The 72,089-nt window shown below is 38.1% G+C and overlaps 1 protein-coding gene and 1 pseudogene across 1 annotated transcript; both read right to left on the minus strand.

Moving 5' to 3' along the window:
- Positions 1-19,336: 19,336 nt before the first annotated feature.
- Positions 19,337-26,643, minus strand: LOC138076242 (olfactory receptor 4P4-like; annotated as a pseudogene).
- A 19,335-nt stretch (positions 26,644-45,978) lies between these two features.
- Positions 45,979-46,929, minus strand: LOC138075859 (olfactory receptor 4C46-like). Its single transcript, XM_068967920.1, is given in 1 exon segment — positions 45,979-46,929. A coding segment is annotated over 1 exon segment (951 nt).
- Positions 46,930-72,089: the final 25,160 nt, after the last annotated feature.

A 72,089-nucleotide genomic window follows, 5' to 3' on the forward strand; every position in this document is an offset into this window, starting at 1 on the left:
GGTGTAACGTAGACGGTGCAAGTTCCTCGTCTCGGAACTTTATTGTCATTTTGTGTAAACCAAGGAATCTCAGCACCTTTTTCTCTACTACACTATTCTCTTCTAATCTCTCTTTAAATCTCTAAATAAATAATTATTTCCTAATTGCCGACACCATCTCCCCTTTGAATTACCCTGGATCCACCGGGGCTGAACCCTGGCACTGCTTGATATTGGGAAGCAATAAAAGTCCTTAAATGTAAATTTGATTAAATAAGAAACAGTCTTTGAAAGATCAAATAAAACTGAAAATATCTCAAAATAAGGAAAAGGATGAGAGAAGTAAGCAAGAGAATAAGAGAAAATAGAGAAAAAACACTTGAACCAAGAAGGAAATAATGCACAGCATTGCAGAATTTATGGATATTAACAAGGTAGTAGAAAATATTAAAAAATAATTTTAATAAAAATATTGTAGACTCTAACAGAAGATAAAGAAAAGCAGAATTGTTGTATATCAGCTAGAGAAATTAAATTCATGGCTAAACTTCTTACCAAATATAATTTCTGGTCCAATGAATTTAATAATAATTTAGCATGATCATGTGGAAATTATCCCAGAAATAAAAGACTTAAAATGCAACAATTTAATTCACTATATTAGCACAATAAAGAGAATCACAAGGTTATTTCAATAATGCATGAAGTTAATTACAATTTTAAAATTCAATTTTATATGTATATAATATTTTTTAAATATTTCAGCAAATGAAATTGCCTAACCTAATATTGCAAATGTATAAGACTTACAACTACCATCACTTATAATAATGAATACTCCATAAGTCTGGACAAATAAAAGACTGTCCACTCTGAATTAAATCCTAAGTTCCAGACACTGCAATGAGGTAAAAGAAAGAAACATAAAACATACAGCTTCAAAGGTAGGAGTAAAATCATAATAAATATACACATATACAGATATAGAATGATTATGTGATAGAAAATGCTAAGTGTTCTGTAAAGAATCTAAAGCGGACCTAGTGGTAAAGAACCTATCTACAGGTGCAAGAATCAAAAGAGACAGGGGTTTGATCCCTGGGTCAAGAAGATCCTCTAGAGGAAGGCACGGCAATCCACTCCAATATACTTGCCTGGGGAATCCCCATGGACAGAGGAGACTGGTGGTCTACAGCCCAAGGGGTCTCAGGAGTCAGACACAACTGAAGTGAGTTAGCATGCATGCAATCAATTAGTTTAGCAAGTTCACAAGATATAATTTTAATACAAAAATTAAGTGCATTTCTATAACAGCAACAATTAAAAACTGAAACTAGGATCAACATCTATATAAGGTATTAATTAAAAATATGAAACTTGAGAGATAAATTTGAGTATATAATAATATATACTTGTAGAACACTTAACCTGTACATGAAAAGCAGGAAGTATTTCTTCAGAAAATTCAATACATAAGTAAGTAAAGAGATATGCCATATGGTGAACTATAAGACATTATATTTTACTGTTTTGCTTTTTAAATTTCAATGTGATTCCAATAAAATAAAGCAGAATAATCAGAATAAATCAATAATCCCATTCTGAAATTTATGTAGAAATGTACAAGTTTAAACAAACCTGGAATACTTTCAAAAATCTTTTGTGACCACAGTAAAATCAACCACAGAAAGAGAAACAAGAAGAAAAAAATAATGAAGACTAAACAACATGTTTACTTGGACTGTGAAGAAGGCTGAGCGCTGAAGAATTGATGCTTCTGAACTGTGGTGTTGGAGAAGACTCTTGAGGGTTCCTTGGACTGCAAGGAGATCCAACCAGTATATTCTAAAGGAGATCTACCCTGGGATTTCTTTGGAAGGAATGATGCTAAAGCTGAAGCTCCAGTACTTTGGCCACCTCATGCGAAGAGTTGACTCATTGGAAAAGACTCTGATGCTGGGAGGGATTGGGGGCAGGAGGAGAAGGGGACCACCCAGGATGAGATGGCTGGATGGCATCACTGACTTGATGGACGTGAGTCTGGGTGAACTCTGGGAGATGGTGATGGACAGGGAGGCCTGACGTGCTGCGATTCATGGGGTTGCAAAGAGTCGGACACGACTGAGCGACTGAACTGAACTGAACTGAACTGAAAACAACATGTTACTGAAAATCCAACTGGCTACTGATGAACACAACCATGCAACCTATGGGATGCAGCAAAAGTGATTCTTAAAGGGAAATTCATAGCAATATAGGTCTTCAGATAACAATAAATAACTCATATAAACAGTCTAATCTACCACTTGAAAGGATTAGAAAAAGAACATACAAAACCTAGAGTATGCAGAAGGAAGGAATAAAGATCACATAGAAATCAATAAAATAGAGATAAAAAATAATAGAAAAATAATAAAACCAAGAGCTGGTTCATTGAAAAGATAAACAAAATAGACAAACTTCTGACGAAGCTCATGAAGAAGAAGACAGAGAGGATCCAAATAAACAAAATAAGAAATGAAAGATGAGAAATAACAAACAATACCATGGTAATAGAAAAGTACATAAGTGAATACTAAGAATAATTATATGCCAACAGATTGGACAAAGGAGAAGAAAGGAACACATTTCTGGAAACATATGATACACAAAAACAGAATCAAGGAAAAATAGATAAATTGAACACGCTTCACTGGGAAATTCTACCAGACACAAAAGAACTTACACTAATCCTTCTCAAATTCTTCCAAACGATTGAAGAGGAGGGAACCCACCCAAAATTATTGTATTAAGCCATCATCACTCTGAAATAAAAATCAGACAAAGACAGTACCAAGAAGAAATTATAGCCCAATATCTTATGAATACAGATGCAAAAATTCTCAATTAAATATTAACAAGTCAAATTAAACAATATGCATAAAGGTCATAATTAAGTAAAGAGATATGCCATATAGGTGAATTATAAGACTTATTCTATTTTACCAGTTTGCTTTTTAAATTTCAATGTGATTCCAATAAAATAAAATAGAATCATCAGAATAAATCAACAATCCCATTCTGAAATTTATGTAGAAATATACGTGTTTAAAGAAACCTAGAAGAACTAAAAAGCCTCTTGATGCAAGTGAAAGAGGAGAGTGGAAAAGTTGGCTTAAAGCTTAACATTCAGAAAACGAAGATCACGGCATCTGGTCCCATCACTTTATGGCAAATAGATGTGGAAACAGTGTCAGACTTTATTTTGGGGGGCTCAAAAATCACACCAGATGGTAACTGCAGCCATGAAATTAAAAGACGCTTACTCCTTGGAAGAAAAGTTATGACCAACCTAGATAGCATATTGAAAAGCAGAGACATTACTTTGCCAGCAGAGTTCCATCTAGTCAAGGCTATGGTTTTTCCAGTAGTCATGTATGGATGTGAGAGTTGGACTGTGAAGAAAGCTAAGAGCCAAAGAATTGATGCTTTTGAACTGTGGTGTTGGAAAAGACTCTTGAGAGTCCCTTGGACTGCAAGGAGATCCAACCAGTCCATTCTGAAGGAGATCAGTCCTGGGTGTTCTTTGGAAGGAATGATGCTGAAGCTGAAACTCCAGTACTTTGTCCACCTCATGAGAAGAGTTGACTCATTGGAAAAGACTCTGATGCTGGGAGTGATTGGGGGAAAGAGGAGAAGGGGACGGCAGAGGATGAGATGGCTGGAAGGCATCACTGACTCGATGGACGTGAGTTTGAGTTAACTCCGGGAGTTGGTGATGGACAGGGAGGCCTGGCTTGCTGTAATTCATGGGGTTGCAAAGAGTCGGACACGACTGAGTGATTGAACCTAACTGAACTGGAATACTTTCAAAAATCTTTTATGATTACAATAATATCAACCACAGAAACAGAAACAAGAAAAAAATATATGGAGACTAAACAACATGTTACTGAAAGACCAAGGGTCACACAAGGGTCATACAAGGGTCACAAAGATGGTTCAACATGCACAAATCAATTCATGTGATACACCATATAAAAAAAAGAAAAAAGAAAAACAGAAAGCATTCAATTATCTCAGTAGATGAAAAGGCATTTGATAAAATTAAATATCCATGGATTATAAAAACTAAAGTTGGTATGTAGATAACAGATCTTAACACAATAAAAGCTATTTAAGACAACCCACAGGCAACATAGCACTCAATGTTGAAAAGCTGAAAGCCTTATTGCTAAAATCTGAAACAAGATAAAGATGCCCACTCTCATCACTTCTATTCAAGGTAGTTTAAGATATCCTAGCCATAAGAAATCAGATAAGAATGGGAAATAAAACATACCCAAATTGGAAAAGAAAAGGTAAATTTATTATTACATGCCAGCAATATAATAAATACATAGAAAACCATAAAGACCCACAAAAACTATTAGAACTGATAAATTCAGCAAAGCCAGTAGGATACAAGATTAAAATACAGATACTGGTTGAATTTCTTTATTACTAACTTTCCTTTTCTGATATATATATATATATATATATATATATCAGAAAAGGAAAGTAAAAGAAAAGCAAACAAAAATTATTTCTAAAACTGAATTATTAAAAAAATAACTTACAAATACACCAGACCATGGAGGTGAAAGACATATGCTAAAAACTATAGCACACTAAGAAAATAAATTAAAAATGATTGAAAGAAATGGAAAGATATCCCACACTCTGGGATTAGAAGAATTAATATTGTTAAAATGGCCATATTCTTCAAAGCAATCTACTGATTTAATGTGAATTCTTAACAAATTACTCATGATATTTTTTTAAACTGAGGTTTCTAAAAGTAGACATTTAACCAATTATGCTATTTATTATAAATAGCAAATCAATTGGTCATACATAAGGAAAAAAATGAACCTTAAAGATTACCACACACTACAGAAATACTTAATCAAAATGAGTCAGAGACCTAGAGACACATGTGTTACAGCGAACTTTATAGAAAACCTACAAGATTTTTTTGAGTTGGAGTTAGATCATTTATATATGACAATAAAAACTTTAAGAAAAATTAAAAATTCAGTTCAGTTCAGTTCAGTCACTCAGTCGTGTCCGACTCTTTGCGACCCCATGAATCGCAGCACACCCGGCCTCCCTGTCCATCACCAACTCCCAGAGTTCACTCAGACTCACGTCCATCGAGTCAGTGATGCCATCTAGCTATCTCACCTTCTGTCGTCCCCTTCTCCTCCTGCCCCCAATCCCTCCCAGCATCAGTCTTTTCCAATGAGTCAACTCCTCGAAATGGGGGTAAATTTTTTATATATTTACAAGTTTATGTCACCCTGCTTATTTAACTTATATTCAGAGTACATCATGAGAAACACTGGGCTAGAAGAAGCACAAGCTGGAATCGAGATTGCCGGGAGAAATATCAATAACCTCAGATATGCAGATGACACCACCCTTATGGAAGAAAGTGAAGAGGAGCTAAAAAGCCTCTTGATGAAAGTGAAAGAGGAGAGTGAAAAAGTTGGCTTAAAGCTCAACATTCAGAAAACGAAGATCATGGCATCTAGTCCCATCACTTCATGGCAAATAGATGGGGAAACAGTGGAAACAGTGTAAGACTTCATTTTTTAGGGCTCCAAAATCACTGCAGATGGTGACTGCAGCCATGAAATTAAAAGACGCTTACTCCTTGGAAGAAAAGTTATGACCAACCTTGATAGCATATTGAAAAGCAGAGACGTTACTTTGCCAACAAAGGTCCATCTAGTCAAGGCTCTCATTTTTCCAGTGGTCATGTATGGATGTGAGAATTAGACTGTGAAGAAAGCTGAGCACTGAATAATTAATGCTTTTCAACTGTGGTGTTGGAGAAGACTCTTGAGAGTTCCTTGGACTGCAAGGAGATCCAACCAGTCCATTCTGAAGGAGATCAGCCCTGGAATTCCTTTGGAGGGAATGATGCTGAAACTGAAACTCCAGTACTTTGTCCGCCTCATGTGAAGAGTTGACTCTTTGGAAAAGACTCTGATGCTGGGAGGGATTGGGGGCAGGAGGAGAAGGGGACGACAGAGGATGAGATGGCTGGATGGCATGACTGTCTTGATGGACATGAGTTTGAGTGAACTCTGGGAGATGGTGATGGACAGGGAGGCTTGGCATGCTGCGATTCACAGAGTCGCAAAGAGTTGGACATGACTGAGCAACTGAACTGAACTGAACTGATGTATACACAATGGTACATATTTATGTTTAAATTTTACAAAAATGAAATTTTATATATAATCTATATAATTATATGTAAATTAATTATTGATTCATATATCTATATACACACAAAAAGCATAAATATGACAAAACATTTGTCATAAGAAACCCATAACCCTTAATTTTGTATTATGTGAATAACTTGATCATAAACTCTACAAAATAAGATAAACAATGGCCAATAATAACATAAAAATTTAAAAATACCCTTAACATCATTAATCGTCGAGCATGCATATTACAATCACAATAATTTGCCACCACATAGCACCTAAAAAAAACTAAAAGGAAAATAACTCACTAAACCAAGTGGCAAGCACATAGAACAAGTGGAAATCTCTTCCTGTGTTTTTTTAAATTTTTTTCCACCTTTATAATACTGCCTAGCATTCCATACAAACCAAGCTTTGAGTCCCAGAGATAACTAATTGGGAGCTTCCTAGAATTTCTGTCTACTTCTATAACCCAGTGATGATTATTTTCAGAGTCAAGTACTTTAAAATGGCTCCCATTAATTCTATGCCCTTACTGATCTGGCTCTCAAGTAATCAATAGTGGTTTTCCTATAAAATATTTGTTATTGAGAAAAAAACAAAGTTCTTTCTCTGACATAATTGAATAACAAAACTACATCAGTCATTCCCACACTGGAATTGTGTGTGTGTATGGGCTCAGTCATGTCTGCTTCTTTTCAACCCCATGGACTATATTCAGCCAAGCTTTTTTCTCCATTAAATTTAAGTGGAGAAATGTAAATTTCAGGAGAAATTTACAGGAGCAGATGTCATTCCCTACTGCAGGTGATCTTCTGACCCAAGGATCAAATCCACGTCTCGTGTCTCTTGCATTGGCAGGTGGATTTTTGAGAAGCCTCACAATGTAATTATGCCACCTTCTTATTAGGTTGGTGCAAATGTAATTGAGGTTTCAGACCATGAATTTTTAATCATTATAACTAGGTTCAAACATATCTTCATTAATCAAAATAAGAATCATTAATCAACACATTTTTGCCAATGAGAAATAAATTTGTTTGACCCTTTAGAGAAAAAATTTGTACTTCAAGAAATTCTTGGAAAACATTTTCTGTCTCCGTCTTGTGGAAGCATTTTTCCTGAAAAAAGTTGTTGAGTTGCTTGAAGAAGTGGTAGTAGGGTGACAAAAGGTCAGGGGAATATGGCAGATGGGACAAAACTTCATAGCCCAATTCATTCAACTTTAGAAGCATTGGTTGTCATGGAGAAAGACTGGACCCATTCTGTTGACCAGTGCTGCCAGAGAGTTGCAATTTTCTGTGTATCTCATAGATTTGCTGAGCATATCTCTCAGATGTAATGGTTTTGCCAGGATTCAGAAAGCTGTAATCAATCAGACTGGTATCAGACCACCAAACAGTGGCCATGACCTTTTTGTCTGGTGCAAATTTGGTTCTTGGAAGTACTTTCGAGCCTCTTGCAGGTCCAGCCACTGAGCTGGTCGTTGCTGGTTGTCATAATATCCACTTTTCCTTGCACATCACAATCTGACTGAGAAATGGTTTATTGTTTCATAGAATAAATGACAGCACTTCAAAACTATGGTTTGTTTTTGATCTGTACTTAGCTCATGAGGCTCCCACATATAGAGCTTTTTCACCTTTCCAATTTGGTTCAAATGCCCAATGAAGATAGAATGGTTGATGCTGAGTTGTTTGGCAGCTTCTTGTGTAGTTAGCTGTAAGAGATCAGCTCGATGATCCTCTCAGTTGGTTATTGTCAACTTCCAATAGCCAGCCATGGTGCTCCTCATCTTCAAGGGCCTTCTCTCCTTTCAGAAGCTTCTTGATCCACCACTGCACTGTCTGTTCCTTAGCAGTTCCTGGGCCAATTGTGTTGTTGATATTGCGAGTTGCCTCAGCTGCTTTGTGACCCATTTTAAACTCAAATAAGAAAATCATTCTAATTTGCTTTTTGTCAAACATAATTTCCATAGTCTAAAATAAACATAAATAAACAGCAAATAATGTTATTAACAACACAAAATTAAAGTGAAAAATGTATCTTAAAATGATGTAAAACATAACAGTATTTAAGAATTCATTCCAATATCAAAGGGCAAATAAAAACTGCAATTAGTTTTGTGTTAATCTAATATTCATATGAATTTAGCTTTCTTAGAAACACAGAAACACATATTCAAATAGAATCTTAGATGCTCAAGCATGGACAATCTTACAAATACAATCTTACATTGTACACAATGTAAGAATATATTAATGAGACAATACCTTAATACAATTCCCCACTCAAATTTAAGAGTTTTTCAAAAGTGTCTCTTCAGAAAACCTGTTTTTAAGACCAAACTTTTCTATCAAAGAAAATAATTAATCCCTGGGAAAGAATGTTGCAGCTATAAGACAAAGTCCTTTAGCCTTGTAGCAATTTCTTTAAATATTCATGTAATGCAAGGTGAAAATTGTGTGTGTGTGTGTCTGTGTCTGTGTGTGAATCTCCAGAGCAAGAGTCATCATGGGTTGAATGATCCATTTGAATGTGTTTCCATCACACTTTTTGCCTTTTGATTACAGAACCAGAGCTCTCTAAAGAAGACCATGCCTCTACAGTGGTTCAACTGAATCCATTCCAAGCTCAAATTCTAAATTTTGAATAGAAACATTTTGAGGCTTTGGGCTAAAAGGAAATAGTTAGATTTTTAAAAACAAAACAAAACTTGCTTTTTGACTACTGCCTTGATACTGAATTATCTGAATTGTCTCCTTCCAAGTGTGGCATATCTTTCATATTCAAAGAAGAGATCATATTCAAGAAGAAGTCAGTTTGAAGATGGCATTGTTTCTGAATACTCTCAACTCTCATTAAGATCAAACCAGGGCTGTGTGACAACCTAGATGAGTGGGATGGGGTAGGAGATGGGACGGAGGCTCATGAGGGAGGGGACATATATATACCAATGTCCGATCCATGCTGATGTAGGGCAGAAAACAACACAATATTGTAATTATTATTCAATTAAAAATGAATAAATTAGGAAAAAAGTTAGTTTAATATTGAAGCACGCTTTTCTATAATTCTAAATCTTATTAACAATCATTAGCTTTCTATATAATCATTGTTTCAATACTTTTCAAATAGAGCATTTAATGCTTATCCCAAATCTTTTTAAAAAATACTTGATAAATACCATCAACATTCTTTGAAATAAATTTTAGGCTCATTGAAATTAAGAAAATGAAAGGACCCAGTTTTCCTGTTCCAAAATCAGGCTTTTACAATGAGACAACTCCTTTAGTAATCAATCACAACTAATAATAAGAATGAAAACAAAATTCAAAAATACAGTATGTGTATCAATATAATTATTAAATAAATAGATCAACAACTGTTTAGTCCAGGCATGAATGTGAAGCACTTTGCTATGATCAACCACTAAGGATGATATGACTCTGATTGTCCTCACTAAAAGTAAAATTAGAGATGACTCTTCCTGAACTTAATGTACAGCTAAATGTTTCTCTGCCTTACTAATCAACTGTTAATTCACTTTCTAAATGTATACACAGTCACAAAAATAGATAAAACATCCGTATATACTTACATCACAGTGATGGTTATGTTCATATATTTCCTCATTCAATTATTTAAAAAACTGCTAAGTATATATTATTTTCTCTTTATAGATGAGAAAGCAAAACTTTAAAGTACCAAATATCCTAGGTAAAATAAATTTCAAGTGTAAGAATCAGGATTCTAGTTTGATCTTTCTGACTCTCAAACACATATACTTACTCACAAGTTGCTTTTAACAACTTTCAGAACCATCTGATGGCTCATGTTCTGTAGTGGAATTGGAGAAGGAAAGCTATGTCTGAGAGAAAGGTCAAAGTCAAAACACTTTCAAAGATTCAATACCATATTCTATTTGAAATTTGGAAGTACGAACATAGTATTGTTTGAGCTTGATTTAAGTTTGGAAAAGGATTATGACAACGTTGTGTATTGTCACCTTGCTTATTTAACTTCTGCACAGTGTACATCATGTGAAATGCCAGGATGGATGAATCACAAATTGGAATAAAAAATGGCAGGAAAATGTCAATAACCTCAGATATGTAGATGATACCACTCTAATGGCAGAAATTGGAGAGAAATTAAAGAGCCTCTTGATCAGGGTGAAAGAGGAGAGTAAAAAAACTGACTTGAATAATCAGCATTTTAAAACCTAAGACCATGACATCTGGTTCCAGCATTTTATGGCAAATAGAAGGGGAGAAATTTGAAGCAGTGACAGATTTTGTTGTCTAGGGCTCCATAATAACTTCAGATGATGACTGTAGCCATGAATTTAGAAGACAGTTACTCTGGGATAAAGCCCACTTGGTCATGGTGTATGATCTTTTTAATGTGTTGTTGGATTCTGATTGCTAGAATTTTGATGAGGATTTTTGCATCTATGTTCATCAGTGATATTGGCCTGTAGTTTTTTTTTTTTTTGTAGTATCTTTGTCAGGTTTTGGTATTAGGGTAATGGTGGCCTCACAGAATGAGTTTGGAAGTCAAACAATGTAATTCACCATATTAACAAATTGAAAAATAAAAGCCATATGATTATCTCAATAGATGCAGAGAAGGCCTTTGACAAAATTCAACATCCATTTATGATAAAAACTCTCCAGAAAGCAGGAATAGAAGGAACATACCTCAACATAATAAAAGCTATCTATGACAAACCCACAGCAAACATTATCCTCAATGGTGAAAAACTGAAAGCATTTCCCCTAAAGTTAGGAACAAGACAAGGGTGCCCACTTTCACCGCTACTATTCAACATAGTTCTGGAAGTTTTGGCCACAGCAATCAGAGCAGAAAAAGAAATAAAAGGAATCCAAATTGGAAAAGAAGAAGTAAAACTTTCACTGTTTGCAGATGACATGATCCTCTACATAGAAAACCCTAAAGACTCCACCAGAAAATTACTAGAGCTCATCAATGAATATAGTAAAGTTGCAGGATATAAAATCAACACACAGAAATCCCTTGCATTCCTATACACTAATAATGAGAAAGTAGAAAAAGAAATTAAGGAAACAATTTCATTCACCATTGCAACGAAATGAATAAAATACTTAGGAATATATCTACCTAAAGAAACTAAAGACCTATATATAGAAAACTATAAAACACTGATGAAAGAAATCAAAGAGGACACTAATAGATGGAGAAATATACCATGTTCATGGATCAGAAGAATCAATATAGTGAAAATGATTATACTACCCAAAGCAATTTACAAATTCAATGCAATCCCTATCAAGCTCCCAGCCATATTTTTCACAGAACTAGAACAAATAATTTCAAGATTTGTATGGAAATACAAAAAACCTCGAATAGCCAAAGCAATCTTGAGAAAGAAGAATGGAACTGGAGGAATCAACTTGCCTGACTTCAGGCTCTACTACAAAGCGACAGTCATCAAGACAGTATGGTACTGGCACAAAGACAGAAATATAGATCAATGGAACAAAATAGAAAGCCCAGAGATAAATCCACACACATATGGACACCTTATCTTTGACAAAGGAGGCAAGAATATACAATGGAGTAAAGACAATCTCTTTAACAAGTGGTGCTGGGAAAACTGGTCAACCACTTGTAAAAGAATGAAACTAGATCACTTTCTAACACCACACACAAAAATAAACTCAAAATGGATTAAAGATCTAAATGTAAGACCAAAAACTATAAAACTCCTAGAGGAGAACATAGGCAAAACACTCTCAGACATAAATCACAGCAGGATCCTCTATGATCCACCTCCCAGAATGCTGGAAATACAAGCAAAAGTAAACAAATGGGATCTAATTAAAATTAAAAGCTTCTGCACAACAAAGGAAAATATACGCAAGGTGAAAAGACAGCCTTCTGAATGGGAGAAAATAATAGCAAATGAAGCAACTGCCAAACAACTAATCTCAAAAGTATACAAGCAACTTATGCAGCTCAATTCCAGAAAAATAAATGACCCAATCAAAAAAGGGGCCAAAGAACTAGACATTTCTCCAAAGAAGACATACAGATGGCTAGCAAACACATGAAAAGATGCTCAACATCGCTCATTATTAGAGAAATGCAAATCAAAACCACAATGAGGTACCACTTCACACCAGTCAGAATGTCTGCGATCCAAAAATCTGCAAGCAATAAAGGCTGGAGAGGGTGTGGAGAAATGGGAACCCTCCTACACTGTTGGTGGGAATGCAAACTAGTACAACCACTTTGGAGAACAGTGTGGAGATTCCTTAAAAAATTGCAAATAGAACTACCTTATGACCCAGCAATCCCACTGCTGGGTATACACACCGAGGAAACCAGAATTGAAAGAGACACATGTATCCCAATGTTCATCGCAGCACTGTTTATAATAGCCAGGACATGGAAATAACCTAGATGTCCATCAGCAGATGAATGGATAAGAAAGCTGTGTTACTTATACACAATGGAGTATTACTCAGCCGTTAAAAAGAATACATTTGAATCAGTTCTGATGAGATGGATGAAACTGGAGCCGATTATACAGAGTGAAGTAAGCCAGAAAGAAAAACACCAATACAGTATACTAACACATATATATGGAATTTAGAAAGATGACAATGACGACCCTGTATGCGAGACAGCAAAAAAGACACAGATGTGTATAACGGACTTTTGGACTCAGAGGGAGAGGGAGAGGGTGGCATGATTTGGGAGAATGGCATTGTAACATGTATACTATCATGTAGGAATCGAATCGTCAGTCTATGTCTAACGCAGGATACAGCATGCTTGGGGCTGGTGCACGGTGTTGACCCATAGAGATGTTATGGGGAGGGAGGTGGGAGGGGGGTTCATGTTTGGGAATGCATGTACACCCATGGTGGAGTCATGTCAATGTGCGGCAAAACCAATACAGTATTGTAAAGTAAAATAAAGTAAAAATAAAAATTAAAAAAAATTTATAAAAGGCAGTTACTCCTTGAAAGGAAAGCTCTGGCAAACCTAAAAAGCATATTAAAAAGCAGAGATATCATTTTGCCAACAATGATCCGATAGTTAAAACAATTGTTCTCCCAGTAGTCATGTACAGATGTAAGAGCTGGACCATAAAAAGGAAAGCACCAAAGAACTGATGCCTTCAAATTGTGGTGCTGGAGAAGACTCTTGAGAGTCCCTAGGACTGCAAAGAAGATCAAACTGGTCAATTCTAAATGAAATCAACCCCAAATATTGATTCGAAGGATTACTGCTGAAGCTCCAATACTTTGGTCATCTGATGCAGAGCCAACTCATTGGAAAAGACCCTGGTGCTGGGAAAGATCGAAAGCAAGAGGAAAAGAAAGCAGGCGGAAGAGAATGAGATGGTCAAATGGCATCACTGACTCTGTGGACGTGACTTGGAACAAACTCTGGTAGACAGAGAAGGATAAGGGAGCCTGCCAGGCTGAATTCTATGAGCTAGCAAAGGGCTGGACATGACTTAGCAACTGAGCAATAAAAACAGCAAGAGTAAGGAAGTTTAAAAAATTCAAGTAATATATAATCATAACATGAAATACATGGAGAATAAGAACAGCATGACACCATTTGTTCTCCTGGGACTCACACAGCTTCCAAAGATTCAGAAAATCACCTTTGTTGTGTTTTAGGTCATCTACATCATCTCTGTGGTCGGAAATGTGCTCATGGTGGTCACCATCACTGCCAGACCATTACAGGAGTTCCCCATGTACTTTTCCCTGGCCCATTTCCCTCTCTTTATCTCTCTCTCTGTCTTTTTTTTTTTTAATGCTTGCTATTCCTCTGTGAGAGACGTTACTTTGCTGACTAAGGTCCATCTAGTCAAGGCTATGGTTTTTCCTGTGGTCATGTATGGATGTGAGAGTTGGACTGTGGAGAAGGCTGAGCGTGAAGAATTGATGCTTTTGAACTGTGGTATTGGAGAAGACTCTTGAGAGTTCCTTGGACTGCAAGGAGATCCAACCAGTCCATTCTGAAGGAGATCAGCCCTGCGATTTCTTTGGAAGGAATGATGCTAAAGTTGAAACTCCAGTACTTTGGCCACCTCATGTGGAGCATTGACTCATTGGAAAAGACTTTGATCCTAGGAGGGATTGGGGGAAGGAGGAGAAGGGGACGACAGAGGATGAGATTGCTGGATGGCATCACTGACTCGAAGAACGAGAGTCTGAGTGAACTCTGGGAGCTGGTGATGGACAGGGAGGCCTGGCATGCTGCAATTCATGGGGTCACAAAGAGTCGGACACGACTGAGTGACTGAACTGAACTGAATGGATTCCTCTGTGAATACCCCTATATTGATTATAGTCTGAATAAATGGGAAAGAAAAAGACCATCATATTCTCAGGATTCATGACCCAAATCTTTTCAGAACATTTACTCAGAGATACTGAGATTATCCTGCTTAGTGTGATAGCCTATGTCTGCTATGTGGCCATCTGTAAGCTCTTGTACTTATCAACCATCATGGACTGGTGGGCATGTGGCCTGCTACTGACAGTGGTGTGCATGGGAGGTTTTCTTCATGCAATCTCTTACTTTTCTGATTACTCTTCTGTGGTCCTAATGTCATAGATCAGTTTTTGTGTGATCGGAGTCCTTGCTTAATTTTGCCTGGACAGATACTCACACTCTAGGATTACTTGTCTCTGCCAAAAGTGGATTCATCTGTCTGTTAAACTTCCTTCTCCTCATGGTCTGCAATGAGGTCATCCTGTCCACCCTATGACCCGCCACCTAGAAGCAAGTGGTTGTTTTCTTCCTTGTGCATTGTATATTAGTATACGTGAGACCTGAAACTACAGAAATTCATAAAATATACATATTTATATATAAAATTTCTTACAAATTTCCAATAATTTTGCATAAATAGCTGCTCATTTTTATTATATCATAATGGCAATGGTTCAGTTGCTCAGTCTTGTCCGGTTCTTTGCGACCCCATGAATCGCAGCACACCAGGCCTCCCTGCCCATCACCAACTCCAGGAGTTCACTCAGACTCGCATCCATTGAGTCCCTGATGGCATCCAGCCATCTCATCCTCTGTCGTCCCCTTTCCTGTCCCCAATCCCTCCCAGAATCAGTCTTTTCCAATGAGTCAACTCTTCACATGAGGTGGCCAAAGTACTGGAGTTTCAGCTTTAGCATCATTCCCTCCAAAGAAATCGCAGGGCTGATCTCCTTCAGAATGGACTAGTTGTATCTCCTTTCAGTCCAAGGGACTCTCAATAGTCTTCTCCAGTACCACAGTTCAAAAGCATCAATTCTTTGGCCCTCAGTATTATATTGGTAATTCAATACTTAACTAGGTTACAAAGAAATTAGTCACTGAACCTCCAAAGGGTAAATTAAAGAAATGATTGTTTCAAGTTTTCTAATTATTGAAGCTTTCAGAACTTATTGTCATTGCTCATACCACCACCTTAGGATGCTAACCCAACAGAAAGAGTGATGACTCAAACAAAAGGACACTTTAATGTCAGGCAGGATCTTCAACTTGTTTAAAAAAAAAAAAAAAAACAAGAACAGTTCTACTCCATAAAGCACTTGCCTGCCTGCTATCATTGGATAGGAGGTGAGTGTGATTGTTGAGTGTGAAAGGATGAAGACTGAGCTCTTGTGGTGCCAGGTAGCATGCATAACACAGTGCATAAAGCTGCATCCATCAGGATGAAGACTGAACACTTGTAGTGCCATGGAGCATGCAGGATGCAGTGCACGAAGCTGCACTCATCAGGATGAAGACTGAACTCTTGTGCTGTCATGGAGCATGCAGAACGTAGTGCACAAAGCTGGATCCATCAGAGCCCCTTCACTGGGTCAGTGTCCCCATGCCACAGCTACTGTAGCTCTGGGCTTCAGACAGCTCACAGCCCCACCCTCCTCTGGACAAACAAACCTGAGAAAATGAAAGCTATCTAATCTGTGTCTGGAGCAATGGCTGACTTAATGGAGCAAAAAGAGCTGGTCTTCTTCTCGTAGGTTGGAGCCAGTTCTTTTGTACTCTTAATACTTCAGAGCTCCTGTGGCTCCAGGCTGAAGTCAGACCTTAGTAAGGACAACATCCTTCTTCCCCCTACTATTGTCAGGTGCTCTCAATTCTTTCTCTACTTTTCACCAGGACTATGAGAAATAAATATTGAAGAAAAAATTTTGTGTAGCTCCATTGTTTTGCCCTTTCTGGGACATCATGTACATGAAATCAGAGTATGTGGTCTTATCACTTTGGCTTGTTTGACTTCACAATATGCATTCAGATGCCCTCCATCTCTTCTCATAGCTTGGTAGGTCATTTCCTTTTAGGACTGAGTAATATTCCATTGTCTTGATGCACAATAGTTTATACATTCACCCATGAAAAGACATGTTAGCTGCATTCAAGATTTGGTAGTTATAAGTAAACTTGTTCGGTGGCTCAGACAGTAAAGGATCTGCCTGCAATGCAGGAGATCCGGGTTCAGTCCCTGGGTCAGGAAGATCCCCTGGAGAAGGGAATGGCAACCCATTCCAGTATTCTTTCTTGGGAGATTTCCATGGACAGAGGAATTTTGCAGGCTACAATCTATGGGGTAGCAAAGAGTCAGACACGACTGAGTGACTAAATCTTCATGCACTTGCAATAAACAGTCAGGTGTAGCCTAGTTAACATTTGTGGGGTTTTTTTCCCTTGTTTCTTTTGGTCTTTAGACCGTATCTTATTTGTCTTTTGCTAGTCCCCTTCCCCATATGTAGCAGGAAACTTCTGAATCCAATGACTACTCATTTACTTATCTATTTTAGGCAGATAGGAGTTTGGCAATACGTACAATTTATTATTCAGTTTCTTAAGTTTTACGGGAAATGTTTTATATTTTGATCAGTAAGTGTAATAGTAGTCACTGTTGTTTTTTCAGCATTCTGAATGAGTGAATCTTTCTCTGTGCTCAATTGCTAATATTAATTTTAAACGTGAGCTCAGGAGTACAGATCACCTTGATATCAAGCTCAGTCACTCATCTGTGTCTGACTCTGTAACCCCATAGACTGTAGCCCACCAGGCTCCTCTGTCCATTGAAATATCCAGGCAAGAATAATGGAGTGGGTTTTCATTTCCTACTCCAAGGTATCTTCCTGACCCAGGGATGGAACCCACATCTCTTTTGTCTCCTGCTTTGGCTGGTGGATTCTGTACCACTGTACTACCTGGGGAGCCCAAATTATATTTAAGCTATGGGTCCTAGAGCATAGGGGTAGGGTTATCCTAGTCAGAGGAAATAGAAGAGCAGAATAATAGAGTTAACAGATTTAAGATAAGTTTAGAGAATGTAAGATGAATAAATGCATGATAATCAGCTGCCTTGAAAGTTGCTCTCTGCATATACTTAAGTGTCACAGGCAGTCATATCTAGTACATGCATTTGGAGAAGTAGTACTAGTAAAGAGTATGGAATGACACCCTTGGCAATAAAACTATTGACAGAGTAGGCAGCTTATCTGTTTTTATAGATAAATATTTCATCAGGATTAATTATCTTAAAAAATCTAAGGTGTTTGGAAATGCCCAGAGAATTCTTTCCTGCAGACTTTTCTCCTTTTCCATGGAGAGATGTTTTTCTTTAATTTCAAGCACTGCACAAAGAGAAACCATCAACATAAACTTCAACATCAACATAAACTCTCTAATAAAATGTTCTTGAAAGTTCCACAGAAACAGGAGAATGGAAATTTCTGGGATATGAAAAATCATATGATTCTACATACAATGTTTTATTAAATCTATACTGCCTTTGATTTCAAAGATATTAATATGTCTAAAAAACGTCAACTTAGAATTGATAAATAGTATTTCATTTAAAAATTCTTTTTAATAAAAACAAGGGGTATATTTCAGATTGTTTCATACTTATTCATTGAAATAACAATTTTATGATCAGCGTCATATGTGAGAGGTCTTCTCTGGTGGTTCAGAGGTTAAAACATCTGCCTGCAATACGGGAGACCCAGATTTGATTCCTGGTTGGGGAAGATCCCCTAGAGAAGGAAATGACAACCCCCTCAAGTATTCTTGCCTGGAGAATCCCATGGATGGAAGAGCCTGGTGGGCTACAGTCCACGGGGTTTCAAAGAGTCAGACAACTACTGAGTGACTTCACTTTTACACTCTTTCACTTTAGAGAATGTAGAGGGGTCCAGAATAGCTGGATGAAAGCATACAAACAAAGGGAATTGAGGGAAGAATGATAAAGAAAGAAGAAAAGCACTGAATATCAGTTTCTAGTAGCTACATGCATTGCAAAATTTCATAAGTATTGAAAGAAAGAAAATGCTAGTTGCTCAGTCATGTCCAGCTCTTTGCCACCTATTGGGCTGTATCCCACCAGGCTCCTCTGTCCATGGAAATCTCCAGGCAAGGATGTTGAAGTGGGTTGCTATTCCCTTCTCCAGGGGATCTTCCCGATCCAGGGATCAAACCCATGTCTCCCACAATGCAGGAAGATTCTTTACCATCTGAGCCATCAGGGAAGCTCTTAATATTACCTTTTAAGGGAAGCCCTTATGAACTATAATATTATCTAAATTTATAGATATTTTCAAAATGAAAACAATATAATTAAAACAAATTTCCAAGACAAAGGCATAAAAACTTACACAGTCAGTAGTCACCCATGTCTCCTTGATCCTATAGCTTATTATTATAACACTATATTTTTCTTTCAATGTGGTGTGACCTCTGAGATTAGCTTGTTACAAATAATTTTCTAATACACGGGTCAACAGGTTAGATTTTGTTCCAAGGAAAATAAGGTTTAACAGCAATTTCCGCAGAGGGCTGTTATATGACAGGAGATGTGGTTTAGGACAGTACTTATATTAAAATGCCTCAAATCCAAATGGTCACACCCAGAACTAGCTGGATCCCTAAAGGAGCAGACTGTGATCTGAATCACAACAACATGCTTCTTTGACTCATAAAATATCAGGGGTCATTGAGTCAAACTCCTCAAAGAAAGATAGTATGTTTCAATAATATTTCAATGGATACATGTGCTCAGGATATCAAGTACATCACCCTATTTACTTTAAATCTAAATGTGTCACTTTAGATCATACTTTCCTCATGGCGATTTTCGTTTCCATATTTCTCAGCGTGTAGATGAAAGGGTTCAGCATGGGAGAAATCACAGTGTAAAACACAGAGATTTCCTTATCCTTATTCTCTCTCTCTGCAGGTAGAACATAAATGTAGATACAGGGCACAAAGAATAACTGTTATGTGAGAGCTACAAGGAGAGAGAGCTTTCCTTCATCCTGGAGAGGAATATGTTCTAAGATTATATAATATGACTATGTAAGAAGCTACTAGAACAAGAAAAATGACAACAGCTACTATCCCTGAATTTTCAATCACTAAGATACTCACAACATGAATATCTTTGCACACCAGTTTCACATCACACATGTAGTGATCTATCTGATTAGGACCATAAAAAGGTAACTAGAGTACCATAAGAAGTAAAGCAATAGAATGCCAAAAAACCCACAGCCCAGGCCAGGGCCATCAACATGTCACATCTCTGTCTGTTCATGATGACCATGTAGTCGAGGGGCTTGACAATGGTGATGTAGTGCCGGGAGCCAGCATGAAGAATCCCACACGTGACAAGGTCATGCAGCAGAGATGTGATGGGCAAGGCGAGTCAGATCTCAGGGTGTCCCCCTGGTATTTCCTGAGCATGTACCCCCCAAAATAAGAATATGCCTGCCCTACTATTGTGCTTTTCCACTCTTCTGACACACTCTGGAAAAAGTCAACTCAGGGCTTTAATCTTCTGCATTTGAAAGGGATGTTTCAGTTAAACCCCCTCTGATAACTCTCTAACTTGCCTAACAGGTTCCCCTGGACTTCTTACAGCTTGTGAATTGCTTACAGCCCCCAACCGTGAGAGGCACAAAGCTTAAAAGCATCTTAAAGATACAGAGACTTTTCGAGAGAGTGAAAAATTATATTGGTAGAGGGTTTTCACTCTTGACTTAATGTTTACTGCCAGGCCTCCATATTCTTTATCTTTTAGGCACCTGGGAGGATGTTAATCAATGTAAATGGGATATGGAAAAAGATATATAGTAGTTTTGATGTTATCAACACTAGACTTTTGAGTTAATTACTTTTCCTTTGTTATAAATCACTGTACTCCTTTTACTTGTTATAAATTGCTGTATCTTTGCTATGTAAGAATGTGACTTTATTTAGTGCTTTCTGAGAGTGGCACCAGACTTAGGGAAGATCAACACAAATAAGTCTTCTGGTTGACAAACCCTTATTAGAAAAACAGGCTGTAAAATGTTAATTGGCCCTTTTGGCCAGAAGATGATGTAAATTACCTAAGACTTGTGTATACAACTAGGTATGCAGAGAAAAAAGCCTGGTTTTGATAAGAGTCTGGGTGGCTAATGCTGCATAACTTTGTATTACCCATTTACCTCTATGTACAATCAAAAAGGTATAAAAGGCTTTCCTAGACAATAGAGGCCGGGCAAGTCATTGGAAGGACTGGTTTCCCCCATGTCTCCTCTTTACTCTAATTTCAGGCTGAATTCCTATCTGGGGCATGGAGGCTCGCCATGTATACTTACTTGTCCCAGCTTCTAAGATCCATGAGAGAAGGAGCCCAAGGCGGGGCACTCTCTGATATTCAAGCGGACACTGGTGGCCTAATGTAGATGGTGCAAGTTCCTTGTCTGGAACTTTATTGGCTTTCCACATAAACCAAGTTATTTAGCCTCTTTTCTCCACTAAATTTTCCTACTACACTATTTCTTCCTAATCTAATCTTATATTTATAAATAAATAAATAAATAAGTTTCTCCTAGCCTATGCCAATCATGCTTCAAATTACCCTGGTTCCACTGGAGCTGGACCCCGACAATGTAGCAATCAAAAACCATGGGGCACCAAGATGAATATTTCCACACCTGGTGGCAAGTGGGCAGTGAAGAGCTGAGTCATACAGTTCTTATAGGAAATGTTTCAAAAGTTGTTATAGGAAATGTTTCTTCATGCTGCAGCTACATCCCTGATTAGCCTGGGGACCACCGTGAATGAGGGAGAGGTGACAAAGAAGGTAGTACATCGGTTGTTGCATTAGATGGCTGCAGGTGATGGTGAGCAAGATGATAAAATTCCCCTTTAAGACAGCCAGGCAACAGAGCAGGAACAACAAGAAGAAAAGTAACTGGATTTTCTTATTTTCCCACAACCCTATGAAAACAGATTCTGTGACATTGTTTTGATTTTCCACGAAGCTGAGCTGAGTTCAGAATACACAACATAAATTCAGTTCATCTGATATGATATAGAACTTGATACATGTTTAAGAGCATTTTTAAAAATTGTGTTAATTATGCAATGAAAAAAGATGTTGTTCATAGAGGATTTACTACAGTCTATATTTTTGTTGTTTTTAGATCATGAGCATGCTATTTCAAATGATATTTTAAAAGAATATGTATAAGGTAGTTCTATTTGCAATTTTTTAAGGAATCTCCACACTGTTCTCCATAGTGGCTGAACTAGTTTGCATTCCCGCCAACAGTGAAAGAGGGTTCCCTTTTCTCCACACCCTCTCCAGCCTTTATTGCTTGCAGATTTTTGGATCGCAGCCATTCTGACTGGTGTGAAGTGGTACCTCATTGTGGTTTTGATTTGCATTTCTCTGATAATGAGTGATGTTGAGCATCTTTTCATGTGTTTGTTAGCCATCCGTATGTCTTCTTTGGAGAAATGTCTATTTAGTTCTTTGGCCCATTTTTTGATTGGGTCGTTTATTTTTCTGGAATTGAACTGCATAAGTTGCTTGTATATTTTTGAGATTAGTTGCGTGTCAGTTGCTTCATTTGCTATTATTTTCTCCCATTCAGAAGGCTGTCTTTTCACCTTGCTTATATTTTCCTTTGTTGTGCAGAAGCTTTTAATTTTAATTAGATCCCATTTGTTTACTTTTGCTTTTATTTCCAGAATTCTGGGAGGTGGATCATAGAGGATCCTGCTGTGATTTATGTTGGAGAGTGTTTTGCCTATGTTCTCCTCTAGGAGTTTTATAGTTTCTGGTCTTACATTTAGATCTTTAATCCATTTTGAGTTTATTTTTGTGTGCGGTGTTAGACTACCTTATGACCCAGCAATCCCACTGCTGGGCATACACACTGAGGAAACCAGAATTGGAAGAGACACATGTACCCCAATGTTCATCGCAGCACTGTTTATAATAGCCAGGACATGGAAATAACCTAGATGTCCATCAGCAGATGAATGGATAAGAAAGCTGTGGTACATATACACAATGGAGTATTACTCAGCCGTTAAAAAGAATTCATTTGAATCAGTTCTGATGAGATGGATGAAACTGGAGCCGATTATACAGAGTGAAGTAAGCCAGAAAGAAAAACACCAATACAGTATACTAACGCATATATATGGAATTTAGAAAGATGGCAATGACGACCCTGTATGCAAGACAGGAAAAAAGACACAGCTGTGTATAACGGACTTTTGGACTCAGAGGGAGAGGGAGAGGGTGGCATGATTTGGGAGAATGGCATTGTAACATGTATACTATCATGTAAGAATTGAATCGCCAGTCTATGTCTGATTCAGGGTACAGCATGCTTGGGGCTGGTGCATGGGAATGACCCAGAGAGATGTTATGGGGAGGGAGGTGGGAGGGGGGTTCATGTTTGGGAACACATGTAAGAATAAAAAAAAAATAAAACAAAAAACTCATGGATTAAAAAACAAAAGAATATGTATATAAATCTGCATCATTTGTAAATATTTTGCAGGGATTTAACTCATAACCAACTAACAAGTAGTTTCTGATATTCATTTTGCATATTGTAAAGCAAAAGTATCAGAGGATTCAGTTAATTACAACAAATAATTAAGATATTAAATTAAAATCAAGCCAAGATGAACCTGACTCCGACACCAGATTTCATGCTCTTAGAAACTATGTAACAGCATTCAGTGACCAAAGGAAATTCCAGCTCTTGTCCATCTCTATAAAAGATAAAGGTCATTCTTCATTTCAGCCTTTAGTCATCTAAGTAACTTTCAGAAAATCTCTCCCATTCTCCATGTGCATATGAATCTTGTATAAAGTTACAGTCACAGAGGAGCATTTCCTAAAATCAGTGGAGCTCCATATATATTCTTGAAATTAAAACAAAACATGTTATAATTATAGTACAGCCTACCTAAATTAGTCAAAAGTATCAATAGTTTCAAGGGTTCTCCTAGGTAGGTGTGGTCAATATTCAGAACATGGAGTAGCTGGGGAAAAGAGATTTAAGTACAATGTGGGGCATGCGAATATAGGAAGATGGGATATTATTATAGTAAAACTCAATTTTTCTGATTATTCAAAATATAAAGGTTACTGTTGATACTTTATAAACATTTTCAAGAACTATAAGTTTTCTTTTGAAATCTGAAGAACTTTGTGTGATTAAAACACAAAGTACAGGCTTTTGGACTCTGTGGGAGAGGGAAAGGGTGGGATGATTTGGGAGAATGTCATTGAAACATGTATAATATCATATATGAAACAAATCGCCAGTCCAGGTTCAATGCATGATACTGGATGATTGGGGTTGGTGCACTGAGACAACCCAGAGGGATGGTACGGGGAGGGAGGAGGGAGGGGGGTTCAGGATGGGAACACGTGTATACCTGTAGCAGATTCATGATGATGTATGGCAAAACCAATACAATATTGTAAAGTAATTAACCTCCAATTACAATAAATAAATTTATATTTTAAAAATAAAACTGAAAAAGAAAAAAATAATCTAATCATTTAAATACACATTTTATTTTATCATTTTTAATTTTTATTTTTACTTTATTTTACTTTACAATACTGTATTGGTTTTGCCATACATTGACATGAATCCACCACGGGTCTACATGCATTCCCAAACATGAACCCCCCTCCCACCTCCCTCCCCATAACATCTCTCTGGGTCATCCCCGTGCACCAGCCCCAAGCATCCTGTATCCTGAATCAGACATAGACTGGCGATTCGTTTCTTACATGATAGTATACATGTTTCAATGCCATTCTCCCAGATCATCCCACCCTCTCCCTCTCCCTCTGAGTCCAAAAGTCCGCTCTACACATCTGTGTCTCTTTTGCTGTCTCACATACAGGGTCATCATTGCCATCTTTCTAAATTCCATATATATGTGTTAGTATACTGTATTAGTGTTTCTCTTTCTGGCTTACTTCACTCTGTATAATCAGCTCCAGTTTCATCCATCTCATTAGAACTGGTTCAAATGTATTCTTTTTAACGGTTGAGTAATACTCTATTGTGTATATGTAACACAGCTTTCTTATCCATTCATCTGCTGATGGACATCTAGGTTGTTTCCATGTCCTGGCTATTATAAACAGTGCTGCGATGAACATTGGGGTACATGTGTCTTTCAATTCTGGTTTCCTCAGTGTGTATGCCCAGCAGTGGGATTGCTGGGTCATAAGGCAGTTCTAATTGCAATTTTTAAAGGAATCTCCACACTGTTCTCCATAGTGGCTGTACTAGTTTGCATTCCCACCAACAGTGAAAGAGGGTTCCCTTTTCTCCACACCCTCTCCAGCCTTTATTGCTTGCAGACTTTTGGATTGCAGACATTCTGACTGGTGTGAAGTGGTACCTCATTGTGGTTTTGATTTGTATTTCTCTAATAATGAGTGATGTTGAGCATCTTTTCATGTGTTTGTTAGCCATCCATATGTCTTCTTTGGAGAAATGTCTATTTAGTTCTATGGCCCATTTCTTGATTGGGTCGTTTATTTTTCTGAAATTGAGCTGCAGGAGTTGCTTGTATATTTTTGAGATTAGTTGTTTGTCAGTTGCTTCATTTGCTATTATTTTCTCCCATTCAGAAGGCTGTCTTTTCACCTTGTGTATATTTTCCTTTGTTGTGCAGAAGCTTTTAATTTTAATTAGGTCCCATTTGTTTACTTTTGCTTGTATTTCCAGCATTCTGGGAGGTGGATCATAGAGGATCCTGCTGTGATTTATGTCGGAGAGTGTTTTGCCTATGTTCTCCTCTAGGAGTTTTATAGTTTCTGGTCTTACATTTAGATCTTTAATCCATTTTGAGTTTATTTTTGTGTGTGGTGTTAGAAAGTGATCTAGTTTCATTCTTTTACAAGTGGTTGACCAGTTTTCCCAGCACACATTTTAAACAGTGCCACCTTTTTAATGTAGTATACCTAGAAGCAGAGAAGTCAATATGTTGAAAGCATCATCATCTACCCATAATCAAATGTCCTCCACAGCGAAGTGATAGCTTGCCTCAAGTACTGTTAATTTCAATGATCTGTGTCCTAATGGTACGACTGAGAAACACTATGATGTATTGTACAGATCCATCATTAAATGATCATGAAGATGAGCATCTGGACTCACATGTTCTTGTTAGTTTTGTTTGTTTGTAGGTGTTGTTGTGAGCCCTGGGTAGATAATATTCTCTGAGCCTCTTTCTTCAACTGACAGTGGATCTGTTTGCCTCATGTTAAAAAAAAAAATAAAAGTGTGAAGAATATCCAATATAAATAGGCTACTGTTGTGACTTGTTAACTCCACAGGACAATACTCTAACAAGTAATTGGAGAAAAATCACTGTTCTCTAAAAAAAAAAAAAACACTGCCATATTCATCAGTTAATTATTTTATCTTTAGATTTTCTATTCTGTAACAGGGAAATTGGTTGACAAATACGTATTAGACTTACATAAACATAAGGAAGAAACATCAGTGTTTCTGTTACACAGACTAAACGTGAGAGCTTATTAAAGAACGTATTTATATATAAATGGAGAAACCTAGCTTATGCAGAAGACTGATCACATGACATAAACACATTTAAGATAAATTTTCATTAAGATTTTAGTACAAAATTGTAGAAAAACAGGAGAATCAAAACTGTAGGAAGTGTATGTCTTATTTAAGAATGTTACTTATATACTGGCATAAGTCTCAGCACTCAACATCTGGACAAGTATTACACTAATTTTCCAATCACTTTGGAAAATGCACTCTCATGAGAAAATTTCCTTTAGAGCAGGTCTCATTTTCCTTCTGATCTTCTTTTACTAAAATTCATAAAAACTCCCTAGGGTTCATTGTTCCTTTCTTTCTCTACCCTGTTTCCTTTCTTTCTTTCTCTCTTTCCATCAGTTCAGTTCAGTTCAGTCACTCAGTTGTGTCCGACTCTTTGCGACCCCATGAATCGCAGCACGCCAGGCCTCACTGTCCATCACCATCTCCCGGAGTTCACTCAGACTCTCGTCTATCGGGTCACTGATAGCCATCTCATCCTTGGTCGTCCCCTTCTCCTCCTGGTCCCAATCCCTCCCAGAATCAGAGTCTTTTCCAATGAGTCAACTCTTCTCATGAGGTGGCCAAAGTACTGGAGTTTCTGCTTGAGCATCGTTTTTTCCAAAGAAATCCCAGGGCTGATATCCTTCAGAATGGACTGGTTAATTCTCCTTGCAGTCCAAGGGACTCTCAAGAGTCTTCTCCAACACCACATTTCAAACGCATCAATTCTTCTGTGCTCAGCGTTCTTCACAGTTCAAATCTCACATCCATACATGACTACTGGAAAAACCATAGCCTTGACGAGATGGACCTTAGTCGGCAAAGTAATGTCTCTCCTTTTCAATATGCTATCTAGGTTGGTCATAACTTTTCTTCCAAGGAGTAAGCGTCTTAATTTCATGGCTGCAGTCACCATCTACAGTGACTTTGGAGCCCAAAAAAATAAAGTCTGACACTGTTTCCACTGTTTCCCCATTGATTTCCCATGAAGTGATGGGACTGGATGCCATGATCTTCGTTTTCTGAATGTTGAGCTTTAAGCCAACTTTTTCACTCTCCTCTTTCACTTTCATCAAGAGGTTTTTTAGTTCCTCTTCACTTTCTACAATAAGGGTGATGTCATCTGCATATCTGAGGTTAGTGATATTTCTCCCAGAAATCTTGATTCCAGCTTGTGTTTCTTCCAATCCAGAGTTTCTCATGATGTACTCTGCATATAAGTTAAATAAGCAGGGTGGCAATATTCAGCCTTGATGTACTCCTTTTCCTATTTGGAACCAGTCTGCTGTTCCATGTCCAGTCTAACTGTTGCTTCTGGACCTGCATATAGGTTTCTCAAGAGGCAGGTTAAGTAGTCTGGTATTATCATGTCTCTCAGAATTTTCCAGTTTATTGTGATCCACACAGTCAAAGGCTTTGGCATAGTCAATAAAGCAGAAATAGATATTTTTCTGGGACTCTCTTGCGTTTTACATGATCCAGCAGATGTTGGCTATTTGATCTCTGGTTCCTCTGCCTTTTCTAAAACCAGCTTGAACATCAGGAAGTTCACGGTTCACGTATTGCTGAAGCCTGGCTTGGAGAATTTTGAGCATTACTTTACTAGCATGTGAGATGAGTGCAATTGTGTGGTGGCTTGAGCATTCTTTGGCATTGCCTTTCTTTGGAATTGGAATGAAAACAGACCTTTTCCAGTCCTGTGGCCACTGCTGAGTTTTCCAAATTTGCTGGCATATTGAAATGAACAGAGCACTTTCAACAGCATCAACTTTCAGGATTTGAAACAGCTCAACTGGAATTCCATCACCACCACTAGCTTTGTTTGTATTGATGCTTTCAAAGGCCCACTTGACTTCACATTCCAGGATATCTGGATTTAGATGAGTGATCACATCATCGTGATTATCCGGGTCACGAAGATCTTTTTTGTACAGTTTTCTGTGTATTCTTGCCACCTCTTCTTAATATATTCTGCTTCTGTTAAGCCCAGACCATTTCTGTCCTTTATCGAGCACATTTTTGCATGAAATGTTCCCTTGGTATCTCTAATTTTCTTGAAGAGATTCTAGTCTTTCCCGTTCTACTGTTTTCCTCTATTTCTTTGCATCGATTGCTGAGGAAGGCTTTCTTATCTCTGCTTGCTATTCTTTGGAACTCTGCAATCAGATGCCTATATCTTTCCTTTTCTCCTTTGCTTTTTGCCTCTCTTCTTTTCACAGCTGTTTGTAAGGCCTCCCCAGACATCCATTTTGCTTTTTTGCATTTCTTTTCCATGGGGATGGTCTTGATCCCTGTCATCTGTACAATGTCACGAACCTCATTCCATAGTTCATCTGGCACTCTATCTATCAGATCTAAGCCCTTAAATCTATTTCTCACTTCCACTGTACAATCATAAGGGATTTGATTTAGGTCATACCTGAATGGTCTAGCAGTTTTCCATACTTTCTTCAATTTAAGTCTGAATTTGGTAATAAGTAGTTCATGATCTGAGCCACAGTTAGCTCCTGGTCTTGGTTTTGTTGAGCTTATATAGCTGCTCCATCTTTGACTGCAAAGAATATAATCAGTCTGATTTCAGTGTTGACCATCTGGTGATATCCATGTGTAGAGTCTTCTCTTGTGTTGCTGGAAGAGGGTGTTTGCTATGAACAATGCATTTTCTTGGAAAAACTCTATTAGACTTTGCTCTACTTCATTCCACATTCCAAGGCCAAATTTGCCTGTTACTCCAGGTGTTTCTTGACTTCCTACTTTTGCATTCCAGTCCCCTATAATGAAAAAGACATCTTTTTTGAGTGTTCTAAAAGGTCTTGTAGGTTTTCATAGAACCGTTCAACTTCAGCTTCTTCAGCTTACTGGTTGTGGCACAGGCTTGGATTACTCTGATATAGAATGGTTTGCCTTGGAAATGAACAGAGATCACTCTGTCATTTTTTAGATTGCATCCAAGTACTGCATTTCAGACTCTTTTGTTGACCATGATGGCTACTCCATTTCTTCTGAAGGATTCCTGCCCGCAGTAATAGATATAATGGTCATATGAGTTAAATTCACCCATTCCAGTCCATTTTATTTTGCTGATTCCTAGAATGTCAACGTTCACTCTTGCCATCTCTTGTTTAACCACTTCCAATTTTCCTTGATTCATGGACCCTAGATTCCAGGTTCCTATGCAATATTGCTCTTTACAGCATCAGATCTTGCTTCTATCACCAGTCACATCCACAGCTGGGTATTGTTTTTGCTTTGGCTCCGTCCCTTCATTCTTTGTGGAGTTATTTCTCCCTGATCTCCAGTAGCGTGTTGGGCACCTACTTACCTGGGGAGTTCCTCTTTCAGTATCCAATCATTTTACCTTTTCATACTGTTCGTGGGATTCTCAAGGCAAGAATACTGAAGTGGTTTTCCATTCCCTTCTCCAGTGGACCACATTCTGTCCGACCTATACACCATGACCCGCCCATCTTGGGTTGCCCCACAGGCATGGCTTAGCTTCATTGAGTTGTACAAGGCTGTGGTCCTAGTGTGATTAAATTGACTAATTTTCTGTGAGTATGGTTTCAGTGTGTCTGCCCTCTGATGCCCTCTTGCAACACCTACCAATTTACTTGGGTTTCTCTTACTTTGGGCATGGGGTATATCTTCACAGCTGCTCCCACAGAGCGCAGCCACTGTTCCTTACCTTGGATGAGGGGTATCTCCTCACTTCCACCCTTTTTGACCTTCAATGTGGGATAGCTCCTCTAGGCCCTCTTGAGTCCGTGCAGCCACTATTCCTTGGACGTGGGGTGGTCCTCCCAGCTGCCGCCCCTGGCTTCGGACGTGGGGTGTCTCCTCTTGGCCGTCACCCTGAACTCAGATCCGGGGTGGCTCCTTCCAGCCACCACCCCTGACCTCGGACTTGGGGTATCTCCTCTCGGCCCTTCCTGCGCTGTCACAGCCTGGCACTATCGGTCACTGCCCCTCACCTTGGACGTGGGGTAACTCCTCTTGGCCACTGCCCTTCAGGCATGGGGTCCTCCCAGCTTCTGACCCTGACCTCAGAAGTGGGGTAGCTCCTCTCGGCTGCTCTTAGTGCACTGGTCGCAGCTGCCTGTGCTTAGTGTGCCTTTTGCAGGCACCCAATCACATATCCACACTGCCCCCACCACATACACCCACAACAGACACTGCCTATGTATATGCTTAGATGCATGCAATTTTTGAGTAAAGGAAGAATATTGAGTTAACTTTTTCACATACTTTCCTGTTAAAGAATTTCTTCCAAGAACGAACTCCTTCTTCAGACTTGAAATTCTTTAAGAAAAGTCTCTGTGAAGAACTGTTTGCAGATATCAGCTACAGTTTAAAAGAAAAAAAAACAAGTACTTAAATAAAGTGTACTATGAAAATGGATTTATGACTAAAGTGAAAAAAGTACATAAACAGTGTAAAAACCCATCAAGGGAAATTTGATAGGATTTTTTTTTCTTTCAGTGTTTAACATATCAATAGTAAAGAAAATCATGAAATTAAAATTTGTAGTATTCCTTATTTGCTGTAATTAGAGTAAAAAGCTGAAATAACGATGCTACTGCTGCCAAGTCACTTCAGTCATGTCCGACTCTGTGCGACCCCATAGATGGCTGCCCACCAGGCTCCGCCATCCCTGGGATTCTCCAGGCAAGAACACTGGGGTGGGTTGCCATTTCTTTCTCCAATACACGAAAGTGGAAAGTGAAAATGAAAGTGACGTCCCTCAGTCACGACCCTATGGACTGCAGCCCACCAGGCTCCTCCATCCATGGGATTTTCCAGGCAAGAGTACTGGAGTGGGTTGCCATATGCTAACTATATAGTCTAGCATTCGTGCTCAGTCATGTTCGACTCTTCGCAACCCCATGGACTGGAGAGCTCCTCTGTCTATGGAATTTACCGACAAGAATACCAGAGCAGGTTGCTATTTCCTACTCTAGAGGATGTTCTGTGAACCAGGAACTGAGCCACTGTCTCCTGGTTCTGCACTGTCATACAGACTCATTACCACTGTGCCATGTAGGAAAATCTGTATATGTTCTAGACACAATATTAAAAACTTTTCATTTACTAATCATTTCCCCTTTACCATCGATTGTTAGGGAAGATATAAGTGCCCCTGTTTTGCAGATAAAGGAGCTAGAACACAAGTTTCTACAAGCACCAAGGGGAATTCTATATCTAAACAAATTCTGTGTGGCTTGGAACCTCATACTATTTTCGTTATACTGGAATGTCTGCTCCCAAACACAAATAAATAAAGGCTTAAAACTCTCAATTTGTCCTCAAATTAATGTCTGGATTTTTCTGAATTCCCTCTCTTGAAAATAACCACCAAGAAAATTAATCTAGAAGATTTCAAGTTTTAAGATTCCAATCACTCAGATCAAAAATTATGTAAAATTGTTCAAAATCTCAATATTTAATAGAAATTTATGGTACACACAGGACTTCCTTGGTGGCTCAGTGGTAAAGAGTCCATCTGCTAAGCAGGAGACTCTGGTTCTATCTCTGGATAGGGAAAAAGCCCCTTGAGAAGAAAATGTCAACCCACTTCAGTATTCTTGCCTGGAAAATCCAGTGGAGAGAGGAGCCTGGCAGGCTACAGTCCATGGGGTTGCAAAGAGCTGGACAGAACTTAGTTGTTTAGTTGACTAAACAACAACACCAACAAAATATACATGTGTAACTAAGAACAAAGCTCACTTCTGTAAGATTTTGCATTTCTTTGAAATATTAGGCAATCCTTCAGGCTGTTTCTTTTTATTTTTTTGAGCTGTGATATGACACAGCAAATAGATATGGAATACATGTGACTCTCCTGTGAACTGTCCATCTAAAAGATGGATTTAGGTAAGTATTGTTGGAGAAAACTTGATTAAAACACAACAGAGTCAAGAGGAAAAAACATCTCACAAGCAGTCTATAGTAGTCAATGTGTATGAGGCTATAATTATAGGAATAAAGTCAATAATATTAAAGGGATCTATAAGACAGGCTTGACTCTTATTTATTTAATCGAATCTCAAGGGTTACACAGGTATGGTTCAGTATTTCTATAATATGATAGCTCTGATGAAATAGCACAGAAATTTATCTATTTTTCACTTTTCCTAAAATAATTTCTTCAAAGACTGAATTTGCTGTTGTTTACCATGGTATATATTAAAATATAAATTGAATAATCTTGTAATCTTTATTATCATTTTATATAAATATAGTAAGAGAGAATAAGAAGATAATCTCTGTTTCCTTATAAACATTACATCATTACCATTAGGATAGAAATTTGGAAATTATCTCTCAAGATTTAATTATACCCACTGGAAACTTAGAAGCCATATACTGACTTGTGTTACTCAACATTAATTATTTTTATGTGCTGTTTAGAGTCGCAGAGAAATCCATAATAGATCATTCTTTCTTAATTTAGCTTATTTTGCTTTGTTTAGTCCCCTTTCATCTGTTGTGAATGTGTGAATGAGGAAGAAGAGTGTCAGTAGAACCTAAGGGAACAGACTGAGTAAAAAGTAGTACTTAGTCCCTATATCTTATCAGATGATGTTCATGGGTTCATGTAAGGTTTTACTTTACTATATATATATATTACTTAAAAAATATATATTTACTTTACTATATATATTTATATTTAAAGTTTTTAATTTGTCATTTCTACTCCAGGTACCCACTGGACTCTAAGATATTTAAAGATAGCCAAAAGATATTACACGTTCTGACCCCAGGTGGTGCAGTGGTAAAGAATCCACCTTCCAATGCAGGAAATGCATGAGACATGGTTTGATCCTTGATTTGGGAAGATCACTTGAAGTACGAAATGGTAATCCACTCCAGTATTCCTGTTGGGAAATTTCCATGGACAGTGGATCTTGATGGTCTATAATACATGGAGTCACAAGGAGTCAGACATGACTGAGTGACCCAGCACACACATTACACATTATTTGTGATTGTCCTACAGTGGTTCACATCTAGAAATAATCTCTTACTATACTTAAAATTCTCCAAGCCAGGCTTCAACCATAAGTGAACCGCCAAATTCCAGATGTTCAAGTTGGTTTTAGAAAAGGCAGAGAAATCAGAGATCAAATTGCCAACATCCAGTGGATCATGGAAAAAGCAAGGGAGTTCCAGAAAAACATCTATTTCTGCTTTATTGACTATGCCAAAGCCTTTGACTGTGTGGATAACAATAAACTGTGGAAAATTCTGAAAGAAATGGGAATACCAGACCACCTAACCTGCCTCTTGAGAAACCTGTATGCAGATAAGGATGCAACAGTTAGAACTGGACATGGAACAACAGACTGGTTCCAAACAGAAGTAGTACGTCAAGGCTGTATATTGTCACCCTGCTTTATTAACTTATATGCAGAGTACACTATGAAAAATGCTGGGCTGGATGAAGTACAAGCTGGAATCAAGGATGCTGGGAGAAATATCAATAACTTCAGATATGCAGATGACACCACCCTTATGGCAGAAAGTAAAGAAGAACTAAAGAGCCTCTTGATGAAAGTGAAAGAGGAAAGTGAAAAAGATGGGTTAAAGTTCAACATTCAGAAAACTAAGATCATTGAATTTGGTCCCATCATTTCATGGCAAATAGATGGGGAAACAGTGGGAACAGTGGCTGACTTTATTTTGGGAGCGGGCTCCAAAATCACTGCAGATGGTGACTACAGCCATGAAATTAAAAGATGCTTACTTCAATGCCATTCTCCTAAATCATCCCACCCTCTCCCTCTCCCTCTGAGTCCAAAAGTCCGTTCTATGCATCTGTGTCTCTTGCTGTCTCACATACAGGGTCATCATTACCATCTTTTTAAATTCCATATATATGTGTTAGTATACCATATTGATGTTTTTCTTTCTGGCTTACTTCACTCTGTATAATCAGCTCCAGTTTCATCCATCTCATTAGAACTGATTCAAATTTATTCTTTTTAATGGCTGAGTAATACTCCATTGTGTATAAGTAACACAGCTTTCTTATCCATTCATCTGCTGATGGGCATCTAGGTTGTTTCCATGTCCTGGCTATTATAAACAGTGCTGCGATGAACACTGGGGTACATGTGTCTCTTTCTATTCTGGTTTCCTCAGTGTGTATGCCCAGCAGTGGGATTGCTGGGTCATAAGGCAGTTCTATCTGCAATTTTTAAAGGAATCTCCACACTGTTCTCCATAGTGGCTGTACTAGTTTGCATTCCCACCAACAGTGAAAGAGGGTTCCCTTTTCTCCACACCCTCTCCAGCCTTTATTGCTTGCAGACTTTTGGATTGCAGACATTCTGACTGGTGTGAAGTGGTACCTCATTGTGGTCTTGATTTGCATTTCTCTAATAATGAGTGATGTTGAGCATCTTTTCATGTGTTTGTTAGCCATCCGTATGTCTTCTTTGGAGAAATGTCTATTTAGTTCTTTGGCCCATTTTTTGATTGGGTCGTTTATTTTTCTGGAATTGACCTGCATAAGTTGTTTGTATATTTTTGTCAGTTGCTTCATTTGCTCTTATTTTCTCCCATTCAGAAGGCTGTCTTTTCACCTTGCTTATATTTTCCTTTGTTGTGCAGAAGCTTTTAATTTTAATTAGATCCCATTTGTTTATTTTTGCTTTTATTTCCAGAATTCGGGGGAGGGGGTGGATCATAGAGGATCCTGCTGTGATTTATGTCGTAGAGTGTTTTGCCTATGTTCTCCTCTAGGAATTTTCTGGGAGGTGGGAAGAGGGTTCATGTTTGGGAACTTATGTACACCCGTGATGGATTCGTGTCAATGTATGGCAAAACCAATACAGTATTGTAAAGTAAAATAAAGCAAAAATAAAAATTAAAAATAAAAAAGATGCTTACTTCTTGGAAGAAAAGTTATGGCCAACCTAAGCAGCATATTAAAAAGCAGAGACATTACTTTGCCAACAAAGTTCCATTTAGTCAAACCTATGTTTTTTCCAGGAATCATGTATGGATGTGAGAGTGGGACTATAAAGAAAGCTGAGCACCAAAGAATTCATGCTTTTGAACCGTGGTGTTGGAGAAGACTCTTAATAGTCCTTTGGACTGCAAGAAGATCCAATCAGTCCATCCTAAAAGAAATCAATCCTGAATATTCAATGGAAGGGCTGATGTTGAAACTGAAATCCCAATACCTTGGCCCCCTGATGCAAAGAACTGACTCATTTGAAAAGACCCAGATGCTGGGAAAGATTGAAGGTGGGAGAAGAAGGGGACAACAGACGATGAGATGGTTGCCTGGCATCACTGACTCAATGGCCATGAGTTTGAATAAACTCTGGGAGTTGTTGATGGACAGGGAGGCCTGGCATGCTGCAGTCCATAGGGTGGCAAAGAGTCAGACAAGACTAATTATTGAACTGAACTGAAATGATATTCACCTTAAGGTATGTTTGACTCTGTCTTCACCTTGCTGTAGGACTGGAAAGCAATAAAAGTCTTTAAAAGGAAACTTAGATACATATAATTATCGTTTGCCAAGATATAATGTCTGGAAAATAAACATCAAGTAAGCAAAAACACAGGAATTAGGGATAAGAAAGGAAAAAAATCAGTGAAATAAGAATAATTAAGAAATGGAAAAAATAATGAACAAAAAGCTGTTTCTTTAAAGGATCATTGCACCTCAGAACAGTAGGGAGAGGGAGAAGGTAAAGAATAAAAGAACAAGAGAGAAAATTAGAGACAAATTGCTTAAATAGAGAATGAAATAATATGTAGTATTCCAGATTCTATAGATATTAGCAGGATAATAGAAAATATTATGATCAGATTAAAGCTAAATTTATTGGGCTTTTAGTTGAAACAGGAGAAGGAATTAACTATGACAGATGGACTGAGAGCGTGAGGAAGCATCCTTGCAGAAGGGAACACATCTCCACAAGTTCCATGTGGGAAGGAGCGAGGCAACCAAATAGAACACATTATTTTTAGTACTTATGGTCTTTAACTCCATGGCTTTCTCACCCACAATGTTTTTGTAATCACGCTGTGTTGTGCTTTCCTCATCTATAAATGGGATAGTGTTACCCACTTTGCAGGGACTTCCCTGATGTTTCAGTGGCTAACACTCTGTGCTCTCAATGCAAAGGATCTGGGTTCAGTCCCTGGTCAGAGAACTAGAGAGAACACATTGTGCAATTAAGAGTTTTCAGGTCACAAACTACAGATACCACATGCAGCAGCTAAGACCAAACACAACCAAATGAATGACTAAGTAATATTAAATTAAAAAATAAGCCATTGAAAAAATACTATACTGACTAGAAAACTAACCACTAAAACCTTTCTAAAAAGGAAAAAAAATCCACAGAATGGTCAGTTCCATCTGAGAAGAAAGAATCTAGTTAAATATATCATATGTTGCATGATAAAGTAATAGAAGAGAAAATAAAGATATTTATGTATATATTTATGTCACATGCATGTGATACACACATGTACCAGAATATTAATTAAATAAACTGGACACACAGCAATTGTAATTCTCTTTTCTGTAACTTGTTACATGTTTGAGACTGGTAAGTATGACTAATTTCTTTTGTTACTAATTTTGTATTCTCTGTACCTTAAGAAAGAACATAAACTGGCCATGGATTTTTACCAGTTGGGTGACACAGGCCTTCAGTGGTGAAGTCTGAGTAATAGTTTATTCTGATTGGATGGGGTTATTGTAGTTTTGTATTGATTTTAATCTTCAGAAGTGATAATGGTAAGTGGGGATCTGTGGGAGCTATTGAGTTTCAGACATATTTTTTTTTCTTATCTCCACTGAGAAGCAGCAGTCAATTTCCCCTTAGTAATCAAGATCAATAACCCAATCATCACTGTAACTTACTTACTTGCCTGTTGATTCAGAGGCAGGAGCAGTCAGAAGTTGTCAGACAAAAGTCTTAGCTCACAATTCAAAGGAATCTCTTTATATCTCCTGCTAGAAACATTTCTCTCTTTGTAACTGAAGCCTCTTAGCAAGCAGAACATAAGTTAATGGGAACAGGAAGCACACATTTTTCTAATAGTTTAATAAGGTTAGTAGTGTAGACCATAACTCCCACTTTTAAGCTGTGATGTGGGAAACAAATACTTTCTTTCTTTCTTTCTTTGTGTTTTTTTTTTGCCCAATCAAAAAAGTGATATATATCAGTTCAGTTCAGTCACTCAGTCTTGTCCGACTCTTTGAGACCACATGGACTGCAGCATGCCAGGCCTCCCTGTCCATCACCAACTTCCAGAGATTACTCAAACTCATGTCTAAGGACTTGGTGATGCCATATAACTATCTCATTCTCTGTCATCCCCTTCTCCTCCCACTTTCAATCTTTCCTAGATCAGGGTATTTTCCCATGAGTTAGCTCTTCACATCAGGTGGCCAAAGTATTGGAGTTTCAGCTTCAGCATCAGTCCTCCCAATGAATACTCAGGACTGATTTCCTTTAGGATGGACTGGTCGCATCTCCGTGCAGTCCAAGAGACTCTCAAGAGTCTTCTCCAACACCACAGTTCAAAAGCATCAATTCTTAGGCTCTCAGTTTTCTTTATAGTCCAATTCTTACATCCATACATGACTACTGGAAAAACCATAGATTTGAATAGGTGGACCTTTGTTGGCCAAGCAGTGTCTCTGCCTTTTAATATGCTGTCTAGGTTAGCCATAACTTTTCTTCCAAGGAGCAAGCGTCTTTTAACTTCATGGCTGCAGTCACCATCTGAAGTAATTTTGGAGCCCCCCCAAAATAGTCACTATTTCCATTGTTTCCCCATCTATTTGCCATGAAGTGATGGGACCAGATGCCATGATCTTAGTTTTCTGAATATTGAGTTTTAAGCCAACTTTTTTCACTCCCCTCTTTCACTTTCATCAAGAGACTCTTAAGTTCTTCTTCACTTTCTGCCATAAGGGTGGTGTCATCTGCATATCTAAGGTTACTGATATTTCTCCTGGCAATCTCAATTCCAGTTTGGGCTTCATCCAGTCCAGCATAAATAAGTAGCATTGAGTGAAGTACTTTCATGGCATCATCTTTTAGGATTTGAAATAGCTCAACTGAAATTCCATCACCTCCACTAGCTTTGTAGTGATGCTTCCTGAGGCCCACTTGGCTTTGCATTCCAGGATGTCTGGCTCTAGGTGAGTGATCATTCCATCATGATTATCAGGATCATGAAGATCCCTTTTGTCTACCTACCTTTTAATCAGTGGAGAAATAACTCCAGAAAGAATGAAGGGATGGAGCCAAGGCAAAAACAATACCCAGCTATGGATGTGGCTGGTGATAGAAGCAAGGTCTGATGCTGTAAAGAGTAATATTGCATAGGAACCTGAAATCTCAGGTCCATGAATCAAGGCAAATTGGAAGTGGTCAAACAAGAGATGGCAAGAGTGAATGTCGACATTCTAGGAATCAGAAAACTAAAATGAACTGGGATGGGTCAATTTAACTCAGATGACCATTACATCTACTACTGCAGGCAGGAATCCTTCAGGAGAAATGGAGTAGCCATTATGAACAACAAAAGAGTCCGAAATGCAGTACTTGGATGCAATCTCAAAAATGACAGAATGATCTCTGCTCGTCTCCAAGGCAAACCATTCTATATCAGAGTAATCCAAGCCTGTGCCACAACCAGTAAGCTGAAGAAGCTGAAGTTGAAATGTTCTATGAAGACCTACAAGACCTTTTAGAACTAACACCCCCCAAAAGATGTCCTTTTCATTATAGGGGACTGGAATGCAAAAGTAGGAAGGCAAGAAACACATGGTGTAATAGGCTAACTTGGCCTTGGAATACAGAATGAAGCAGGGCAAAGACTAATAAAGTTTTGCCAAGAAAATGCACTGGTCGTAGCAAACACCCTCTTTCAGCAACACAAGAGAAGACTCTACACATGGACATCACCAGATGGTCAACACTGAAATCAGATTGATTCTATTATTTGCAGCCAAAGATGGAGAAGCTCTATACAGTCAACAAAAACAAGACCAGGAGCTGACTGGGGCTCAGATCATGAACTACCTATTGCCAAATTCAGGCTGAAATTGAAGAAAGTAGGGAAAACCGCTAGACCATTCAGGTATGACCTAAATCAAATCCCTTATGATTATACAGTGGAAGTGAGAAATAGATTTAAGGGCTTAGATCTGATAGATAGAGTGCCTGATGAACTATGGAATGAGGTTCGTGACATTGTACAGGAGACAGGGATCAAGACCATCCTCATGGAAAAGAAATGCAAAAAAGCAAAATGGATGTCTGGGGAGGCCTTACAAACAGCTGTGAAAAGAAGAGAGGCAAAAAGCAAAGGAGAAAAGGAAAGATATAAGCATCTGAATGCAGATTCCAGAGAATAGTAAGAAGAGATAAGAAAGCCTTCTTCAGTGATCAATGCAAAGAAATAGAGGAAAGCAACAGAATGGGAAAGACTGGAGATATCTTCAAGAAAAGTAGAGATACGAAGGGAAAATTTCATGCAAAGATCTGCTCGATAAAGGACAGAAATGGTCTGGACCTAACAGAAGCAGAAGATATTAAGAAGAAGTGGCAAGAATACACAGAAACACTGTACAAAAAAATCTTCACGACCCAGATAATCACGACGGTGTGATCACTCATCTAGAGGAAGACATCCTGGAATGTGAAGTCAAGTGGGCCTTTCAAAGCATCACTACGAACAAAGCTAGTGGTGGTGATGGAATTCCAGTTGAGCTGTTTCAAATCCTGAAAGACGATGCTGTGAAACTGCTCTGTTCATTTCAATATGCCAGCAAATTTGGAAAACTCAACAGTGGCCACAGGACTGGAAAAGGTCCGTTTTCATTCCAATCTCAAAGAAAGGCAATGCCAAAGAATGCTCAAGCCACCATACAATTGCACTCATCTCACATGCTAGTAAAGTAATGCTCAAAATTCTCCAAGCCAGGCTTCAGCAATACGTGAACTGTGAATTCCCTGATGTTCAAGCTGGTTTTAGAAAAGGCAGAGGAACCAGAGATCAAATTGCCAACATCTGCTGGATCATGGAAAAAGCAAGAGAGTTCCGGAAAAACATCTATTTGTGCTTTATTGACTATGCCAAAGCCTTTGACTGTGTGGATCAGAATAAACTGTGGAAAATTCTGAAAGAGATGGGAATACCAGACCACCTGACCTGCCTCTTGAGAAATCTGTATGCAGGTCAGGAAACAACAGTTAGAACTGGACATGGATCAACAGACTGGTTCTGAATAGAAAAAGGAGTACATCAAGGCTGTATATTGTCACCCTGCTTTATTAACTTACATGCAGAGTACATCATGAGAAACGCTGGACTGGAAGAAGCACAAGCTGGAATCAAGATTGCCGGGAAAAATATCAATAACCTCAGATATGCAGATGACACCACCCTTATGGCAGAAAGTGAAGAGGAAGTAAAAAGCCTCTTGATGAAAGTGAAAGAGGAGAGTGAAAAAGTTGGCTTAAAGCTCAACATTCAGAAAATGCAGATCATGGCATCCAGTCCCATCACTTAATGGGAAATAGATGGGGAAACAGTGGAAAAAGTGTCAGACTTTATTTTTGCGGGGCTCAAAAATCACTGCAGATGGTGACTGCAGCCATGAAATTAAGACGCTTACTCCTTGGAAAAAAAGTTATGACCAACCTAGACAGTATATTCAAAAGCAGAGACATTACTTTGCTGACTAAGGTCCGTCTAGTCAAGGCTATGTTTTTTCCTGTGGTCATGTATGGATGTGAGAGTTGGGCTGTGAAGAAGGCTGAGCACCAAAGAATTGATGCTTTTGAACTGTGGTGTTGGAGAAGACTCTTGAGAGTTCCTTGGACTGCAAGGAGATCCAACCAGTCCATTCTGAAGGAGATCAGCCCTGGGATTTCTTTGGAAGGAATAATGCTAAAGCTGAAACTCCAGTACTTTGGCCACCTCATGTGAAGAGTTGACTTATTGGAAAAGACACTGATGCTGGGAGGGATTGGGGGCAGGAGGAGAAGGGGACGACCGAGGATGAGATGGCTGGATGGCATCACTGACTCGATGGAAGTGAGTCTGAGTGAACTCTGGAAGTTAATGATGGACAGAAAGGCTTGGCGTGCTGTGATCCATGGGGTCGCAAAGAGTCGGACACGACTCAGTGACTGAACTGAAATGAACTGAACCTTTTAATCACTTCCACTACATTAATCCAAAGTGGAAGGGACATTCCTATGCAAGTCACAATGGACCATTATTTTGTTCATGTATTAGGCACCACAAACTGCAATGTTAAATGGAGATATCTGTTTAATGAGCCCATCAATAAATTAGGCCTGATCAAATTTGATGAATTTTCTACCTCTTTCAAATTCCATCTACATCCCTTAGATTTATTTCACAAAGGTTTAGAGCCTTTCTTTACTTCCCTCCAGCTGCAACATGAAGAGTAAAATCTCTCCTTGCTTAGCACATCTCAGTCAGCAGTCAGGTCTGATCAAAGTTTATTTCTTCCTATAATTGTCCCATACTGATTATCTCTATTCCTGCATATATTCCTTGGATTTGTGTCTATATAAATTAGAAATCTCAAGTAACTCTTTTGGAGTGTAGTACACCTCTTCCAACATCATTCTTTGTACCTACCTTGCTTTCAGATGCCTGCTGGGGCCTGAGACAAGTTACAGAATCACAAGCAATGAGGGGAGCTGAGGTGGGTCTCAGGAGAATCAGCATGGTCTTTCATGGCAGCTGCTGCAGGGGAGGCCATTATAGTTTCTTCAGCCAAGGCAGGGTTAATTCTACAGACAGGAGGTATAGCCTTGTCTTCTGGGGTTGGAGACACCACTTCACTGGTAAAGAACACTCACCTTCCCCTTGTTTCTTCTTTTAAGTTTCCTCAAACCTTTGGTGATCAAAGGTGAAATCTGGAATTTATTCATGACTCTTCTCATACCTTTATCCTATATTAAGTTTTTTTTTTCTTTGTTGTTTATAATTCCTAAATATTGCTTTGGGTCTTCTCTATCTCTCAGTTTTAGTTTCTGTTCCCCAAGATGAAGACACTGAGATGAAATTTTCATGAAAGCAATTTACAAGAGAGAGACTGCCTATGGTAGGGTAAAGAAAGGGTATTTTTCAATTAGATTTTAGCTTTAGCCTAGAGCCCTGGAGCCCTGGAATATATGTTGTCCTGCAGTACTGGTTTCACCATACATCAAGGGGACCAGCCTTTTCAGTGCTGTTCCTGTCATTCATTGTGAACTCCTGGTCCCTTGGATGATGGGTATAATCCCCAGTGAGGCAGTTTCAATTATTTCTCTTGCAGCTGTCCAGAAAGAATGGGGCTGTGAGCTTTTAGCAGCCTAGGCAAACAGCAGCTGTGTTCTAGGTGCACCTGTGCAGTGAATGAGGTCTGACCAGATGCAGAGGGTCTATAACATTCTTCACCATCACTGGCACCACCGGAAGTCACACCTCCATCATTTCATGTCCAAATCATTACAGTAGCCTCCCTACCATTCTGCTACTTGTGCTCTTCAATTTATTTTCTCTACTATAGCCAAACACCTTCCCTGGTAGTTCAGATGGCAAAGAATCTGTCTGCAATGCAGGAGACCTGGGTTTGATCCCTGGTTTGGGAAGATACCCTGGAGAAGTGAATGGCAACCCACTCCAGTATTCTTGCCTGGAGAATCCAACGAACAGAGGAGACTGATGGACTACAGTCCATGGGATCACAAAGAGTCGGACATGACTAACTAAAACTTTTCACTATAACCAAAGTTATTATTCTAAAATTTTAAATCTAACTGCATCATGTGCTAGCTTAAAATACCTCCCAAAAAGAATCTGAGAAAAAAATGTATATAACTGAAATCACTTCACTGTACAACTAGAACCCACAATGTCAGAAATTATCTATACTTCAATATGAGAAAAAAAATATTTTAATATCATGGCAACCCACTCCAGTATTCTTGCCTGGAGAATCCCCATTGACAGAGGAGCCTGGAGGGCTAGAGTCCATGGGTCACAAAGAGTCAGATATGACTGAGTGACTCAGCACAGCACACAGTACTTAGTTTTAAGCCTTAACACAATTATGAGGCCCTCTGTAGTCTTTCCTGTCCCTATCACTCCAGCTTCAGTTCAGTTCAGTCGCTCAGTCAAGTCTGACTCTTCACAGAATTGGACACATCAGCTCCCTATCTTGCCATTTACCCTTTAGAAGCTAAGTGTCTAGCATGCTTCCTGAAGTGCAGTGCATGTTCAATGAATAGTTGTTGAATCAGAAGTTTAGTAACCACAGCTATGTGACATTTATGAGGAGTCTGTGTACACACTTTACCTTCTGGACTTTGTTACATATTTCCTCTTCTAAAACATTCTTGCTCCATCTGCTGTCTATTCATGACTCTGACTCTTTGAGTCCCATTTCTGATGTCTTTTCACCTTGGAGTGTTTTCTGAACCCCAGGTCTTTGTTCTGTGTCCCTAAAAATTGCTTTCAGAGTAAGTACCCTTGTTTCAATTACCTTACTATTTATAGTACTGTGTTGTAATTTTTTGCTCTCTTCTGGGAGTCTATGAATTAAGGTCTGTGAAGACATCATTCAGGTTTTTCTTTATTCACTGTTGAAGCCCCAGCAGCTGTCACTATCTGATACATTCCTTGGGCTGAAAAATATGTGTTGTTTAATGAATGTAGGGTGAATGAAATGAATGGAATATACTTATGCTCGGTTTTTTTTTTTTTTTTGTAATGGGGTTACAAATTAAAAACAAAACAAAAAAAATACATTTTTATAATGAAATTTTACCCAAAAGGAAATGCAGAAAATATTTTTTTGATTTTTATATCAAAATATAAAAGCCAATCAATATGAAATAATCAATATAAAATAATAAATATTGAAAAAATATTGACAGAGAAATATAGGGGAAAACAGAATGATGATATCATGCTTAGGACTGGTAGACTATCAAGGTAAAGTATGTGTTCAAAAGATATTGAATTTATTTTCAATTTATTCCTTATTCCTAGTTTACACAGGAATGAAACCAAATCTTAGTTTTCAAGAGACATATATTTGATTACTTCTCTGAGTCTGAAACAGGTAATGGTAGAAAAAATTTCCTAGTCTGCAATACTACATTTTGCCCAATATTTTATTGAATTTATTCATCTTCCCTTATACTTACATTTATTTATTTAACATTTATCATAAATCAGACATTGTGCCTTGAAGATAATATTATTAGCAAGTAGGTAAATGTTTTACAGAGTATGACTTAATTTGTTTAATAAATAGAAATTCCTGTCCGATATTAGATCAATCTTTTACTTGAATCTTCACTCTTTTTGATGGGTTATCAGGATAAGATTGTAACATGAGCAATACAAAGTGATTCTTAATGCAATAAGAAAATTTGGAATATTGTACAACATTCCTTAAATTCCCCTTAAAGTTTAAATGTTCCATTGCTTATCATATATTAATGCATGTATATGGAATCTAGAAAAAAGGCAAAGATGAACCTATGTGTAAGGTAGGACTAGAGGTGCAGATGTTGAGAATTGATTTGTGGGCACAGTAGAGGAAAGAGCGTCTGGATGAACTTAGAGAATAGCATTGAAAATATCATGTGTAAAATAGTTAGAGGAAAGCTGCTGTACAGCACAGAGAGCTCAGCTCAGTGCTCTGTGATGACCTAGAGGGGAGTTATGTACCACAGTGTTACATACCACATACCATATATACACACATATATATATATGGACAAAGGATCCCGGTGGGCTACAGTCCACAGGGTCACAAAGAGATGAACATGACTAAAGTGACTTAGCACACACCATATAAACAATTTCAGCACAGTCCTGGTCTCAATAAATGGTAAGTAGTATCATTATGATTTTCCAATAGTCATGTGTCCATGTGAGATTTTGACTATAGAGAAGTCTGAGCACTGAAGAATTGATGCTTTCAAACTGTGGTGCTGTAGAAGACTCTTCAGAGTGCCTAGGACAGCAAGGAGATCCAACCAGTCTTTCCTCAAGTAAATCAGCCCTGACTCTTCATCAGAAGGAATAATGCTGAAGCTGAAGCTCCAATATTTTGGCCACTTGGTACAAAGAGCTGACTCATTGGAAAAGATCCTCATGCTTCAAAAGAATGAAGACAAAAGGAGAAGGGGAGGCAGATGAGATCATAAAATAGCATCACCAACTCAACAGACATGAGTCTGAGCAAACTCTAAGAGAGAGTGGAGGACAGAGGAGTCTGGGGTCCTGTAGTCCATGGGGTCCCAAAGAGTCAGAAATGATTTAATGTTACCTTTGTATTATTGTCTGATGGCATATTTCTGTAGTTAAGAACATGATCTGAGACAGCAGCTAAAAATATGGTTCTTCAATATTTCTGGTTTGGAATTTTTCCATTCTATTTGTTTAATCACCTATAACATGAGGATAATTGCAATGCCTACTTATTTGGATACTTATGGATATTGCTGCTCAATATCAGTGTATTTATTTTTTGTTTTATTAGAATGAATTTATTAAGGCATATAGATAGATAAAGCTAGAAAAACTAAGTCTTAACTTGGCAGAATGTTCCAAACATGAAAAAGTAGTCTCCTGCCAGGTTGTCTCACATTTCATGCATCATTTCTTCTGCCCATTGTGGAATCTATGATTTGTAGTGGCTATTCCCCCCCCCCTTTATCTCAAAGTTCTTTGCTGAAAGCATCAACAATGTCCTTCTGAACTTTGCACCAGGAAAATCAATGCTGGTCTCCGTGTACCTCTTATTTATCACCTGAAATAGCTTTTCTATTACACAAATTCCTAATGGCATTTTTCATCTGGGCATTTCTCAAGGTATAGATGAAAGGATTTAACATGGGAGTTATCATAGTGTAGAATACAGCCACTGCTTTATCAATTGGTAAAGAAACTGGAGGTCTCAGATATACAAAAATGCAGGGCACAAGAAGCATGGTGACAACTGTGATGTGGGAGACACAAGTGGAGAGAGCCTTGCACCTTGCCTCCAAACTGTGGTTCCTTAGGGAGCGCAGAATGACCACATAGGAGCCCATCAAGAGGATGAAGTTTATAAGACAGATGAAACCACTGTTGGCAGCAACAAATAATCCTAGAGTGTGAGTATCAGTGCAGGCAAGATTTAGCAAAGGGTTCAGATCACACAAAAAGTGGTCTATGACATTAGGGCCACAGAAGGGTAATCTGAAGATGAAAAAGATTTGTATGATTCCATGAAGAAAGCCTCCCACCCATGCCACTCCAATTAGCAGCCAACACACCCTCCAGTTCATGATACTTGTGTAGTGCAAGGGCTTGCAGATGGCCACATAGCGGTCATAGGCCATTACAGTGAGCAGGATGGCCTCAGCACTTCCGAAGAAATGTTCCCCAAAGATTTGGGTCATGCATCCATTGAAGAGGATGGTCTTCCTTTCACGGAGGGAATCGAAGATCAGTTTAGGGGTATTCAAAGAGGAGTAGCAAGCATCAATAAGGGAGAGATAAGCCAGAAAAAAGTACATGGGAGAACCCAGTAATGGACTGACTATAATGATGACCATGATGAACAAATTTCCTACCACAGAAGTGATGTAGACGACCAAAAACACAACAAATATGATCTTCTGCAATTTTGGATCCTGTGTGAGCCCCAAGAGAACAAACTCTGTCACGTTGTTCCTATTCTCCATTTATTTTGTATGGTGGTTCATTATGTTACCTGAAAAAAAAAAAAGTTACTTTTCAGCACCTCAACCTTGAGTTCACTAAGGCTCTCCATGTAATAAAAAAATAAATGTCCAGGTTCTATAGAGTTCTGAATTTTTGAATTCTTTTCTTGACATAGGAAAAATGTTTCTGATTTGTTAAAGGTAACTTGCATCCTCCCCTGGGGAGAGAGAATGCTTAGAGTTAGAGACATGAGGGACTCTGAACACACAGGCGGGAGAATTTCTGTGCACATATACTCATGTGAGATGATCCAAGCCCAATATGAATCAATAGATCTCACATACATTAACAGCCAAACCTGAGATGAAAGGTAGAATATGAATGTAAAGGCTACAAATGCAAAACCCAGGGGTTTTCCCTTTATTCTTAGGACATGAGAAACCATGTAAGTTAAATGAAAATATGAGAGTAAGGATGAAGAGGGACGTGAGAGAGAGGGTGTGTTGGATTTAATTTCAAAGATGATCTTTTTCTGACTTGTATGAAGTGGGATAAGGTTTAGTAAGGGGAGGGAAGACAGAAAAACATTAGTATCAGACTATAATAGTTCACATAAAGTGTAACAGAGCTTTGGGAAAGTAATAAAAAGGTAAAGAAGCTACTGTGCCAGAATACTAGAGTGGGTAGCCATTCCCTCATCTAGGGCATCTTACCAACCCAGGGATCAAAACCAGGTCTCCCACATCGCAGGCGGATTCTTTACTAGCTGGGCCACTGGGGAAGCCCAATAAAATAAACATGTTTCCTAAATCCAATAACATTAAACACACTTTAATGATCAATTGCTGATAAATACACTTTAATGATCAATTGCTATATGCACAGCATGATTACAGTCTATGTATATTTCTTTCATATAGCAGATGAGAACGAAAATTAGTATATAATAGTAAAAATATAGTAGTAAAATAATATTAGTTAAAAGTTGCTGAACATTTACTGTGCTATAAGAGGCCATCCAATACTTTGGCCACCTGTTGTGAAGAGCTGACTCATTTGAAAAGACCCTGACGCTGGGAAAGATTGAAGGCTAGAGGAGAAAGGGATGACAGAGGATGAGATGATTGGATGGCATCAGCGACTCAATGGACATGAGTTTGAGTACACTCCTGAAGTTGATGATGGACAGGGAGGCCTGGCGTGCTGCAGTCCATGAAGTCGCAAAGAGTCAGACATGACTGAGAAACTGAACTGAACTGAACTGAAGATATTCCATTATTTTAGCTTCACTAAAAACGTGTGCTTACTACTATCATTTTTACACTTATTTTACACATTAGGAAGTAGAAGCTTAGAGAAGTTAAGAATTCTATGTAAACTCAGGCAGCTACAAAGGGCAGAGTTAAGATTAGTTTAAATTTTGTTTCAAATTCTTAAACCATAACCTATAAAATCATTACAATAAACAATGCTAAATTAGTAAACTTTTAAAAATGGAACCAATAAAATCATATTTATCTTTATCTTACTTCAGAGACAGTTTTATATATAAATTTAATCAACCTATACAAGGATCAGAGACGTACACACACAGTATAATTTACTGAAATCCCCAATGCTAATAACTATATGGTATTGCTTTCATCAAAGGTCAGTTTTATCTTGTTCTCTTCCCTACCCATATTTCTTTCATCGAAAATTTCCCTATAAAGCATGAACCCACACTCTTCTGCAAAATGTTGCAAATGACTTTGAAACTGACAGTCCCATTGGGAGAGCATATTGGTTTGGGAATCAGAAGGCCCAGATTAGAATCTTGCCTTTTCCCACTTGCTACTTGTTAATCTGAGGTGCATTTCTTAGCATCTTAGACTTCTGATTTTCAGTATCAAGTGAGAAGTATAATCCACCTCACCTCCCAGGCTATGAAAACTGTTTGAAGAGACCTATGAATGCAAGCACCACACTGTTTGGACACACAGAGGACCTTCCTCACTTGTATGGCTATTTATGCACTCAGGATTAGGAGGAATTGATATTTTTGGCAATGATACATCTAAACATTTGACCATACGATAGACTGAGGAAGAATCATCTCCAATTTTACTTTTAAAGAAGTCACAGAGATCCAAATTATATTCAGCATTTGCTCCCAGGAAGTTCTTCATATGCATGTTTGAACTAAACAAGTGATGATTCATATCATCTAATATTTACATTTATATATTTTTGTGTGTGAAATTCATTTGTTTTATTTTCATACTCATGAATAGTCTTAATTATTTAAAGTCCAATGACAAAATAAGTATATCTGGTGTTAGAGAAAAGGATCTTAACAAATTTCTTAATCTCTGTGAGACTAGTATTTTCTTCTGTCAAATTAGGTTTATGAAATTTACCAAATATCTTTTGAAGAAAGGTGGTGAATGTAAAAGGTTTTACTATTTTATTTGAAAAGTATTAAAACATAACAATTACTATATATGGAAAATAACAACCTTTTCTAATTTACTAACAGAACTATTGAAAAACTTACCTTCTGATCTTAGATGATATTAATGATATTTGAAGGTATTCAAAACTAATTCCGTTTTTAAATTGACCTCCTCTTTGGATAAGAAACTTTCAATAGGAATGATATGACACACTCAGAAAGAGGCTATTCAGATAATTCAATATCAAGTCGATAGAAGATAAGTAAGTCTTTGGATAGGTTTAAATCTTTTCTTCTAGCCTAAAGACTGATAATGGTTTCACAGAAAATCTGGGACTTGAATTTAGAATAAATTCACTTAAAATACCAAGGTAAAATGATCTTCCATGAATGATCTGATCCAAAAGCTAGGAGGCAGAATGTGTGGTGGAAATGTATTCAAATGGGTCTTTCCACTATTGACAAATATTTCTCTGGAAAATATAAACAAGAAAAGACATTTTCAATTGCATGTGTGGCTATTTATCAAGTTTGCCATGTAGGTTCTAGGACCTGGTTTATAGCTGCAACTTTCTCTCCCAGGAACTAATTATCTGCTTTGATGGAAGGATTTTGTCTTAGAAACAGGCATTCTCTAGAGACATGGTTGGGAAACACTCATTTTGAGTGGGGAATTGGAATCCCTGCACTTAAAGCCAGAATATGTGAGTGTCCATTCTCTATCTGAACCTGGCTTTCTAAGTAGGCTGGCTGTTGTATAAATAACAAGGATGGTGTAATTCCATCAGAGTAATATCTGTGATGTAGTTACCCTGTGAGATCATGTCAGAGAGAAAACTTCCATATATGTGTACTATATCTTCCTTATCCATTCATCTATTGATGGACGATTAATTGCTTCTTTGTATTGGCTATTGTAAACAGCACTGCAATGAACACTGGAGTGCATGTATCCTTATGAACCATGTTTTCTCCAGATATATATCCAGGAGTAGGATTGCTAGATCATATGGTAGCTTTATTTTTAGTTTCATTTAACAAAAATCCATATTGTTCTCCATACTGGTTGTATCAATTTACATTCTCTTCCACAGTGCTGGAGCATTATTTTTTCTCCACACCGTTTCCAGTATTTACTGGTTGTAGATTGTTTGATGATGGTCATCTGACAGCTGTGAGTTGATGTCTCATTGTAATTTTAATCTGCGTTTCTATAATACTTAGCAATGTGTGCATCTTGTCATGTGCCTCCTGGCATCTGTTTATATTGATGAATGTCTATTTAGATCTGCTTTTTTTTTTAAATTGAGCTGCATGAGGTATTTGTAAATCTGGAAATCTAATCCTTTGTTAGCTGTGTTATTTGCAAATATTTTCTCCCATTCTGTGGGCGTTATTTTATTTATTTACATTTTTTTTATTTTTTATTTTTTTTCAAGCAAACCTTCAGGTTTATTAATAGAGGTATACACATTTTTAAAAATAACATAAAAACAGTGATGTAATATTTTATAAGCACATACTGATAATACAATAATGGGTCTTATGAAGTCAGATGTATTTCAACATAAACAATGAATAAACAGTGACAGTATATCTTCACTAAATTAGATTAAACGAATATAGTAACTAAGTTAATAAAAACAATGTTAACTTTTACTTACAATACATACTTTTATGTAAATTATTCAATAGCATTTGGAAACAGTTTGGTCTTTTGAATAGGTAAGCACTTGTCTTACAGCTTTCTGTTTGTTTAAAATGTCAACATTTTTTCATAAGGAAAAAAGACATATATCAACATTATTTTTAATTATTTTGCTAAATACATGAGGATATTCTATACTTGATACTCATCATAGGGTTAAAAAATGCTTTTAAAGTCATTTCATTAACTCTTAAGAAAAGTGAATGGAAAAAATGGAGAATATTTTCCTAGATTTCAAAGTCAATTCTATTTCTCCTGCCATTTCTAATCTGACATAATTAATGCTTTTTAAAAAATCTGATTTGAGTATGTACTGAACAAAACATTGGTAAATAGTGTCCAATTAAGTCAGACTGAAGGACTTACTTTTTATCCTTAGTTGATGTTTTAGTTTATTTTTTTCAATCGTTTATGTACAACTTTGCTTATGTTGATACATAGACTGATGATTATATTATATACAGAATTTCTAATTATCTTCCTTGAATAACACTATAATAGAACACTTCATATTCTGTGACTGAAGGACTTATTTTTAAAAACATGCTTCCTGTAATATGTTTTCGTCTCAAGTTATAACCACAGGAAGCAGTAACCAAATGTTCAAAGTTCTTCACCCGGCAGGCTCGATTATGTGGCATTGCCTGGTGACATCTGGCTAAACGCACTTCTTTACATACTGATGCACTTCTTTAACACTTGTCGACTCTGTGTGTTGGTCCAATTTGTTATTCTCCAGAGTAGGTTTCAGTCTGACTCCACTCTGTCTGCCCAGCACCCATGCGTGCCTAGAGCACGCGATGACTGTCCATGCTTGCCCTGTAGCTCTGACTGTGACCCTTGCAGCCTAACGTCTACCATCCCTCTGGGTCATGCCAATGCACCAGCCCCAAGCATCCTGTATCATGCATCAAACCTGGACTGGCGATTCATTTCATATATGATATGATACATGTTTCAATGCCATTCTCCCAAATCATCCCACCCTCTCCCTCTCCCACAGAGACCAACAGACTGTTCTATACATCTGTGTTTCTTTTGTTGTCTTGCATACAGTGTCTCGCTGATCACTACCATCTTTCTAAATTCCATATATATGCATTAGTATACTGTATTGGTGTTTTCCTTTCTGGCTTACTTCACTCTGTATAATCGGCTCCAGTTTCATCCACCTCATTAGAACTGATTCTTTTTAATGGCTGAGTAATACTCCATTGTGTATATGTATCACAGCTTTCTTATCCATTCATCTGCTGATGGATATCTAGGTTGCTTCCATGTCCTGGCTATAATAAATAGTGCTGTGGTGAACATTGTGTACATGTGTCTCTTTAAATTCTGGTTTACTTGGTGTGTATGCCCAGTAGTGGGATTGCTGTGTCATCAGTTCAGTTCAGTTCAGTTCAGTTCAGCTGCTCAGTTGTGTCCAACTCTTTGAGACCTCATGAATTGCAGCATGTCAGGCCTCCCTGTCCATTATAAGGCAGTTCTATTTCCAGTTTTTTAAGGAATCTCCACACTCTTTTCCATAGTGGCTGTATTAGTTTTCATTTCCACCAACAGTGTAAGAGTGTTCTCTTTTCTCCATAGCCTCTCCAGGATTTATTGCTTGTAGACTTTTGGATCACAGACATTCTGACTGGTGTGAAATGGTACCTCATTGTGGTCTTCATTTGCATTTCCCTGATAATGAGTGATGTTGAGCATCTTTTCATGTGGGTGAAATGTCTGTTTGGAGAAAGGTCTGTTTAGTTCTTTGGCCCATTTTTTTATTGGGTCATTTATTTTTCTGGAATTGAGCTGCAGGAGTTGCTTGTATATTTTTGAGATTAGTTGTTTGTCAGTTGCTTCATTTGCTATTATTTTCTCCTATTCTGAAGGCTGTCTTTTCACCTCGCTTATAGTTTCCTTGTTATGCAGAAGTTTTGATTTTAATTAGGTCCCATTTGTGATATTTTGCTTTTATTTCCAATATTCTGGGAGGTGGGTCATAGAGGATCTTGCTGTGATTTATGTCAGAGAGTGTTTTGCCTATGTTCTCCTCTAGGAGTTTTATAGGTTCTGGTCTTACATTTAGATCTTTAATCCATTTTGAGTTTATTTTTTCTGTATGGTGTTAGAAAGTGTTCTAGTTTCATTCTTTTACAAGTGGTTGACCAGTTTTCCCAGCACCACTTGTAAAAGGCATTGTCTTTACTCCATTGTATATTCTTGCCAACTTGTCAAAGATAAGGTGTTCATAGATGCGTGGATTTAATTTCTGGGCTTTCTATTTTGTTCCACTGATTTATAGTTCTGTCTTTGTGCAAGTACCATACTGTCTTGATGACTGTGGCTTTGTAGTAGAGCCTGAAGTCAGGCAGGTTGATTCCTTCAGTTCCATTCTTCTTTCTCAAGATTGATTTGGCTATTCGAGGTTATTTGTATTTCCATAAAAATTGTGAAATTATTTGTTCTAGCTCTGTGAAAAATACCATTGGTAGCTTTATAGGGATTGCATTGAAAATATAGATTGCTTTGGGTATACTCATTTTCACTATATTGATATTTCTGATCTATGAACATGGTATATTTCTCCATGTCTGCTTTGATTTCTTTCACCAGTGTTTATAGTTTTCTATATATAGATCTTTAGTTTCTTTAGATAGATATATTCCTAAGTATTTTATTCTTTGCATTGCAATGGCAAGTGGAATTATTTCCTTAATTTCTCTTTCTCTTTTCTCATTATTAGTGTATAGGGATGCAAGGGAGTTTTGTGTGTTGATTTTATATCCTGCAACTTTACTATATTCACTGATTAGCTATAATAATTTTCTGGTGGAGTCTTTAGGGTTTTCTATGTAGAGGATCATGTCATCTGCAAACAATGAGTGTTTTACTTCCTCTTTTCCAATTTGGATTCCTTTTATTTCTTTTTCTGCTCTGATTGCTGTGGCCAAAACTTCCAGAACTATGTTGAGTAGTAGTGGTGAAAGTAGGCACCCTTGACTTGTTCCTGGCTTTAGGGGAAATGCTTTCATTTTTTCACCAAAGAGGATAATGTTTGCTGTGGGTTTGTCATAGATAGCTTTTGTTATGTTGAGGTATATTTATTCTATTCCTGCTTTCTGGAGAGTTTTTATCATAAACGGATGTTGAATTTTGTCAAAGGCCTTCTCTGCATCTATGGAAATAATCATATGGCTTTTATTTTTCAATTTGTTAATGTGGTGAATTACATTGATCGATTTGTGGATATTGAAGAATCCTTGCATCCCTGGGATAAAGCCCACTTGGTCATGGTGTATGATCTTTTAAATGTGTTGTTGGATTCTGATTGCTAGAATTTTGTTAAGGATTTTTGAGTTTATATTCATCAGTGATATTGTCCTATCTTTTTCTTTTTTGTGACATTTTTGTCAGGCTTTGGTATTAGGGTGATGTTGTTCTCATAGAATGAGTTTGGAAGTTTACCTTCCTCTGCAATTTTCTGGAAAAGTTTGTGTAGGATTGATGTTAGCTCCACTCTAAATTTTTGGTGAATTCAGCTGTGCAGCCGTCTGGACCTGGGCTTTTGTTTGCTGGAAGATTTCTTTATGTATATATATTTTAATTTTAATTTTTACTTTATTTTACTTTACAATACTGTTTTGGTTTTGCCATACATTGACATGAATCCACCAAGGGTGTACATGCGTTCCCAAACATGAACCCCCCTCCCACCTCCCACCCCATAAGATTTCTCTGGGTCACCTCCGTGCACCAGCCCCAAGCATCCTGTATCCTGCATTGGACATAGACTGGCAATTCGTTTCTTACATGTAGTATACATGTTTCAATGCCATTCTCCCAAATCATCCCACCCTCTCCCTCTCCCTCACAGTCCAAAAGTCTGCTCTACACATCTGTGACTCTTTTGCTGTCTCGCATACAGGGTCATCATTGCCATCTTTCTAAACTCCAAATATATGTGTTAGTATACCGTATTGGTGTTTCTCTTTCTGGCTTGCTTCACTCTGTATAATCAGCTCCAGTTTCATCCATCACATTAGAATTGATTCAAATGTATTCTTTTCAATGGCTGAGTAATACTCCATTGTGTATATGTACTACAGCTTTCTTATCCATTCATCCGCTGATGGACATCTAGGTTGTTTCCATGTCCTGGCTATTATAAACAGTGCTGCGATGAACATTGGGGTACATGTGTCTCTTTCAATTCTTGTTCCCTCTTTGTGTATGCCCAGCAGTGGGATTGTTGGGTCAAAAGGCAGTTCTATATGCAATTTTTGAAGGAATCTCCACACTGTTCTCCATAGTGGCTGTACTAGTTTGCATTCCCACCAACAGTGCAAGAGGGTTCCCATTTCTCTACACCCTCTCCAGCATTTATTGCTTGCAGATTTTTTTTAACTTTATTTTACTTTATTATACTGTATTGGTTTTGCCATACATTGACATGAAGCCACCATGGGTGTACATGCGTTCTCAAAAATGAACCCCCTTCCCACCTCCCTCCCCATAACATCTCTCTGGGTCATCACTGTGTACCAGCCCCAAGCATGCTGTATCCTGCATCAGACATAGATTGGCGATTCGATTCTTACATGATATTATACATGTTTCAATGCCATTCTCCCAAATCATCCTACCCTCTCCCTCTCCCTCACAGTCCAAAAGTCCGTTATACACATCTGTGTCTTTTTTGCTGTCTTGCATACAGGGTCGTCATTGCCATCTTTCTAAATTCCATATATATGTGTTAGTATACTGTATTGGTGTTTTTCTTTCTGGCTTACTTCACTCTGTATAATCGGCTCCAGTTTCATCCATCTCATCAGAACTGATTCAAATGTATTCTTTTTAACAGCTGAGTAACACTCCATTGTGTATATGTACCACAGCTTTCTTATCCATTCATCTGCTGATGGACATCTAGGTTGTTTCCGTGTCCTGGCTATTATAAACAGTGCTGAGATGAACATTGTGGTACATGTGTCTCTTTCAATTCTGGTTTCCTCGGTGTGCATGCCCAGCAGTGGGATTGCTGGGTCATAAGGTAGTTCTATTTGCAATTTTTTAAGGAATCACCACACTGTTCTCCAAAGTGGCTGTACTAGTTTGCATTCCCACCAACAGTGTAGGAGGGTTCCTTTTCTCCACACCCTCTCCAGCATTTATTGCTTGCAGATTTTTGGATCACAGACATTCTGACTGGTGTGAAATGGTACCTCATCGTGGTTTTAATTTGCATTTCTCTGGTAATGAGTGATGTTGAGCATCTTTTCATTTATTTGTTAGCCATCCTTATGTTTTCTTTGGAGAGATCTATTTAGCTCTTTGGACCCTTTTTTGATTGGGTCGTTTATTTTTCTGGAATTGAGCTGCATAAGTTGCTTGTATATTTTTGAGATTAACTGTTTGTCAGTTGCTTTATTTGCTATTATTTTCTCCCATTCAGAAGGCTGTCTTTTCACCTTGTGTATATTTTCCTTTGCTGTGCAAAAGGTTTTAATTTTAATTAGATCCCATTTGTTTATTTTTGCTTTTATTTCCAGAACTCTGGGAGGTGGATCATAGAGGATCCTGCTGTGATTTATGTCGGAGAGTGTTTTGCCTGTGTTCTCCTCTAGGAGTTTTATAGTTTCTGGTCTTACATTTAGATCTTTAATCCATTTTGAATTTATTTTTGTGTGTGGTGTTAGAAAGTGATCTAGTTTCACTCTTTTACAAGTGGTTGACCAGTTTTCCCAGCACCACTTGTTAAAGAGATTGTCTTTACTCCATTGTATATTCTTGCCTCCTTTGTCAAAGATAAGGTGTCCATATGTGTGTGAATTTATCTCTGGGCTTTCAATTTTGTTCCATTGATCTACATTTCTGTCTTTGTGCCAGTACCATACTGTCTTGATGACTGTGGCTTTGAGGAAGAGCCTGAAGTCAGGCAAGTTGATTTCTTCAGTTCCTTTCTTCTTTCTCAAGATTGATTTGGCTATTCGAGGTGTCTTGTATTTCCATACAAATCTTGAAATTATTTGTTCTAGTTCTGTGAAAAATGTCACTGGTAGCTTGATAGGGATTGCATTGAATTTGTAGATTGCTTTGGGTAGTATACTATTTTTCACTATATTGATTCTTCTGATCCATGAACATAGTATATTTCTCCATCTATTAGTGTCCTCTTTGATTTCTTCATCAGTATTTTATAGTTTTCTATATATAGGTCTTTAGTTTCTTTAGGTAGATATATTCCTAAGTATTTTATTCTTTTCGTTGCAATGGTGAATGGAATTGTTTCCTTAATTTCTTTTTCTACTTTCTCATTATTAGTGTATAGGAATGCAAGAGATTTCTGTGTGTTGATTTTATATCCTGCAACTTTACTATATTCATTGATTAGCTCTAGTAATTTTCAGGTGGAGTCTTTAGGGTTTTCTATGTAGAGGATCATGTCATCTGTAAACAGTGAGAGTTTTGCTTCTTCTTTTCCAATTTGGATTCCTTCTAATTCTTTTTCTGCTCTGATTGCTGTGGCCAAAACTTCCAGAACTATGTTGAATAGTAGCGGTGAAGGTGGACACCCTTGTCTTGTTCCTAACTTTATGGGAAATGCTTTCAGTTTTTCACCATTGAGGATAATATTTGTGGTGGGTTTGTCATATATATCTTTTATTATATTGAGGTATGTTCCTTCTATTCCTGCTTTCTGAAGAGTTTTTATCATAAATGGATGTTGAATTTTGTCAAAGGCCTTCTATGCATCTATTGAGATAATCATATGGCTTTTATTTTTCAATTTGTTAATGTGGTGAATTACATTGATTGATTTGTGTATATTGAAGTGTCCTTGCATCCCTGGGATAAAGCCCACTTGGTCAAGGTGTATGATCTTTTAAATGTGTTGTTGGATTCTGATTGCTAGGATTTTGTTAAGGATTTTTGCGTCTATGTTCGACAGTGATATTAGCCTGTAGTTTTCTTTTTTTGTGGCATCTTTGTCAGGTTTTGGTATTAGGGTGATGTTGGCCTCGTAGAATGAGTTTGGAAGTTTCCCTTCCTCTGCAATTTTCTGCAAGAGTTTGAGTAGGATAGGTGTTAGCTCCTCTCTAAATTTTTAGTAGAATTCCGCTGTGAGGCCATCTGGACCTGGGTTTTTGTTTGCTGGAAGATTTCTGATTACAGTTTCAATTTCTGTGCTTGTGATGGGTCTGTTAAGATTTTCTATTTCTTCCTGGTTCAGTTTTGGAAAGTAGTACTTTTCTAAGAATTTGTCCATTTCTTCCACGTTGCCCATTTTATTGGCATATAATTGCTGATAGTAGTCTTTTATGATCCTTTGTATTTCTGTGTGGTCTGTTGTGATCTCTCCATTTTCATTTCTAATTTTATTGATTTGACTTTTCTCCCTTTGATTCTTGATGAGTCTGGTTGATGGTTTGTCAATTTTATTTATCCTTTCAAAGAACCAGCTTTTGGCTTCGTTGATTTTTGCTATGGTCTCTTTTGTTTGGTTTGCATTTATTTTTGCCCTAATTTTTAAAGATTTCTTTCCTTCTACTAACTCTGGGGTTCTCCATTTCTTTCTTTTCTAGTTGTTTTAGGTGTAGAGTTAGGTTATTTATTTGACTTTTTTCTTGTTTCTTGAGGTAAGCCTGTATTGCTATGAACTTTCCTCTTAGTACTGATTTTAAAGTGTCCCACAGGTTTTGGTGTGTTGTGTTTTCATTTTCTTTTTTTTTAAAATTTTTATTTTTACTTTATTTTACTTTACAATACTGTATTGGTTTTGCCATACATTGACATGAATCCACCAAGGGTGTACATGCATTCCAAAACATGAACTTCCCTCCCACCTCCCACCCCATAACATCTCTCTGGGTCAAGCCGTGCACCAACCCCAAACATCCTGTATCCTGTGTCGGACATAGACTGGTGATTCGATTCTTACATGATAGTATACATGTTTCAATGCCATTCTCCCAAATCATCCCACCCTCTCCCTCTACCTCACAGCCCAAATGTCCATTATACACATCTGTGTCTTTTGTGCTGTCTTGCATACAGGGTCGTCATTGCCATCTTTCTAAATTCCATATATATGTGTTAGTATACTGTATTGGTGTTTTTCTTTCTGGCTTACTTCACTCTGTATAATCGGCTCCAGTTTCATCCATCTCATCAGAATTGATTCAAGTGTATTCTTTTTAACAGCTGAGTAATACTCCATTGTGTATATGTACCACTGCTTTCTTATCCATTCATCTGCTGATGGACATCTAGGTTGTTTCCATGTCCTGACTATTATAAACAGTGCTGCAATGAACATTGAGGTACATGTGTCTCTTTCAATTCTGGTTTCCTCGGTGTGCATGCCCAGCAGTGGGATTGCTGTGTCATAAGGTAGTTCTATTTGCAATTTTTTAAGGAATCACCACACTGTTCTCCAAAGTGGCTGTACTAGTTTGCATTCCCACCAACAGTGTAGGAGGGTTCCTTTTCTCCACACCCTCTCCAGCATTTATTGCTTGCAGATTTTTGGATCACAGACATTCTGACTGGTGTGAAGTGGTACCTCATTGTGGTTTTAATTTGCATTTCTCTGGTAATGAGTGATGTTGAGCATCTTTTCATGTATTTGTTAGCCATCCGTATGTCTTCTTTGGAGCGATGTCTATTTAGTTCTTTGGCCCATTTTTTGATTGGGTCGTTTATTTTTCTGGAATTGACCTGCATAAGTTGCTTGTATATTTTTGAGATTAACTGTTTGTCAGTTGCTTTATTTGCTATCATTTTCTCCCATTCAGAAGGCTGTCTTTTCACCTTGCTTATATTTTCCTTTGCTGTGCAGAAGCTTTTAATTTTAATTAGATCCCATTTGTTTATTTTTGCTTTTATTTCCAGTATTCTGGGAGGTGGATCATAGAGGATCCTGCTGTGATTTATGTCGGAGAGTGTTTTGCCTGTGTTCTCCTCTAGGAGTTTTATAGTTTCTGGTCTTACATTTAGATCTTTAATCCATTTTGAATTTATTTTTGTGTGTGGTGTTAGAAAGTGATCTAGTTTCATTCTTTTACAGGTGGTTGACCAGTTTTCCCAGCACCACTTGTTAAAGAGATTGTCTTTACTCCATTGTATATTCTTGCCTCCTTTGTCAAAGATAAGGTGTCCATATGTGTGTGAATTTATCTCTGGGCTTTCAATTTTGTTGCATTGATCTATATTTCTGTCTTTGTGCCAGTACCATACTGTCTTGATGACTGTGGCTTTGAGGAAGAGCCTGAAGTCAGGCAAGTTGATTCCTCCAGTTCCATTCTTGTTTCTCAAGATTGCTTTGGTTATTTGAGGTTTTTTGTATTTCCATACAAATCTTGAAATTATTTGTTCTAGTTCTGTGAAAAATATGGCTGTTAGCTTGATAGGGATTGCATTGAATTTGTAGATTGCTTTGGGTTGTATACTCGTTTTCACTATATTGATTCTTCCTATCCATGAACATGGTATATTTCTCCATATATTAGTGTCCTCTTTGATTTCTTTCATCAGTGTTTTATAGTTTTCAATATATAGGTCTTTAGTTTCTTTAGGTAGATATATTTTCATTTTCATTAGTTTCTATGCATATTTTGATTTCTTTTTTGCTTTCTTCTCTTATTTGTTGGTTATTCAGAAGCATGTTGTTCAGCCTCCATATGTTTGAATTTTTCATAGTTTTTCTCCTGTAATTGAGATCTAATCTTAATGCATTATGGTCAGAAAAGATGCTTGGAATGATTTTGATTTTTTTGAATTTATCAAGGTCAGATTTATGGCCCAGGATGTGATCTATCCTGGAGAAATTTCCATGAGCACTTGAGAAAAAGGTGAAATTCATTGTTTTGGGGTGAAATGTCCTATAGATATCAATTAGGTCTAACTGGTCTATTGTATCATTTAAAGTTTGTGTTTCCTTGTTAATTTTCTGTTAATCTGTCCATAGGTGTGAGTGGGGTATTAAAGTCTCCCAATATTATTGTGTTATTGTTTATTTCCCCTTTCATACTTGTTAGCGTTTGTCTTACATATTGTGGTGCTCCTATGTTGGGTGCATATATATTGATAATTGTTATATCTTCTTCTTGGATTGATCCTTTGATCATTATGTAATGCCCTTCTTTGTCTCTTTTCACAGCCTTTGTTTTAAAGTCTATTTCATTGGATATGAGTATTGCCACTCCTGCTTTCTTTTGGTCTCTGAGTGTAATATCTTTTTCCAGCCCTTCACTTTCAGTCTGTAGGTGTCCCTTATTTTGAGGTGGGTGTCTTGTAAGCAGCATATAGAGGGGTCTTGTTTTTGTATCCATTCAGCCAGTCTTTGCCTTTTGGTTGGGGCATTCAACTCATTTATGTTTAAGGTAATTATTGATAAGTATGATCCCATTACCATTTACTTTATTGTTTTGGGTTCGGGTTTATATGCCCTTTTTGTTTTTCCTGTCTAGAGAATATCCTTTAGCATTTGTTGGAGAGCTGGTTTGGTGGTCCTGAATTCTCTCAGCTTTTGCTTGTCTGTAAAGCTTTTGATTTCTCCTTCGTATTTGAATGAGATCCTTGCTGGGTACAGTAATCTGAGCTGTAGGTTATTTTCTTTCATCACTTTAAGTATGTCTTGCCATTCCCTTCTGGCCTGAAGAGTTTCTATTGAAAGATCAGCTGTTATCCTTATGGGATTCCCCTTGTGTGTTATTTGTTGTTTTTCCCTTGCTGCTTTTAATATTTGTTCTTTGTTAATTTGATTAATATATGTCTTGGGGTGTTTCACCTTGGGTTTATCCTATTTGGAACTCTCTGGGTTTCTTGGGCTTGGGTGATTATTTCCTTCTCCATTTTAGGGAAGTTTTCAACTATTATCTCCTCAAGTATTTTCTCATGGTCTTTCTTTTTGTCTTCTTCTTCTGGGACTCCTATAATTCAAATGTTGGGGCGTTTCATATTGTCCTGGAGGTCTCTGAGATTGTCCTCATTTCTTTTAATTCGTTTTTCTTTTTTCCTCTCTGATTCATTTATTTCTACCATTCTATCTTCTATTTCACTAATCCTATCTTCTGCCTCTGTTATTCTGCTATTTGTTACCTCCAGAGTGTTTCTGATCTCATTTATTGGGTTATTCATTATATACTGACTCTTTTTTATTTCTTCTAGGTCCTTGTTAAACCTTTCTTGCATCTTCTCAATCCTTGTCTCCAGGCTATTTATCTGTGATTCCACTTTGATTTCAAGATTTTGGATCATTTTCACCATCAATATTCAGAATTATTTCTCAGGTAGATTCCCTATTTCTTCCTCTTTTGTTTGGTTTGGTGGGCATTTCTCCTGTTCCTTTACCTGCTGAGTATTCCTCTGTCTCTTCATTTTGGTTATATTGCTGCGTTTGGGGTGGCCTTTCTATATTCTGGGAATTTGTGGAGTTCTCTTTATTATGGAGCTTCCTCACTGTGTCTGGGGTTGTATCAGTGGCTTGTCAATGTTTCCTGATTAGGGAGGCTTGTGTTGGAGTTCTGGTGGGTGGAGTTGGGTTTCTTCTCTCTGGAGTGCAATGGAGTGACCAGTAATGGGTTATGAGACGTCAATGGTTTTGGAGTAACTTTGAGGGGCCTGTATATTGAAGCTCAGGGGTGTGTTCCAGTGTTGCTGGAGAATTTGCATGGTATGTCTTGTTCTGGAACTTGTTGGCCCTTGGGTGGAGCTTGGTTTCAGTGTAGGTATGAAGGCGTTTGATGAGCTCCTATTGATTAATGTTCCCTGGATTCAGGAGTTCTCTGATGTTCTCAGGATTTGGACTTAAGCTTCCTGCTTCTGGTTTTTTAGTTTTATTTTTACAGTAGCCTCAGGCCTTCTCCATCTATACTGCACTGATGATAAAACATATAGGTTAAAGATGAAAAGTTTCTCCACATTGAGGGACCCCCAGAGAGGTTCACTGAGTTTCGTGGAGAAGAGAAGAGGGAGGGGGTAGTTAGAGGTGAGTGGAATGAGATGATTTGGGATCAAAAGAGGAGAGAGCAAGCTAGCCAGTAATCACTTCCTTATGTGCACTCCCCTTTCTGGACCGCTCAGAGGTATTCACGGAGTTATACAGGGAAGAGGAGAGGGAGGAAGTAGACAGAGGTGGCCAGGAGGATAAAAGAGGGAAATGAAAAGGAGAGAGACAAATTCAGCCAGTAACCAGTTCCTTAGGTGTTCTCCTGTCTGGAACACACAGAGATACACAGAGTTGGATTGAGAAGAGAAGGGGGAGGGAGGAGACAGAGGCGACCTGGTGGAGAAAAAGGAGAGTCCAAAGGAGGAGAGAGTGGTCAAGCCAGTAATCTCGCTCTCAGATAAAATTGGGTAGTGAAGTTTGGGTTTTTAAATGTACAAAATTGACAACAAAAAACAAAAAGCAAAGATTAAAAATCTAGAGTAGAGTTTGGATTTTCAAAAATACAATATTAAAGAAAAGAAGAAGAAGGAGAAAAAAAAACAAAAACCAAAAACAAAAAACAAGAAACCAAAAAAATGAAGCCACAAGAATTATTAAAAAAACACCAACAACCACACAAAGACTATATATGGTTTTTGCTTTAAAAAATAAAGTCTTTTTTTGAAACATAATAGTAGGTTATAGAAATAAAAATTAGAGGAGAAATAGAGGACTTAACAATTTTTAAAAGTTAGGGAAAAAAAAAGAAGAAAAAGAAAAGAAGAAAAAACAACCACACAACAGCATCATCATCAACAACAACAACAACAAAAGAAAAAAAAAAGGAATGATTGTAAAAATGGTAAAGATATATCTGGCCCTTTCTCTGGTGTTGTGGGCAGTGTGGGGTCACTTCCAAGGCGGTTCCTTCTGTTTAACTTCTGTTTGCTGGTCTCTTCAGTGTCTGATTTCCATCCTGACACAAGGGGGGCGGTGGTGGACACTTTTTTTTTTCTTTTAGGCTCACTTGTTCAGTCGCGCTGTGGGGAGGGAAGGATGCTGCAAACAAATAACACTGTCATGTGCACGCAGTGTCTCAGCCCCGCTGGGCCTGTCCCTTCTCACAGCGCACAAACCTCTCTGGCTCTACGTTGCTCAGCCGGGAACCGTCTGAGGCCGGCCCTAGGCTGTGTGCACCTCCCCGGTATAAGCCCCTCAGGTTTGGCACTCAGGTAGCCTTCAGAGGTGCAGAATCGGTTGGGACTGTGTTTTGTGCCCTTCCCAGATCCGAGTAGCTCAGGTGTTTGGCGAGCATGGTCGCTGCAACTTGTTGCCTTTCCTGTCTCTGCTGCTCAGTTTTCTGGGTGTACCACTGGCACCCCTTGTGAGGCAGATGGCGACTGTCCAGAACCCCCGGAAGCCTTAGCAAAGAAGCCTGCTTGCAGTTTGGTAGGTAAAGTCTCTCCGGGGCTGCGATTGCCCCTTTCCACCCCTTACGGCTCTGGCTGCCTGTCTCCAGTGGGGGATGGTCTGCAGCCGGCTATTTCTGTTCCATCCTTTGTTCTGTGCATGGTCCTGGTGGTGTCTTATGTTTGAGCTTTTTGCATGGTAGCTATCCCACAGTCTGGTTTGCTAACCCAAGTTAGTTCGTTCTGGTTACGCATGGGGTGTTCCTGCCCGATTCTTACAAAGCACTGAAGCCACGCCTCCTGCACCTCCCTGCCCTGCCCCCACTTTTTAGTGGCAGATCCAGGCGTCTGTGCTGCTTTTCCTCTGGGGGAGTTACTGTTGGGCTTGTAATCTGTTGGTTTTAATTATTTATTTATTTTTCCTTCCTGTTATGTTGCCCTTTGTGCTTCCAAGGCTTGCCACAGACTTGGCAGGGAGAGTGTTTCCTGGTGTTTGGAAACCTCTCTTCTTAAAATTCCCTTCCTGGGATGGGCTTCCCTTCCCAGGACGGAGCTCCCTCCCCACCTCCTTTGTCTCTTTTTTCGTCTTTTATATTTTTTCCTACCTGTTTTTGAAGACAATGATCTGCTTTTCTGGTTGCCTGATGTCCTCTGCCAGCATTCAGAAGTTGTTTTGTGGAGGTTGCTCAGCGTTCTTTGGAGGAATTTGTGAGGAGAAAGTGGTATCCCCGTCCTATTCCTCCACCATCTTAGGACCGCTCCTGGAAGATTTCTGATTACAGTTTCAATTTCTGTGCTTGTGATGGGTCTGTTAAGATTTTCTATTTCTTCCTGGTTCAGTTTTAAAAGTTGTACTTTTCTAAGAATTTGTCCATTTCTTCCTTGTTGTCCATTTTATTTGCATATAATTGCTGATAGTAGTCTCTTATGTTCCTTTGTATTTCTGTGTTTTCTGTTGTGATCTCTCCATTTTCATTTCTAATTTTATTGACTTGATTTTTCTCCCTTTGTTTCTTGATGAGTCTGATTAATGGTTTGTCAATTTTATTTATCCTTTCAAAGAACCAACTTTTGGCTATGTTGATTTTTGCTATGGTCTCTTTTGTTTGGTTTGCATTTATTTTTGCCCTAATATTTTAAGATTTCTTTCCTTCTACTAACCCTGATGTTCTTCATTTCTTCCTTTTCTAGTTGCTTTAGGTGTAGAGTTAGGTTATTTATTTGACTTTTTTCTTGTTTCTTGAATTATGCCTCTATTTTATGAATCTTTCCCTTAGCACTGCTTTTAGAGTGTCCCACTGGTTTTGGGTTATTGTGTTTTCATTTTCATTCATTTCTATGTGTATTTTGATTTCCTGTTTTATTTCTTCTGTGATTTATTGGTTATTCAGCAGCGTGTTGTTCAGCCTCCATATGGTGGAATTTTTAATAATTTTTCTTCTGTAATTGAGATCTAATCTTACTGCATTGTGGTCAGAAAAGATGTTTAGAATGATTTCATTTTTTTTGAATTTACCAAGGTTAGATTTATGGGCCAGGATGTGATCTATCCTGGAGAAGGTTCTGTGTGTGCTTGAGAAAAAGGTGAAATTCATTGTTTTGGGGTGAAATGTCCTATAGATATCAATTAGATGTAACTGGTCTATCATATCATTTAAAGTTTGTGTTTTCTTATTAATTGTCTATTTAGTTGATCTATCCATAGGTGTGAGTGGGGTATTAAAGTCTCCCACTATTATTGTGTTATTGTTAATTTCCCCTTTCATATTTGTTAGCATTTGTCTTACATATTGCAGTGCTCCCATGTTGGGTGCATATATATTTATAATTGTTAATATCTTCTTCTTGAATTGATCCTTTGACCATTATGTAGTGTCCTTCTTTGTCTCTTTTCACACCCTTTGTTTTAAAGTCTGTTTTATCTGATATGAGTATTGCTATTCCTGCTTTCTTTTTGTCTCTATTTCTGTGGAATATCTTTTTCCAGCCCTTCACTTTCAGTCTATATGTGTCCCGTTTTGAGGTGTGTCTCTTATAGACAACATATATAGGGGTCTTATTTTTGTATCCATTAAGCCAGTCTTTGTCTTTTGTTTGGGACATTCAACCCATTTACGTTTAAGGTAATCATTGATCATTATGATCCCATTGCTATTTACTTTATTGTTTTGGGTTCAGGTTTATGCACCCTTTTTTTTTTGTTTGTTTCCTGTCTAGAGAATATCCTTTAGCATTTGTTGGAGAGCTGGTTTTGTGGTGCAGAATTCTCTCAGCTTTTACTTGTCTGTAAAGCTTTTGATTTCTCCTTCATATTTGAATGAGAGCCTTACTGGGTACAATAATCTAGGCTGTAGGTTATTTTTTTTTTTCCATCAGTTTAAGTATGTCCTGCCATTCCCTTCTGGCCTGAAGAGTTTCTATTGAAAGATCAGCTGTTATCCTTATGGGAATCCCCTTGTATGTTATTTGTTGTTTTTCCCTTGCTGCTTTTGATATTTGTTCTTTGTGTTTGATCTTTGTTAATTTGATTAATATGTCTCTTGAAGTGTTTTGCCTTGGGTTTATCCTGTTTGGAACTCTCTGGGTTTCTTGGACTTGGGTGATTATTTCCTTCCCCATTTTAGGAAAGTTTTCAACTATTATCTCCTCAAATATTTCCACATGGTCTTTCTTTTTGTCTTCTTCTTCTGGTACTCCTATGATTTGAATGTTGGGACATTCAACATTGTTCTGGAGGTCTCCAATATTGTCCTCGTTTCTTTTAATTCATATTACTTTTGTCCTCTCTGATTCATTTATTTCTACCATTCAATCTTCTACTTTACCAATCCTATCTTCTGCCTCCGTTATTCTACTATTTGTTCCCTCCAGAGTGTTTTTGATCTCATTTATTGCATTATGCATTATATATTGACTCTTTTTTATCTCTTCTAGGTCCATGTTAAACCATTCTTGCATCTTCTCAATCCTCGTCTCCAGGCTATTTATCTGTGATTTCATTTTGATTTCAAGATTTTGGATCATTTTCACTATCATTATTCAGAATTCTTTATCAGGTAGATTCCCTATCTCTTCCTCTTTTGTTTGATTTGGTGGGCATTTATCCTTTTCATTTACCTGCTGCATATTCCTGTCTCTTCATCCAGTTTATATTGATGTGTTTGGTGGCTTTTCTGTATTTTGGCAGTTTGTGGAGTTCTCTTTATTGTGGAGTTTCCTCGCTGTGGGTGGGTCTATATGAGTGGGTTGCCAAGGTTTCCTGGTTAGGAAATCTTGTATCAGTGTTCTGGTGGGTGGAGCTGGATTTCTTCTGTCTGGTGTGCATGAAGTGTCCAGTAATGAGTTATGAGATGTCAATGGGTTTAAAGTGACATTGGGCAGCCTGTATATTGAAGCTCAGGGCTATGTTCCTGTGTTTCTGGAGAATTTATATGGTATATCTTGCTCTGGAACTTGTCGGCCCTTGGTTGATGCTTGTTTTCAGTGTAGATACAGAGGAATTTGATGAGCACCTGTTGATTAAAGTACCCTGGAGTCAGGAGTTCTCTGGTGTTCTCAAGATTTGGACTTAAGCCTCCTGCTTCTAGTTTTCAGTCTTATTTTTACAGTAGCCTCAAGACTTCTCTATCTATATAGCACCATTGATAAAACATATAGGTTAAAGATGAAAATTTTTTTCCACAGTGAGGGACACCCAGTGTGGTTCACAAAGTTACATGGAGAAGAGAAGAGGGAGGAGGGTGTTAGAAGTGACCCGAATGAGATGAGCTGGAATCAAAAGAGGAGAGAGCAAGCTAGCCAGTAATCACTACCTTATGTGCACTCCACAATCTGGGCCACTCAGAGGTGTTCACAGAGTTATACAGAGAAGAGGAGAGGGAGGAAGGAGACAGAGGTGGCCAGGTGGATAAAGGGGGGAATTAAAAGGAGAGAGACAGATCCAGCCAGTAATCAGTTCCCTAAGTGTTTTCCACTGTCTGGAACACACAAAGAAATTCACAGAGTTGAGTAGAGAAAAGAAGCGGGAGGGAGGAGATAGAGACCACCTGGGGGAGAAAAAGGAGAGTCCAAAGGGAGAGAGCAGTCAAGCCAGTAATCTTGCTCCCAAGTGAAAATGGGTACTGAAGATTGGGTTCTTCAAGGTGCAAAATAGATAACAAATACCAACAAGCAAAGATTAAAAATCTGGAGTAGAGGTTGGATTTTCAAAAATACAATATTAAAGAAAAGAAAAAAAAAGTCACACACACACATATATGCAGTTTGCTTTAAAAAAATAGGGTATTTTATTTTAAAATTTTTAAAAAATTAAAAATGATAGTAAAAGTACTAAAAATATATCTAGGACTTTCTCTGATGTTATGGGCAGTGTGGGGTCAGTCATTTTCGGATAGTTCCTTGGTCCGGCTTATTTTTCTTAAGGACTGTAGGTCCCTTCCTATGTAGTTGGTACTTTCTACAGGGTTTTAATATATTGCACCTGTCACTTCCAAGGAGGTTCCCTCTGTTTTAGCTTCTTCTGTTTGCAGGTCTCTTCAGAGTCTGATTTCCGCCCTGACACAAGGGGGCGGTGGTGGACACTTTTTTAGGCTCACTTGTTCAGTCGTGCTGTGGGGAGGGAGGGACGCTGCAAACAGATAACACTGGCATGTGTGTGCAGTATCTTGGCCACACTGGGCCTGTCTCCACTCACGGCGTGTGTGCCCTCCCTACCCACACTGCTCAGGCTCTAAGTTGCTCTGCTGGGAACCGTCCAAGTCCGGCCCTCAGCTGCATGTACCTCCCAGGTCTAAGTTGCTCAGGTTTAGGCACATGGGTAGTCCTCAGAGGCACAGACTCAGTTGGGCCTGCATTTTGTGCCCTTCCCAGGTCCAAGCAGCTCAGGTGACCAGGTGTTTGCTGAGTGCAGTCGCTGCGACTTATCACCTCCCCAGTACTTGCTGCTCAGTTTTCTGGGTGTACAACTGGCCCACCTTCTCAGGCAGATGTTGACCATCCAGAACCCCAAGGAGTCTTAGTTAGCAAAGAAACCTGCTTGCAGTTTGGTAGATAATGCCTCTCTGGGGCTGCAATTGCCCCCTTCCAGTTCTGGCTGCCTGTCACTGGAGGGGGATGGTCTGCATCTGGCTAGCTCTGTTCAGTCTTTTGTTTTGTGAGCAGGCCTGATTGTGTCTTAGCTTAGGGCTTTTCGCATGGTAGCTATCCCACAGTCTGGTTTGTTAGCCCAAGATAGTTCCCTCAGATTGCCCATGGGGCATTTAGGACCTGCCCTTACTCTAAGGAATGCAGCCCACTCCTCAGTGTCCAGCCCCCACTTGCTATTGGCAGGTGCAGGCGTCTGTACTGCTTCTCCACTGGGGGAGTTACTGTTGGGCACTTAATCTGTGGGTTTTAATTATTTATTTATTTTTCATCCCAGTTATGTTGCCCTCTGTGTTTCTAAGGCTCGCTACAGACTGGGCAGTGAGAGTGTTTCCTGGTGTTTGGAACCTTCTTTCTTTCTAAGACCCCCTTCCCGGGATGGAGCTCTGTCCCTACCGCTTTTGTCTCTCATTTTGTCTTTTATATTTTTTCCTACCTCCTTTTGAAGACAATGGGCTGCCTTTCTGGGTGCCTAATGTCCTCTGCCAGCATTCAGAAGCTGTTTTGTGGAATTTACTCAGCGTTTAAATGTTCTTTTGATGAATTGATGGGGGAGAAAGTCATCTCCCCTTCCTATTCCTCCACAATCTTAGGACCACCCCCTCTATTTTGTTTTGTTTATGGTTTCTTTCTCCATGAAAAAGTTTTTAGTTTAATTAGGTACTGTTCTTTATTCCTATTTTTTATTTCTTACTCTAGGAGATGGATTGATAATTATTTTGTTCTAATTTATGTTAGACAGTATTCTGCCAATATTTTCTAAGTTTTAGAGTATCTTATGTTAGTTTAGGTCTTTAATCCATTTTAAGTGTGTGTGTGATGTTGGAACAGAGAAGGCAATGGCACCCCACTCCAGTACTCTTGCCTGGAAAATCCCATGGACGGAGGAGCCTGGTAGGCTGCAGTCCATGGGTCACTGAGAGTCAGACATGACTGAGCGACTTCACTTTCAATTTTCACATTCATATATTGGAGAAGGAAATGGCAACCCACTCCAGTGTTCTTGCCTGGAGAATCCCAGGGACGGGGGGAGCCTGGTGGGCTGCCGTCTATGGGGTTGTACAGAGTCGGACACGACTGAAGTGACTTAGCAACAGCAGCAGCAGTGATGTTGGATGTTTTCTCATTTCATTCTTTTACATAAAGCTGTTCAGTTTTCCCAGCATTATTTATTGAAGAGATTGTCTTATTTCCATTGCCTCCTTTGTTGCAGACTAATTGACCATATGTGACTGAGTGGACTTTGTAGCATAATCTAATCAGTGAGCCTGATTCCTTTAGCTCTATTTTTCTCTCTCAAAATTGCTTTTGGTATTCAGTATCTTTTGTGTTTCCATAAAATTTTAAAGATTTTTTTGTTTCTAGTTCTGTAAAAAAATGTTTTGATTGGGATTGCATTGAATCTCTAGATTGCCTTATGTAGTATAGTCATTTTGGTAATATTGGTTCTTCCAAATCAAGAACGTGATTTCCATCTATGTGTTATCTTCAATTTCTTTCATCAGTGTCTTATAGTTTTCAGTGCACTCTTATAGTGTCATCAGTGTCTTATAGTTTTCTTTACCCTCCTTATCAAAAAGAACAAAATATCTGTGAATAAACTTGCCTATGCAGGCAAAAGAACTGTACACACAGTTTTGTTTATGGGAGCTTAATAGTGGGTCCTGAATTTAGGTATAATATGTTCTACCATAATCATTTTTTGAAAGTGGTTTTATAGGTTCCTTTAAATTTGTATGTTTATATAAAAATTTCAAAATAGAATTGTCAGTTTCTTCAAATAGCCTATGAGATATTCATTGGAATTATATTGACATTATAATACTTGATGGCTTCCCTGGTGGTTCAGAGGTTAAAGCATCTGCCTCCAATGTGGGAGACTCAGATTCGATCCCTGGGTTGGGAAGATCCCCTGGAGAAAGAAATGGCAACCCACTCCAGTAAAACACTTAATCTGTTAATCATCAATATGTGATATCTTTCCCTTTATTGATGTATTTGCTTTCTATCAGTAGTGTTTTCTGGTTTATATATAAAACTCTTTAATATATTTTAAAATATGTCTTTCAAATATCACATTTTAGTAGTATATTAATATAATTTTCTTTCTAATTTCTATCTATTGCTTTCATAGAAATACATTTGACATACTGTGTTGACTTTCTAGCCTGTACTCTTATTGAATTAACTGATTAGATCTGTTAGATTTTCTGTAGAGCCCTTAGCATTTTCTGAGCTCCCCTGGTGGCTCAGGTGGTAAAGAATCTTCCTGCAATGGAGGAGACACAAATTCAATTCCTGGGTCAGGAAGATTCCCTGGAGAAGGGAATGGCAGCCCTCTCCAGTATTCTTGCCTCTAGAATTCCATGGCCAGAGGAGCCTGGTGGGCAACAGTCCATGGAATCACCAAGAGTCAGAGACAACTGAGTGACTAACATTTTCACATTCACTTTAACATTTTCTACCTATATAATTATGTACATTGATGTTTTTTATAATATTGTTTATTCTTTTCTAATCTGTATCCTGTTTTTTTTGTTGTTGTTGTTTGTTTGTTTGTTTTAAATTTAATGACTAGAATTTGGTGT

This window comes from Capricornis sumatraensis, chromosome 3 (assembly GCF_032405125.1).
Source record: "Capricornis sumatraensis isolate serow.1 chromosome 3, serow.2, whole genome shotgun sequence".
Classification (NCBI taxonomy): Eukaryota; Metazoa; Chordata; class Mammalia; order Artiodactyla; family Bovidae; genus Capricornis; species Capricornis sumatraensis.